General features: G+C 38.4%; 1 protein-coding gene across 1 annotated transcript; it reads left to right on the top strand.

Annotated features, from left to right (window-relative positions):
- Positions 1–31844: 31844 nt before the first annotated feature.
- ZNF280C (zinc finger protein 280C) lies at positions 31845–65986 on the top strand. The gene is made up of 15 exons (XM_065900615.1): positions 31845–31860; positions 36132–36278; positions 38910–38969; positions 39069–39205; positions 44931–45050; positions 45679–45703; positions 47973–48113; positions 48263–48372; positions 49979–50199; positions 53696–53853; positions 54537–54637; positions 55401–55547; positions 61214–61345; positions 65125–65314; positions 65940–65986. The coding sequence occupies exons 2-15, from the start codon at positions 36143–36145 to the stop codon at positions 65984–65986; spliced, it is 1725 nt and encodes a 574-aa protein (XP_065756687.1). The 5' UTR covers positions 31845–31860; positions 36132–36142.
- The last annotated feature ends 6103 nt before the right edge of the window (positions 65987–72089 follow it).

Genomic DNA, 72089 nt, shown 5'->3' with positions numbered 1-72089 from the left:
CCGAGGAGTGCCCGTGGCTCCTGCAAAAGGGGGCGGGGAGCTCGGCGAGCGGCCCGCGTCTGCGTCTTCCTCTCCACGCCAAGCCACCGCGCAGCGAGCACAGGAGGCCCGGACTCTTATCGCGCCTCTGCGCCAGGATAGAGAAGGTAGCCACAGCGCGTCGGTCCTGAATTCCCGCGGCGCTCCCTCCCTGGCGGCGAGTAACGGTCCTGAAGTCCCGAGTCGGCCGAGCCTGGCCGGTCACCATCTCTGGGCGTTTTTGCCCAGGAGTGCCCGAGGCTCCTGCAAAAGGGGGCGGGGAGCTCGGCGAGCGGCCCGCGTCTGCGGCTTCCACTCCACGCCCGAGCCTCCGCGCAGCGAGCAGAGGACGCGCCCCGGAGCCCGTTCCCCGCGCCGCGGCGCGCCTGGCCTCCCGGCCTAGCCCAGGTAACATTTCTGCTTCCTGAGTCCTTTTTAGCATGATCCAGTCATCTTTGATATTTAACTTCTGATATGACAGGATGTTCCAGAATCATATTGTAATTTCCTGCTCCAATCCTAGAGTCAGCTATATCTCCAAACAGAGCTGGGAAAGATTATTTTTAATGGCTGCATCTTCTGGATGTACCAGTTCTTATTTAGCCAGTCCACTATTTGGAGGGAAAGAGTTTAGACAGTTTCTGTAACTCTTCTGTAGTATAAATTAAATACTGAGATGTTTTATAGAACTAGTATATATAAGTGAGTGATGATGCCCTTATAATTGTTTTCTCTATTATTTAATATTTTTTAAAAGCCTAGTCAGTTGACCCAGCTAGGGCGTGACGCATAAACTGGTGTGCGTCATTCACCTGTTAGAGATGTCTGCTTCTAGAGAGGGGCTTGCAAACAGTGAATTAAAAGGTGGTAGCTTGCTGGGTAGAGTAATCTTGGTTGTAGGTTTTTCTCCTGAATCACTTTGAATATGTCCTGCCACTCCCTTCTGGCTTGCAGAATTTCTGCTGAAAGATGAGCTGTTAAGCTTATGGGGATTCCCTTATGTGTTATTTATAGTTTTTCCCTTGCTGCTTTTAACATATTTTCTGTGTATTTAATTTTTGATAGTTTGATTAATATGTGTCTTGGCGTGTTTCTCCTTGGATTAATCCTGTATGGGACTGTCTGCGCTTCCTGGCCTTGATTAACTATTTCCTTTCCCATATTAGGGAAGTTCTCAGCCATAATCTCTTTGGATATTTTCTCCGTCCCTTTCTTTTACTCTTCCTCTTCTGGGACCCCTATAATTCGAATGTTGGGGCGTTTCATGTCGTCCCAGAGGTCTCTGAGACTGTCCTCGATTCTTTTCATTCTTTTTTCTTTATTCTGCTCTGCAGTCGTTATTTCCACTATTTCATCTTCCAGGTCACTTATCCGTTCTTCTGCCTCAGTTATTCTGCTGTTGATTCCTTCTAGAGAATTTTGAATTTCATCTATAGTGTTGCTCCTCAGTGTTTGTTTGCCCTTTAGTTCTTCTAGGTCCCTGTTAAACGTTTCTTGTATTTTCTCCATCCTATTTCCAAGATTTTGGATCATCTTTACTCTCATGACTGTGAATTCTTTTTCAGGGAGACTGCCTATTTCCTCTTCCTTTGTTTGGTCTGGTGGGTTTTGACCTTGCTCCTTCATCCGCTGTGTGTTTCTCTGTCTTTTCATTTTGCTAAACTTACTGTGTTTGGGGGTCTGCTTTTCACAGACTGCAGGTTCGTAGCTCCCTTTGTTTATGGTGTCTGCCGCCAGTGGCTAAGGTTGGTTCAGTGGATCGTGTAGGCTTCCTGGTGGAGGGGACTAGTAGTGCCTGTGTTCTGCTGGATGAGGCTTGAATCTTGTCTTTCTGGTGGGCAGGACCGCATCTGCTGGTGTGTTTTGCGGGTGTCTGTGACCTTATTATGATTTTAGGCAGCCTCTCTGCTAATGGGTGGGGTTGTGTTCCTGTCTTGCTAGTTGTTTGGCCTAGGGTGTCCAGCACCGTAGCTTGCTGGTCGGTGAGTGGAGCTGTGTCTTAGCGTGGAGATGGAGACCTCTGGGAGAGCTTTCGCCGTCTGATAGTACGTGGAGTGGAGCCGGGAGGTCTGTGGTGGACCAGTGTCCTGAACTCGGCTCTCCCACCTCAGAGGCACAGGCGTGACACCTGGCGGAAACCCCTAGACCCTGCCAGCCAGGCAGCTGAAGGTCAGGAACACCACGCCCCGACTGGGTCGCCAGGGAGCGGGGTCGGGGGTCGGTGCGTCTGGGAGGGGCGGGTGATAGACAGCCAGGCGGAAATCTCAGTGGAAATCTAAAGGCTCACGAGATTGGCAACGGTGTGGAGGCGTGCCCTGGGAGCGCGCCTCAGCGCCCGGTTAGAGGAGGCAGCCGCGGCGGGTCGGTCCTGAATTCCCGCGGCTCTCCCTCCCTGGCGGCGAGTAAGGGTCCTGAAGTCCCAAGGCGGCCGAGCCTGGCCTGGCGCCATCCCTGGGCGTGTTCGCCGAGGAGTGCCCGTGGCTCCTGCAAAAGGGGGCGGGGAGCTCGGCGAGCGGCCCGCGTCTGCGTCTTCCTCTCCACGCCAAGCCACCGCGCAGCGAGCACAGGAGGCCCGGACTCTTATCGCGCCTCTGCGCCAGGATAGAGAAGGTAGCCACAGCGCGTCGGTCCTGAATTCCCGCGGCGCTCCCTCCCTGGCGGCGAGTAACGGTCCTGAAGTCCCGAGTCGGCCGAGCCTGGCCGGTCACCATCTCTGGGCATTTTTGCCCAGGAGTGCCCGAGGCTCCTGCAAAAGGGGGCGGGGAGCTCGGCGAGCGGCCCGCGTCTGCGGCTTCCACTCCACGCCCGAGCCTCCGCGCAGCGAGCAGAGGACGCGCCCCGGAGCCCGTTCCCCGCGCCGCGGCGCGCCTGGCCTCCCGGCCTAGCCCAGGTAACATTTCTGCTTCCTGAGTCCTTTTTAGCATGATCCAGTCATCTTTGATATTTAACTTCTGATATGACAGGATGTTCCAGAATCATATTGTAATTTCCTGCTCCAATCCTAGAGTCAGCTATATCTCCAAACAGAGCTGGGAAAGATTATTTTTAATGGCTGCATCTTCTGGATGTACCAGTTCTTATTTAGCCAGTCCACTATTTGGAGGGAAAGAGTTTAGACAGTTTCTGTAACTCTTCTGTAGTATAAATTAAATACTGAGATGTTTTATAGAAATAGTATATATAAGTGAGTGATGATGCCCTTATAATTGTTTTCTCTATTATTTAATATTTTTTAAAAGCCTAGTCAGTTGACCCAGCTAGGGCGTGACGCATAAACTGGTGTGCGTCATTCACCTGTTAGAGATGTCTGCTTCTAGAGAGGGGCTTGCAAACAGTGAATTAAAAGGTGGTAGCTTGCTGGGTAGAGTAATCTTGGTTGTAGGTTTTTCTCCTGAATCACTTTGAATATGTCCTGCCACTCCCTTCTGGCTTGCAGAATTTCTGCTGAAAGATGAGCTGTTAAGCTTATGGGGATTCCCTTATGTGTTATTTATAGTTTTTCCCTTGCTGCTTTTAACATATTTTCTGTGTATTTAATTTTTGATAGTTTGATTAATATGTGTCTTGGCGTGTTTCTCCTTGGATTAATCCTGTATGGGACTGTCTGCGCTTCCTGGCCTTGATTAACTATTTCCTTTCCCATATTAGGGAAGTTCTCAGCCATAATCTCTTTGGATATTTTCTCCGTCCCTTTCTTTTACTCTTCCTCTTCTGGGACCCCTATAATTCGAATGTTGGGGCGTTTCATGTCGTCCCAGAGGTCTCTGAGACTGTCCTCGATTCTTTTCATTCTTTTTTCTTTATTCTGCCCTGCAGTCGTTATTTCCACTATTTCATCTTCCAGGTCACTTATCCGTTCTTCTGCCTCAGTTATTCTGCTGTTGATTCCTTCTAGAGAATTTTGAATTTCATCTATAGTGTTGCTCCTCAGTGTTTGTTTGCCCTTTAGTTCTTCTAGGTCCCTGTTAAACGTTTCTTGTATTTTCTCCATCCTATTTCCAAGATTTTGGATCATCTTTACTCTCATGACTGTGAATTCTTTTTCAGGGAGACTGCCTATTTCCTCTTCCTTTGTTTGGTCTGGTGGGTTTTGACCTTGCTCCTTCATCCGCTGTGTGTTTCTCTGTCTTTTCATTTTGCTAAACTTACTGTGTTTGGGGGTCTGCTTTTCACAGACTGCAGGTTCGTAGCTCCCTTTGTTTATGGTGTCTGCCGCCAGTGGCTAAGGTTGGTTCAGTGGATCGTGTAGGCTTCCTGGTGGAGGGGACTAGTAGTGCCTGTGTTCTGCTGGATGAGGCTTGAATCTTGTCTTTCTGGTGGGCAGGACCGCATCTGCTGGTGTGTTTTGCGGGTGTCTGTGACCTTATTATGATTTTAGGCAGCCTCTCTGCTAATGGGTGGGGTTGTGTTCCTGTCTTGCTAGTTGTTTGGCCTAGGGTGTCCAGCACCGTAGCTTGCTGGTCGGTGAGTGGAGCTGTGTCTTAGCGTGGAGATGGAGACCTCTGGGAGAGCTTTCGCCGTCTGATAGTACGTGGAGTGGAGCCGGGAGGTCTGTGGTGGACCAGTGTCCTGAACTCGGCTCTCCCACCTCAGAGGCACAGGCGTGACACCTGGCGGAAACCCCTAGACCCTGCCAGCCAGGCAGCTGAAGGTCAGGAACACCACGCCCCGACTGGGTCGCCAGGGGGCGGGGTCGGGGGTCGGTGCGTCTGGGAGGGGCGGGTGATAGACAGCCAGGCGGAAATCTCAGTGGAAATCTAAAGGCTCACGAGATTGGCAACGGTGTGGAGGCGTGCCCTGGGAGCGCGCCTCAGCGCCCGGTTAGAGGAGGCAGCCGCGGCGGGTCGGTCCTGAATTCCCGCGGCTCTCCCTCCCTGGCGGCGAGTAAGGGTCCTGAAGTCCCAAGGCGGCCGAGCCTGGCCTGGCGCCATCCCTGGGCGTGTTCGCCGAGGAGTGCCCGTGGCTCCTGCAAAAGGGGGCGGGGAGCTCGGCGAGCGGCCCGCGTCTGCGTCTTCCTCTCCACGCCAAGCCACCGCGCAGCGAGCACAGGAGGCCCGGACTCTTATCGCGCCTCTGCGCCAGGATAGAGAAGGTAGCCACAGCGCGTCGGTCCTGAATTCCCGCGGCGCTCCCTCCCTGGCGGCGAGTAACGGTCCTGAAGTCCCGAGTCGGCCGAGCCTGGCCGGTCACCATCTCTGGGCATTTTTGCCCAGGAGTGCCCGAGGCTCCTGCAAAAGGGGGCGGGGAGCTCGGCGAGCGGCCCGCGTCTGCGGCTTCCACTCCACGCCCGAGCCTCCGCGCAGCGAGCAGAGGACGCGCCCCGGAGCCCGTTCCCCGCGCCGCGGCGCGCCTGGCCTCCCGGCCTAGCCCAGGTAACATTTCTGCTTCCTGAGTCCTTTTTAGCATGATCCAGTCATCTTTGATATTTAACTTCTGATATGACAGGATGTTCCAGAATCATATTGTAATTTCCTGCTCCAATCCTAGAGTCAGCTATATCTCCAAACAGAGCTGGGAAAGATTATTTTTAATGGCTGCATCTTCTGGATGTACCAGTTCTTATTTAGCCAGTCCACTATTTGGAGGGAAAGAGTTTAGACAGTTTCTGTAACTCTTCTGTAGTATAAATTAAATACTGAGATGTTTTATAGAAATAGTATATATAAGTGAGTGATGATGCCCTTATAATTGTTTTCTCTATTATTTAATATTTTTTAAAAGCCTAGTCAGTTGACCCAGCTAGGGCGTGACGCATAAACTGGTGTGCGTCATTCACCTGTTAGAGATGTCTGCTTCTAGAGAGGGGCTTGCAAACAGTGAATTAAAAGGTGGTAGCTTGCTGGGTAGAGTAATCTTGGTTGTAGGTTTTTCTCCTGAATCACTTTGAATATGTCCTGCCACTCCCTTCTGGCTTGCAGAATTTCTGCTGAAAGATGAGCTGTTAAGCTTATGGGGATTCCCTTATGTGTTATTTATAGTTTTTCCCTTGCTGCTTTTAACATATTTTCTGTGTATTTAATTTTTGATAGTTTGATTAATATGTGTCTTGGCGTGTTTCTCCTTGGATTAATCCTGTATGGGACTGTCTGCGCTTCCTGGCCTTGATTAACTATTTCCTTTCCCATATTAGGGAAGTTCTCAGCCATAATCTCTTTGGATATTTTCTCCGTCCCTTTCTTTTACTCTTCCTCTTCTGGGACCCCTATAATTCGAATGTTGGGGCGTTTCATGTCGTCCCAGAGGTCTCTGAGACTGTCCTCGATTCTTTTCATTCTTTTTTCTTTATTCTGCCCTGCAGTCGTTATTTCCACTATTTCATCTTCCAGGTCACTTATCCGTTCTTCTGCCTCAGTTATTCTGCTGTTGATTCCTTCTAGAGAATTTTGAATTTCATCTATAGTGTTGCTCCTCAGTGTTTGTTTGCCCTTTAGTTCTTCTAGGTCCCTGTTAAACGTTTCTTGTATTTTCTCCATCCTATTTCCAAGATTTTGGATCATCTTTGCTCTCATGACTGTGAATTCTTTTTCAGGGAGACTGCCTATTTCCTCTTCCTTTGTTTGGTCTGGTGGGTTTTGACCTTGCTCCGTCATCCGCTGTGTGTTTCTCTGTCTTTTCATTTTGCTAAACTTACTGTGTTTGGGGGTCTGCTTTTCACAGACTGCAGGTTCGTAGCTCCCTTTATTTATGGTGTCTGCCGCCAGTGGCTAAGGTTGGTTCAGTGGGTCGTGTAGGCTTCCTGGTGGAGGGGACTAGTAGTGCCTGTGTTCTGCTGGATGAGGCTTGAATCTTGTCTTTCTGGTGGGCAGGACCGCATCTGCTGGTGTGTTTTGCGGGTGTCTGTGACCTTATTATGATTTTAGGCAGCCTCTCTGCTAATGGGTGGGGTTGTGTTCCTATCTTGCTAGTTGTTTGGCCTAGGGTGTCCAGCACCGTAGCTTGCTGGTCGGTGAGTGGAGCTGTGTCTTAGCGTTGAGATGGAGATCTCTGGGAGAGCTTTCGCCATCTGACAGTACGTGGAGTGGAGCCGGGAGGTCTGTGGTGGACCAGTGTCCTGAACTCGGCTCTCCCACCTCAGAGGCACAGGCGTGACACCTGGCGGAAGCCCCTAGACCCTGCCGGCCACGCGGCTGAAGCTCAGGAACACCATTCACTGACTTGGCCGCCTTGGTCGGGGGCGTGGGGGGCGGTGCTTCTGGGAGGGGCGGGTGATAGACAGCCAGGCTGAAATCTCAGTGGAAATCTAAAGGCTCAACAGATTGGCAAGGGTCTGAAGGCGTGGACTCGGAGCGCGCCTCAGCGCCCGGATAGAGGAGGCAGCCGCGGCACGAGGGTCCTGAAGTCCTGCTGCGCCCCTCCCGCGCGGTGGAGCCGAGGCGGGCGCCATCCCTGGGCGTGTTCTCCCAGGAGCGCCCCTGGCTCCTTCAAAAGGGGGCGGGGAGCTCGGCGAGCGGCCCGCGTCTGCGGCTTCCCCTCCGTGCCCGAGCGTCAGCGCAGCGATCAGAGGACGCGCCTCGGAGCGCGCGCCTGGGTTCCTGGCTTAGCCCAGGTAACTTTTCTGCTTCCTGAGTCCATTTTAGCATGATACAGTCATCTTTGATATTTAACTTCTGATATGACAGGATGTTCCAGAATCATATTGTAATTTCCTGCTCCAATCGAGTCAGCTATATCTCCAAAAAGAGCTGGAAAAGATTATTTTTAATGGCCGCATCTTCTGGATGTACCAGTTCTTATTTATCCAGTCCACTATTTGGAGGCAAGGAGCTTTAGAAAGTTTCGGTAACTCTTTTGTAGTATAAAGTAAATACTGAAATGTTTTATAGAAATAGTATATATAAGTGAGTGATGATGCTCTTATAATTGTTTTCTCTATTGTTTAATATTTTAAAAAAGCTTAGTCAATTGACCCAGCTAGGGCGTGATGCATAAACTGGTGTGCATCATTCACCTGTTAGAGGTGTCTGCTTCTAGTGAGGGGCTTGCAAACAATGAATTAAAAGGTGGTAGCTTGCTTGGTAGAGTAATCTTGGTTGTAGGTTTTTCTCCTGAATCTCTTTAAATATGTCCTGCCACTCCCTTCTGGCTTGCAGAATTTCTGCTGAAAGATGAGCTGTTCAGCTTATGGGGATTCCCTTGTGTGTTTTTTGTTGATTTTCCCTTGCTGCTTTTAATGTATTTTCTGTGTGTTTAATTTTTGATAGTTCGTTTAATATGTGTCTTGGCCGGTTTCTCCTGTGTTTTATCCTGTATGGGACTGTCTGCGCTTCCTGGCCTTGATTAACTATTTCCTTTCCCATGTTAGGGAAGTTTTCAGCTATAATCTCTTCAGATATTTTCTCAGTCCGTTTCTTTTTCAGTTCCTCTTCCGAGACCCCTATAATTCGAATGTTGGGGCCTTTAATGTTGTCCCAGAGGTCTATGAGACTGTCCTCGATTCTTTTCATTTTTTTTTTCTTTATTCTGCTTTAGTCATTATTTCCACTATTTTATCTTCCAGGTTACTCATCCGTTCTTGTCTCAGTTATTCTGCTGTTGATTGCTTCTAGAGAATTTTTAATTTCACCTATTGTGTTGTTCCTCAGTGTTTGTTCGCTCTTTAGTTGTTCTAGGTCCTTTAATATGCCTTTTTTTCCAGAGGCTGCAGGATTGTAGTTCTTCTTGCTACTGGTGTCTACCCCGTCGTGTATGAGTCTATCTCAGAGGCTTGTGGAAGTTTTGTGATGGGAGGGAGTGGTGGTGGGTAGAGCTGGGTTTGGTCTGGTGGGCAGAGCTCAGTAAAACTTTAATCTGCTTGTCTGCAGAGAATTGAAAAACAGACTTATAGTTACCAAAGGGGAATTGTGGGTTGGAGGGATAAATTAGGAACTTGGGATTAACATACACACACTACTATATATATACTAGATAACCAGCATGGACCTATTATATAGCACAGGGAATTCTACTCCGTTTCCTATAATAAACCATATGGGAGAAGAATCTGAAAAAAAAGAAGGAAAATATATGTATATGTTTAATTGAATCACTTTGCTATACAACTGAGACTAACAAAACATTGTAAGTCAACTATACTCCAATAAAGTACAAAAAGAAAAAAAAGACGTACAGGGACATAAGTACAATGGCTTGAGAGCCTGAGGACTTAGTGGGCGATTCCAGCTTGGCCACAGACACCCTCTGGGACCTTGGCCATGTTAGATCAAGTCTTTGTGTCTTTGCTGCTTTCTCGTAAATTAAATTAGACTATTCTTATCCTTCCGTATCTCACAAATATGTCATAAAATAAACATCTGACGTGAAAATATTGAAGGTTTCTTTTTTAGAAGGGAAAAGAGTGGCAGGTAAAAGGCACTCTGAATGAAGATTCAGTAGAAAGAAGCCTTTTGACCTTCAGTTTAGAAACCAGTCAACTTCAAATAAATTCAGTCCACATCTGTTGAGCACTAACTCTGTATATGCAGCATTTTGGGCTGTGTGGTATGTGACCTTCATAGACGTTATAATCTAGTGGAGCCACGCTCATTCCTGCGTACTCTGACCTTCTCCCAAGCGTGTGCCAGTTCCCAACCCTGAGTCTGGGCTGTTTTCATTCATTCTCTTCATGCTCAGAGGCAGCAGAGCATTCTAGATAATGCACAAAATGGTGCTGAATTTGGGGTCCCCCACTTGAGCCTAAGCTGTGATTTGGGGTTCAGACATGTCCGATTACCTCAGTGACTGAGGAGCCTCCTGGGAGAGAACATGTCCTCAAGGAAGAAGGAGCCATACACAATAAGCTTGAGCCAAAAGCAGAGCCCAGGTCATCAGAAGAGAGAGATCCTCTGACTCCAGTCCTGTGTTTCCTGGCCCGTGTCTGAGTCCAGTGGGAGGTGGGGTAGCTATGGTGTGAGGGAAGGGGGGCCAAGGTGAAAGCTGAAATATCTGTTTCAAACTTTTCAAATCCCACACCTCATAGTTATCACACATGCTCTCACTTCTTTCTTTACTCCAAGGGATCAAGGAAGGCATCAGTACAAGTGCAGCAGAATACCTGAGTAGAAGTGACTTTTTTTAATGGCTGTGTTCTGATAAATCTTTTTTTTAATACTTATTTATTTATTTGGCCTTGTCAGGTCTTAGTTGCGGCACGTGGGATCTTTGTTGTGGCATGCGGAATCTTTTCCTTCTGGCACAGCGATCTTCTCTCTCGTTGTGACGCACAGGCTCCAGAGTGCACAGGCTTAGTTGCCCGGAGGCACGTGAGATCTTAGTTCCCCGACCAGGGATCCAACCCATGTCCCCTGCATTGGAAGGTGGATTCTTAACCACTGGACCACCAGAGAAGTCCCCAGAAGTGACTTTTTAAAAATAAAGAAATGTATTAGCTCATAAAATAAGTTTGGGGGAAGATGGTTCCAAGATTGGTTAATTGGGTAGCTCAAGTATGTCATCGAAGACGCAAGTGGATTTCTTCTTCCTGCTCTGCCATCCTCAGAATGATGGTATATTTCCTATCAGTTCCTGGCAAGGCTACACCATGGCTTCAGCATTCCTTGATGTCACATGCAAATGAAGGCATCCAGCAAAGACCGGGGATATTCTCCCTCTCCCTCTCCCTCTTCCCTCTTCCCTCTTCCCTCTTCCCTCTCCCCTCTCCCCTCTCCCCTCTCCCCTCTCCCCTCTGCCCTCTCCCCTTGCCACCTCGCCACCTCGCCACCTCGCCACCTCGCCACCTCGCCACCTCGCCACCTCGCCACCTCTCCCCTCGCCAGCTCTCTCACCGCCACCTCTCCCACCGCCACCTCTCCCACCTCCACCTCTCCCACCTCCACCTCTCCCACCTCCACCTCTTCCCCCTCCCCCCTCCCCCCTCCCCCTCCCCTCCCCCTCCCCTCCCCTCCCCCTCCCCTCCCCCCCTCCTCTCTCTCCTCTCTCTCCTCTCTCTCCTCTCTCTCCTCTCTCTCCTCTCTCTCCTCTCTCTCCTCTCTCTCTCTCCCCCCACCCCCAAAGGAAGAAAAACCCTTTCAGGACCCCTGTAGCAGAATTGCCCCTGGGTTCCACTGGACAAAATTGTGTCACACACCCACCCTAAACTCATTCCTTGTCAAGGTAATGACAATACTCATAATCCATCCCTCATGCTGAGGAGGAAAATCACCTTCCCAGAACATGTGGCACAGTAGGCTCAAACGTGAAATTTTACCAGAAAGAAATAAGGAAAGGTGTCTGTGGCTTAGGTCCCAACAAGTTCCTTCACCTTCCCTATCCTCTACTTCAAAATGTTTGTACATACTCCCATCTGCAAAATGTTTCTGTATCTGCTCCCTTTTAATCACCTCTGAATTGTTCTATCTTCACCCAGATTCTGAACTATCTCAGAGAGGTAATTTCCATCCATTTCAAAGCCTGACCCTCTATCAGTCTACCTGATTGATCCTTGACCTTGCTCTTGTTCTAGCCCCTTACAGTGATCCCTGAACCACACCTGCAGGCTTTCCCACCTGGCACTATATTAGTGAGAATCAGGCGAGATCTGAAGCCCTTTTCTTTGTCCCAGAGGAATCCGAATTTAAAGATGCAAGAACTCTTTCAAACTCTATGAGGTGGGGCAGGAGTGGGGGCAGGGAGGCAAGGGCCAAGAGCATGCTTTATTGTTTCCTACCAAGATTCTATACGCAAGGATTCTCTGTCCCACTCTGGGATGTAGGAGTGCCACGTGGTATCCTCAGCTCCCTTGCACCCCCACCAGCCACAGTCCCCTGGAAATTGGGTTCACTCTAATTTTCTGTGTCTCATCCTGGAGGAAATCAGAGAATGACTTAGCTTGAAACTGAAAGTTGTTTTTCGTTTTACACTCCCATTTATGCATTTATTCATTCAACAAATAGTAAACTCTGTTCTAAGAACAATGTGCTAGGAAGATATTGCTAAATAAATCAGGTTCCCCACCTTCATGGAGCTCACATTCTGGTCGGGGAACTTTGTTTCTCCCACAAGGCTTGGCTTGAAATTCATGGCTCTCTCGAGGGACTAGAATGGAAACAAAACCTAAGAGCAATGCTGAGTTATAAACTCTACACAGTATATAACCCATGTTTTTTTTTTTTTTTGCGGTACGCAGGCCTCTCACTGTTGTGGCCTCTCCCGCTGCGGAGCACAGGCTCCGGACGCGCAGGCTCAGCAGCCATGGCTCACGGGCCCAGCCGCTCCGCGGCATGTGGGATCTTCCCGGACCGGGGCACGAACCCGTATCCCCTACATCGGCAGGCGGACTCTCAACTACTGCGCCACCAGGGAAGCCCATAACCCATGTTTTTATCCTTCACGAACGACTACTATTATTAGTCTAAATTATTTTGATCTTTATATAATTCATAACATATTACATTTTTCACTGAGGCCAGTGTTTCACACAATTACAGCTTCCAACAAGATAAACACAGTGTAGGGCAATGTACTTGTGGTACTAATGCTTTATTAACAATATGCCATGTCAACTGAGTGGGCTAGGCCATGAATGGATGATAACAGCAAAAACGGAGCCTATATCTGATCCAAGTTTATGTATCATCAGAGTCATTCTCCTTTCTCTGCTCATCGTCAGAAATCTATCAGATTATTCAGCAGAACGATTCGTAGATGCACTGTCAGGCGATAAAATATTTACTATTACTTACACTCCTTTGGCTACACTTGCTGGAGGATATGTAGTAAAGTAAAATTTTATTTTCTTTTTTTATGCTTCAAAATTCACCCAAGTTGTCTTTTCCATTTTTGCTCTTAGGAAAAAAAATCTCCAAAAAAGTGCTACACTATATAGAAATATAAAACTCCCTTGTTTTATAGCAGTTCTGCTTCCGAGAATATCATGGACCCTTGGTGTCTAATTTATCCTGACAGTGTCTAAAGTGGAAGTAAAGCAATTCAGAAATATGAGTCTGAGAAGGTGGATGTAGCAGAAGTGAAATGAGAGCGTTTTAATGAAATGTGAGCCCCAGTCAATCTGAATGAATCTAGCACCTTGCTTCAGGAAAGAATCTGTAAGGGTTTTAATCTTTGCTTCACTCACAACGAAGCACATGACCCTAAGTGAGTCACTTAATCTCTGTGTCTTAGAGTCCTTGATTTTACAACAGGGTTAATAGGACCTGTGATGCACCTGTACTTACAGGAGAAAAGAGAACACCCTTTCTGAGATGCACCTAATAATTATCAATCAATTATCAAGAGGAATTTACTGAGCCCTGCATGTACCCTTCATTATATGCCCAAGGCCTGGTAAGCACCTTATATACAAATGCTCAAGAAATCTTTGTTGCATGGATGAATAAGAAAATAAATCAATGAGTCATCTACTGTATGCTATACAGGTCTTGTGCTATAGAAGATCTGAGATGCATCCCTGCCTTCAACGAACTAATTAGTCAAATAAGGCATATAGATAATAAGTTATGTAGTAAGTTAATGTAGTAAATGCCAAGTGAATGTTATAGTCCATCATCTTCAAACTAGAATTTCCAGATTCTCTGCTTCATTTTGAATTCTTTCCTCAAATTTATCAGATTAAGAATATGCCCCTGATTTTATTGCATAGAAGTATTCGCGGATGTTTAATTAAACACTTTCAAAAATAGAAATATATTTTATTAGGATAAAATTCTGTAGAGAAGTACAATGGAAATATAAGTTCAAGGGGGAAAAAGAAAAATATAAAACATTTCCATCATTCCCAAAAGTTTTCTCGTGCCTCAACCTTGTGAATCTCTCCTTCCGTCCCCAACTCAAGTACTCACCGATTCTGTGCATTCTGTCATTATAGATTACTTTGCATTTCTAGGATTTTAAACAAATGGAATCACACACTATGCACTTTTTTAATGGCTTCTTTCATAAAGCTTGATGATTTTAAGATGCATCTATATTGTTCCTTGTGTTAATAATTGTTCCTTTTTATTGCTATATTCCATTTTATGGGTATACCCCAATTTCCATTGTATACCACAATTTGTTTATCCATTCATCTGTTGATAGACATTTGGGTTGTTCCCAGTTTTAGCTATTACAAATAGAACTACTATGAACATTTGTGTACAAGTCTTAATATGAACATGTTTTCACCTCTCATAGGTGAATACCTAGAAGTGGAATTGCTAGGTCATATGGTAGGTTTATGTTTAAAATTTTCAGAAACTGTCAAACTGTTTTCCAAAGTGTTTGTACCATATTATATTCCCACCAGCAGAGTATAAGATTTCCAGTTGTTCCACATCCTTGCTAACACTGGATATGGTCAGTTTTGTTATTGTTGTTGTTTTAATTTATTTGGTTGTGCCGGGTCTTAGTTGTCACAGGCAGGCTCCTTAGTTGCAGCTCCAGGGCTCCTTAGTTGTAGCACATGGGCTCCATAATTGCGGCAGGCGGGCTCCTTAGTTGTGGCATGCATATGGGATCTAGTTCCCTGACCAAGGATCGAACCCATGCCCCCTGCATTGGGAGCACAGAGTCTTATCCACTGCACCACCAGGGAGGTCCCGATATGGTCAGTTTTAAACTTTTTATCTATTCTAATGGGTTTGTGGTGGTATCTCTGTGGCTTTTGATTTCCTTTCGCTGATGACTAGTGACATCAAGTATTTTTTCATGACCTTATTGACCATTTATACGTGTATATATATATATATATATATGTCTTCTTTTTGTCAAGTGTATGTTCAAATCTTTTTCCCATTACTGTTTTTTTTCTTATTATTGAGTGTGTGTATGTCTGTTTGTATATTCTGGATATAAGTCCTTGTTTGATGTATATATTGTGAATATTTTTTCCCAGTATCTGGCTTGCCTTTTCTTTTTCTCAATGGTGTATTTTAAGCATTAAAAAAAAAGCTTGCTGGAGTTGTTTGTGTTTGTGTTATACCTATAGATTTGGGGAGAATTATCACATTAACAATATTGAATCATGCTATATTTCTGTATTAGGTATTCTTTAATTTCTCTCAACTCTTTTATAATTTCCACGTAGAGGAATTTAATTAGATTTATTTATAAATATTTATAAATATTTTAGTGCTGTTGTTTGCAGCTCTAAAGAAACTATACAGTGTGTAAACCAGTTTTTTTTTACATCTTTATTGGAGTATAATTGCTTTATAATGGTGTGTTAGTTTCTGCTTTATAACAAAGTGAATCAGTTGAAAGACAAATACCGTATGCTAACACATATATATGGAATTTAAGAAAAAAAAATGTCATGAAGAACCTAGGGGTAAGATAGGAATAAAGACACAGACCTAGTAGAGAATGGACTTGAGGATATGGGAAGCGGGAAGGGTAAGCTGTGACAAAGCGAGAGAGAGGCATGGACTTATATAAACCAGTTTTTAAGTTGTAAACTCTGTGCCAATTAGAGTGCTAGCAGACCCCGCCTCCTGCCGCAGCGACCACCCTGCAGTTTTCCTTTGGAAAAGTTTTTTTAACAAAAAAACTATTCCATTTGTTTAATAGATAAAGGGATATTCAGACTTTCTGCTTCTTGTGTCTGTTTTGGTAAGTTGTATTTTTCAATAAATTTGTCCTTTTCATCCATGTTGTTGAATATGTTGACATGATGTCATTCACAGTGCTTTCCTATTAACCTTTAACGTCTGTAGAATCTGTGGTGACAACCTTGAGCCATAATTATCATTGCTGTGTTGCATTGTGTAATGTATGTTAACGTAATAGATTTATTGTTAAAATTAATTAATATATAAATATTTTGAAATTTTTCAGCATTAATTTTTAATACGAAAAAATTATTATAAGTAACTTGCAGAAATAAACACTCCTTGGTGTCTTCAGTAAGTTTTAAGAGTGTAAAGGGTTTGTGAGAACCACTGCTGTATAATATTCCAGTGTATGTATGTGCCATTATTTATTTATTTACTGCTGATGGACGATTGGTTTTTCTCTAGGTTTTGGTTATTATGAGTAAAATACTATGGATATTCTTGTTCATATCTCATGGTGGATGTATATACTCATTGCTCTTAGATATCTAGAAATGGAATGGCTGGGTCTCCTGGTATTTTTTAAATGGATGGTGGTGAATATAAAACCCTGTTGGAAAAAAAAAAAAAAAAAAAAAAAAAACCCTGTTGAATTCAGATTCCATTGAGTATATTTCAAAGAGTATTCTGTAACATTTTTATACAAAGGGTGCCACTTTTAAATTCATCTTCAGCTCATTCCTCTTCTTACTTGACACATTCCACTAGGTGAGTTCACATACCCACTAACCTATCCCAAATCTTTATCTCCAACTCAGAATTACCTCTTGAGTTTTAGACTGCCATATATGACAAATTGCTGGACATCTTAATGTCCCATACATGACCCATAGAGCAACAACCCAAACATATCCTAAATGGAACTTGAAGCTGACGATTCCTCTCATATTCTCTACACAGAAGCCCACACTACAGAACTGGGCCTCATCCTAGGTTCCACCTTCACACTTAATCCCCACAACCAGACATTCACCAAGTCCCCCCAGTTTTTCTGCCTAAATATTAATTAAATTCTTCTCCTCTTCCTTCCTATTGTCACTGTCGTTTTTATTTCTTTCTAAACCACCACAAAGGCATCTTAATTAGTCTCCGTGCATCTAGCCTTTTTCTCTGTTATCCTTAGCCAATACTTTAATTTTTTAAGTTACAAGTGTAAAATAATAATAAAAGAGAAAAAAGATACCAGTTATTGAGCTTCTACTCTGTATCAGGTACTATGCTAGGCATGTATTAACTATATTGTCATATTTTATTTTAAAATGATTCTGTAGAGTAGATCTTCCCCCCATTTTAAAGATGAGGAAACAAAGGGTCAGAGTAAATTACTTAGAAATACTACAGATGCTACCGTATTACAAATATGCATAATAAGTAGGAGAGGCCGGATTTAAAATCAGGTCTCTTGTTCATGCATCTAGCCTTAACTCCTTCAAGTCTCTCTTCCACTTTGAGTCCAGAGAGATCAAAGCCAAATCACAAATCTGCACTTCATTCTTCCATAAAAATTTTCAGTGGCTCCCTATGTCCACAGGCTTAAAGTCCAAGTTCCTGTGCAAGGTATTCAGTGCCCTCAGTCATCTGCCCCACCCCCACCTGCATCTACCTCTCCATCTGATTTCCCTCCACTGGCCCTTACCCACAAGTAATACTGCATGATTTTTTGTTCTCCTGCATATATTTTGATGCTTTGTGCCAGTTTAATTCCTCAGAAAAGAAGAGGTCAAGACAGGATTGGACATGCAAAATATTTATTGGAAGAACCATTCGTAAAGGATAAAAAGGGAGGGAGCAGCAGTAGTTGGGAAGAGCTTAGAAACCATGATGCAGGTCTGACGCTTGTGAAAGAGAGGAAAGAAGGATTGAGTAGGAAGAGCCTCATACTGCAGTGAAGTTCTAAAGTCTTGGACAAGGTTGACGGGGAGTACCCAAGCAAAAGTTGTCCATTAAAAGAATCCCACAATGGGCAAAAAATGGACTGATACTAGTAACCCTGCTATGCCCAGTCTTTGTCTGAGAATTCCCTGGGGGGAAGCATGGCCTGATGGGAACACTGCAATGGATTCAAGGCTGTTGTAGCTAGAGTCTGTCATCAGTGATCTCCACAGCAGGTACTCTCATAGGAAGATCTGATTAGACTATTGCCATGGCTGCTACATGATCCTACTCATGTAGGATTTACCCATGCTTCTCTCTGCCACTCTTAACTGTCCTCCCCACTTTTGATTGGTTGAATCCTATCAATAATTTAAGCTCAGCCATCACTTCCTCCATGAAGCCTTCCCTGACACAGCCAAGCTGAGTCAGGAGCCCACTTGGAGCATACTTCTATCATAGCACTATTATGCTTATGAATCTGTTTCTACTACTTGAATATAAGCAACTTGAAGGCCAGGATTGGGTCCCATTTATCACAATATTCCCAACACATGACATTGTGCTCACTTAGCATTTGCTCCATGAATGAATGAGTAGATGAATAAATACCCAACCTTAGTTCCCTTATCCCTGATGCACAATATCTGCTTTAATCAAAGTGGTCCATTTATTGAGTCATAGAAGCATTATCTATGGTTGGTTTCCTTCATGTCTCTCCTCTTACCTAAAATGCTCTTCTTTGCTTTATCAAGTTGTGTTCATCCTGCAAGACCCTGCTTAGTTTAAATTCAGTTTCAGGCCAGGCCTTCTACATCTATTTCCATCTGCTCTAATATCCCATTTCTCTGAATTCTCACTCTGCTTGACAGTCTGAATCACACACTTGATTATAAGTGTTCTTGCATTGCTCACTAATCATTTGTGGGGTGTTGAGCCTAGCTTGCCAATTAGATTGTAATGCCATAAGAGAAGGGTCTATGTTGTATACTTCCTTATCCCCCCCACCCTTTAACATATGGCATAATGAAAAGTGCTGATTACAAAATTTTAAACCTTTCAACTTTGAAGGGCTAAGTCAATCTCTGCATACAGTTACCAGAGGAGTGGGAAGACTCTTTTCCTAGAAATTATATAAGTGGACTGATTATCCTTGAGACTTGTTCAAGAGCCCTCTACTGCTAAGTGGTTCAATCAGAAATGTGAGGGACATAGAAAGGCTTAACTAGAATCCTAGAGGCCTAGTTGATTAAACCTGTTTTTCCCCACCAAAATTTATGACAAGAGTGACTTTTTCTTCATAAAAGATTCATTCGACTTACTCTGTTGCACTTATTCTACGTGAAGGCAGCATTGTTTGATGTTCCCGTTATTTGATATGTCCCCAAGAATCTCTGATCCCAGTATCTACTATCTATTCAGTCATTTATTCATTCAACATATATTTATTGAACATCTGAAGAGATAAGTCAGTCTAATGGCTTAGATTCTAGATGCTAGAGCAGGAATGCCTGCGTTCAAATCCTGGCTTTATCACTTTCTAGTTGTACGACTGAAAACAAAGTACTTACCATCTTTGTGCCATCTGTAAATGGGGATGATAAAAAGAGTACTTTCCTGATAGAATTGTTGTATTGAATAATTAATATTATAAAGTACTGAGAACAGTGCTTGGCACACACTAAGTGCTATATAATTTTTAATAGTTTTTAAAATTACAATTGTAATCATTACTGTATACCCAGTGCCTCTACTGCTACTTCTCCTTTCTTCTTGCATTCAGTTTCTTCCATTCACTAAAATGTTCTGAGGGGGCATTTTCTCTAGAAGGCCCCACTCATAATCAGCATACATTACTGGGAACTTTGGTTATTCTATCAGATACACTACTTGACATCTTTGTTTTTTTCATTGAATGAGAAACAAAACAGGGAAATTTTAATGTGGGACCATTGAGTAAAAATAGGAAGAGCATTAGACTAGGAATAGGGAAACCTAGGTTATAGTACTTGCCCTGCCATTTTTCTCTTGTCCTTTGTGTGATATTGGACAACTCTTTTTAACCGTTCTAATTTTCCATTGACTCATCTTCAAAATTAGTTGGTTGGCCTAAAACAGTAGTTTTCAAATGTTTATTATTTATTTTATATCAGTGGAAACTGTTCTTCACGTAAGTATTAGGTAGGAGTTCAAAATATAAACATGTAGTTGCTCCTTTGGTTAAAAAGAAGATGAGGCGCTTCCTGAGGCACCTCTTAGTTAAGCACTGGGCCACAGGCATTGAGACCACAGAATTTAATCAGTGTTGTGTTGGTAAATTAGTTCTCCTAGAACCAGTGAGCCCTGATTAGTAATTTTCCTACCATGGCCAACTCTCAAGGGTTAAAATTTGCCATACTTTTCTGTGTGCAACCACTCTTTAGGAGCAAAACCAGTCCATTAGCCCAGGTCAGTCAGTTACAATAGCTACCTAGCAAAGAGCAAGTCTCTGAGGGTTATGCTAGAGATAAGTAAGGTTTCAGAGAAAAATAAGGGCAACAGATAAGAATAAAAAGAAATAGAATGAGACACTTTCTGGAGAAGACAAGCTCAGGTAGGTATCATAAACACACCAAGGCATCATGAATTTCCAGGGTACTGGAGTGTGTTGGCAGTAGGGGAAGAAACATGGAAAGGGAAGAAGGAAAAGGAGTAGCAGACAAACTTGTTTCACAGTATCACCATTTTGCTTAGAAATGGCCTTTTTTAACCAGTGGAGGGAAATGGAATCAAGGGTATCCCACAAAAGATGCAACACTCACATGTTTTTCTACTTGAGTTTGGAATAATTTTTTATTTTCATTTGAATATGTCTATATCTCAATAGAGAACTATATCTCAATAAAGCTGTTTTTTTAAGTCTTGTACACCAATGTTCACAGCTGTATTATTTATAGTAGCCAAAAAGTGGAAATAACCCAAATATCCATCAGCTGAAGAATGGATAAACAAAAATTGGTATATCTATACAATAAAATATTATGCAGCCATAAATATGGAATGAACTACTGATACATGCTACTACATAGATGAACCTACCTCAGAAACATTACGGTAAGTGAAAGAAGCTAGACACAAAAAGCTGCATACTGTGATCCTATTTATGTGCAATGTCCAGAACAGGCAGATCTGTAGAGACACAAAATTGGTTGATAAAAAGTTGATAAAAAATTATTCCAAACTCAAGTAGAAAAACATGTGAGTGTTGCATCTTTTGTGGGATACCCTTGATTCTGTTTCCCTCCACTGGTTAAAAAAGGCCACGGGGTGTGGGTAGGAGGGAATTGGGAGTGGCTATTAATAAGTATGGGGTTTCTTTTGGGGGATGATGGAAATGTTCTGATTAAACAGTGGAGATAGTTACACAATATTGTGAGTATATTAGAAATCACTGTATTTACACTTTAAAATGGTGTATTTTTATGTTAACTTATCTCAATTAAAAATTGTCCACAAAAGGCTATACAGGAGTAAATCCTGATGAATGGTGGTCCTGGAAAAAAAAAAGACCACGTGGACAGTTAGTCAAGAGAACCAAAAGAGTGGTTTCCTAGAAGCTTGGGGAGGAGTTTTAAGGATAGAGTAGTCAAAATCATCCAAACAATTTCCCTTGTGCTGATTCCATTCTCACCAGGAGTCCTTTTTATTATAATTTGGCTTCTCATGTACATTTCCTTTTGAAAGAAAATTTGCTGACCAGAGTTTTCCAGTCTTCTTGGCTGCTATATTTTTCCTGAAGAAAGAATAAATTGGATTGGGATTTTTGTTTGTTTTATAAACAATTTCTGGTCCTCCCTCTGAGGCAGATTGACTCTCCCTCCTCCTAATTTTAGTTCAGATGTGCAGGCTCATGACACTATACACAGAATTTGAGAGAAATTTTATTACTCAAGGGACACCCCCACGGAAAGCAGGGGGGCCAAAATGGTCAGGACTGTCTTGAGACAGAAGCAGAGGGAGTGCTTTGGGCCTTTATAGTCTTTAGGCAGGGAACTGGGGAAAAGCACTCCCTCATTAGCTGTAGGTTTGCAAGTTTTAAATTTCCCACCTGCACCAAAGGAGGAGTCAGGCTGGAGAGTTGCGAGTTAGAAATTTCCCACGAGGGTGAAGGCGCCAGGACTGTAAATTTGCTAGTTTTAAGTTTGCTACTGACAACATGGAAGAGGGAGCTTGGCTTTCTTATCAGCCTGTCCAGAAGTGGGGAGCAATCTATGAATACTTTAAGATTTTGGAACTTTAAACTTTCCAAGTTTGTTATTTTGATTATTCTCTGTCTATCAGGGCAAGTAGCAAAGAAGTGTAGTTGAGAAAGAAGAAACTAGCTCAAATAGAAGAATTGGTAGAGTTCAGTGGCTGATTGAACTTACATGTGTGTTAAGGAACTACTGAGGCAAGATTTTAAGTCTTGAGAGGAGGAACACTAGTGCCATAGACCTTGTGAGGAAAATTGGGAGAGAACATTTTCTATACTGTTTAGTACACATTGTTTAGAATATGTTTGTGCAAGCAGTATCTTGCAAGTGTTTTTCTTGTAAATGTATTTTTTTCTTAACATTTTAATAACTATTATAGACGACTATATGACCGAGTTAGGAATAACAGAGATGCAACCAAAATCATATTTTTTAAAACAAATTTAGTAAAATTAACCAATTATTTAAAATAACCTGATTTTTATTCCTTTTACTCATCTGATTTATGTCTTCACCTGTTGGGTACAGTATATATATATTTTTAATTGGTGCTTCTAGCCCTTAAACACTGGGAGGACCCAGAATTCACGTTTCCATGTGCTCACATTTCATGTGTAGCCCTGATTTCGGGATTGCAACACGGGCTAGACAGTGGTCTGGCCAGGGAGATAGGCGTCAGCCCAGACCCTCGCCCTGACCCGCGGAATGTGGCCCACAGCCCACCATTCGCAGGCAGAGCACCGCTGCCTTCGAGAATGTGTAAGGCCACGCACATGTCTGCGCCCGCCCTCCCTGGTCAGTTAGAAAAGAAACCCGGATGTTTGGGGGGCGGGGGAGAAGCTGGCGTCTACCCATGAGTCAGCGCGCGTAGTTATATACTTCTACCCTCTTCTGAGGTGCTTATTCCGCGCTGAGAGTCGCCCCAGGCTGTGGCTGTGGACGCCGCCTAATGTTTTCACGCTCCTCCCTTTCCTCCTCCTCTTTCTCCTCCTCCGAGTCCCAGTCAGGCCGACCTGCTCCGCTCGCGGTAAGTGTCCCCCGCCCCCGCCTGCGCCGCGCGGAAGCAGGCAGGGGCTCTCCCGCGAGGCTATGGCCACCGTACTCTGAGGGCAGCTGAGGTGGCCCGGCCGTGAGGACTGCAGGTCGAGGGTCTGGATGCTGGCGTGCGTTGCCAGGATGGCCCAGGGCGCGGGGGAGGGGACGGACTTGGCGGCGCGGTGGCGGGTGGGCCACCATCTTGCACCAGTCCGGCGGGGGGAGGCATCTCGGAAAGGTAGCTGCTTGGAGGCAGCGTTTGGCGGCCTGAGGGCCGGGGTCACTCGGTTGCCACTACTGCCTCCTCACCTTCCGGGGCCTATGTGTCGGTCGGTCCCAGCTTGGTTTTGGCTTTTCTTTCTGGAGGCAACTCCCTTTGGTCTTTTGTATATATGATGCCGATGTTTGGCGAGACCCGCCCATCCCCACGGCTCTTCAGTCATGGGAATAGAGACCAGAGAGGGTTCCGAACTTTCTGGTCTCTTGGGCCCCTCCTTTCTGTCCTGGTCCCCCCCACCCAGGTTACTGGTCATTCAGTGCTCACACCCTTGTTCTTGCCAAAGGGACTTCGCTCCTCCGTCATAGAAATCGTGCTCCATTCCGTTATTGTCTAGAGAAGAGCCCTGAGGAGAAACGTGGAGTTAGAGACACAGTTTTTTAACAGTGATCTTTGCAGGTTTTACTTAATGAGATGGAAAAAATTATCTCATTCTGAGGTTTTATCCTTCTCTAGACACGGAGGGAGTTCCTCTTAACTCATCCCAAGTTTTAATGCTTTTTTTTAAAAAGGAGAAATCAGAGCAGAAAATGTCAAGTGAACCAGCTTCTACAAGCACAGGAGGTCTACATCCAAGGAGTTCTCTTTGTTTGCAAAGATTTTTTAATCTGTGAACTTAAATTTTGCTTTTATTATTTTCAGGTTTGAACTGTGATTTTTAATGCCTTTTAGTGCCATTAAACATAAAATTAAAACCAAGAAGTAGAGTTTTAACTACAGAGGTCTGGTCTTAGCATTTGTGATGTGTCTTGCTTTGGGGGGTTACAGTGAAAACTCAAACTGTCTCCTTAAGCAGAAGCTTTACTAAGCCTATGAAGACACTGGGTTGCTTATAAAATTAAGGCTGTGTGCCCTTGATGTTTTAACATTTGTACAAGTCCCACTGCAGTTGTATCTTGCATTTGTATATTTCATGGCTATCACCTCTTTTGAGGTGGGCTGAGGGGTGTTGATAGAACTGTTTAGAAGGTGAGGAAACAGCCTCAAGGAGGAGACTTTACTGAGGTCATGTGGCTAGGAGTGATAGAACCAATTCTCGAACCTAGGTCTTCTGACTCCTCACCCAGTGCTTAATTCACTATATTGTGATCCATTTTTTATGAGAGTGAGATGGTCAAGGAGAATAAGCATGGAGACTCACCTAAAATATATAAGTAACACTTTTCAATTCTCTTTTCCTTTATATTTAAAATATTTAAGACTTCATATCAACACAACATTGTAAATCAACCCTACTTCAGTAAAATATTTTTTAAAGACTTCATATCTTTTTTAGTATTTAAATAATATTGTTTTATTTCCAAGCATGTTGAAAAGTTGAAAAAAGTTCTACGTTGAAGAGATCCAAATTTCAGCTTCTTCTCTTCAACCCCTTTTCCCCAGTTAAGTTTTCTAGTCCAATCTGATTATTTCAGCCCAGGGTTTTACTTCTCAGCATCAGCTTTCTTAGTGGAAGAGGAGAGTGAGGGGAAAGGATATATAATTCTGTACCTCCTCTTCTATCCAATTTGTTTTCTTTATTGAAGAGGACATTTAAATCCATACCCAAATTTTTCTGTCGTTCTTGTTATACCAGTTGGACAGGGACAATACCTAAACGAATAGCAATTTTTGTGAATAGAAAGTAACCCATAGTTTTAGTGACAGATAGGATATTGGAAATTTATATTGAAAATGTATTTTATTTCAAAAGTGACTTTTCAAAGATCAGAAATATTTGACATATTCACTAATTAAATACGTAGCCCTGAATATTTTTTCTTCTTGCTTCAGAGAAGGACTTAAAATATATATGATTTTCAGTCAGGTTGTTTTAAATAATGACCCCAGAAGACTTGTTTTACTCAGTAATTTGTATCAAACATGTGTCTAGACTTTTTAAATTCATTCATTGCAAAGCAGTTTTCTTTTAAGGAGTGTTTTAAATAATAGTATATCAGGAAAAGTAGTCATACCTATGTACCATCTGGGTCCAATGGACAATTTTTATTTCATCTTTTATAAGTCATTTTAGAAATAATTTACATAAGAATAAAGAAATAGTGAAACAAGTTTTATTAGGTATTTAATAAGTGTTTAGACATGGTGTACTTCTTTGTATATACTTAGAAGAACAAAAAATACATTCCAGAAGCTGATAAAAGAATCCACTTGCGCGGGCCTCTCACTGTTTTTTTTGGTTTTTTTTTGCGCGCGGGCCTCTCACTGTTGTGGCCTCTCCCGTTGCGGAGCACAGGCTCTGGACGCGCAGGCCCAGCGGCCATGGCTCACGGGCCCAGCCGCTCCGTGGCATGTGGGATCTTCCCGGACCGGGCACGAACCTGTGTCCCCTGCATCAGCAGGCGGACTCTCAACCACTGCGCCACCAGGGAAGCCCTCCACTTGTCTTTTGTTAAGACAGATATTAAAGACATTTGCAAAAATGTAAATCATTGTCATTCTTCTCCTTAAATTTTTTGTTTTTGAAATTGGTTATTTTAATTAAAAATATTTATATGGACATGTAATGGGATTATTATTACTTTAAATAATATATATTAAATTTTTTTCTCAGTTTCAATTTCTAATATTGTAAGTATCAATAGATATAATCCACATAAACAGAAGGCTCATTGGGGTCCTCAATAAGTTTTAAGAATGAAGAGTGGACCTGAGCCCAAAAAAGTTTGAGAACTGCTGATCTGGTGTTCTTTATTTGTGACAGTATTTAACAGTTCTATAGATGAACTAGAATTTTGTTTCTTTTTAGTGCTTATATTCATCAACTTGTATGATTTTCAGTAAAGAAGGAAAAGTTGAGCAAAATAATGCAAAGTATTGTACAGTAATTTTTCATGTGCTTCATTTAACCTTCCAGTAGTGCTGCAAAGAAGGTATTACTGTTTTCATTTTACAGATGGAAAAACTAAGTTCAAAGAGGCCAGTTAAATATCCTATAGGTTTGGCAACCAGAAAGTGGTAGACTTCAAATTCCCACTCAGTCATTCAGCCCCTATGTCCAGTATTCCCATAATTGTGCTCCATAGTTTTACTTGATATTTTCCCAGTGGATCAGTTTTACTTCTCTAAAATGTGAATTAATTAAGAATATATACTCCCTGAAGTTACTTTAGGAATTAATGATTATAGAATATCTTATGAAAGGGACTTCCCTGGTGGCACAGTGGATAAGACTCTGTGCTCCCAATGCAGGGGGTCTGGTTCGACCCCTGGTCAGGGAACTAGATCCCACATGCATGCTGCAACTAAGAGTTCACGTGCTGCAACTAAAGAGCCCATCTGCCGCAACTAAGAGATGGTGCAACCAAATAAATAAATAATTTTTTAAAAGAATATCTTATGAAACTTACTAAAACATTTATTATATAGTTCGTCTTTGAAAGGCCAATTATGCATTTGTCTTTTCTCCAGGTTATATCTTTTACATATCAATTACAATAAAAACATCTTATAGATAAAATCTTTACCCTGAATATGATCTAAAAATTACTTTGCAGAAAGTAAATTTTATTAGAGGGGTGGTCCATCCCAAGAGCTAATTTTAAAATGTTTTAAAATATAGACAATCTTTGCAAAGTATTATGCTAATGAATTTTAAACCTTAGCATCAACTAGCTATTTTCTACATATAGATGAAGTATGAAAGTCAACAGACAAAAGTTGAGAACTTAAATTAGGGGGGAAATAGTAGAGTTATTAAAAATCTGCCCAAAATGTACCTGGACTTCATGTGTTCAGGCTTTCAAAAAAATAAATCATTTCCACAATATAAAAGCTTCTTGGACAAAGAAAAGATGATTCTATATTTTCCTTCTAAATTATATGTGATTTATTCCCAAAACCTGGTTTGAGAGTTTGAATTGTTTAGGTGCCAGTGAAATTGTCTAAGAAACCAAGGTATAATCCAGTGTTTCTTGGATTTGAGTACGGTACCAATTAATTCCTATTATAAGGAAAACATTTTCACAGACACCCTCTTACTTAAAATGTTTAAATATTCTTCGAGTTCTTGTACAATCATAAAACAAAATAATCAAAACTGCAAAATCAATGCCATTCGAATCAACTTTAATACATTGAATAATGTATTTTGGTGAAACAAAGTCACTGACTACTTTTTTGAGTTTTTCATATCCATGATTCATATCTGTCTAAACAGTAGCAAGATTTTTCTGTTTAAACGTTTTCAATACCTTCATTTCTCTAGCTAACCATAAATACTGTCATTTTCCTTGCATTTAGTATAAATGCATCATTTAGATATTCCCTCCCTCTGTTCTTTTATTATTAGCCAGCAGCAGTAAAAGTGATAGTACTTGATGACAATGCAGTAGTAAATACAGACAAAAACATGAGTACTGGTATAATCCAACAGTTCCTCTTCTGAGTATTTATCCAGAGGAAACAAAAACACTAACTCAAAAAGATATCTGCACCCCCATGTTCATTGCAGCATTATTGTAATATAATGTTATAATATTATTGTAATAGCCAAGACATGGGAAAACCTAAGTGTCCATCTTTGGATGAACAAATAAAGAAAATGTGGAATACTATCCAGCCATAAAAAAAGAAGGAAATCCTGCCATTTGCGACAACATGGATGGACCTTTAGGGCATTATGTTAAGTCAGACGAAGAAAGACAAATAACATATAATCTCACTGGTATGTGGAATCTTTAAAAACACACACACACACACACCTCATAGATACAGAGAACAGATTGGTGGTTGGGGGAGGGGGGGGACAAAATTGGGTGAATGTGGTCAAAAGGTACAAACTTCCAGTTGTAAGTCCTGGGGATGTAATATAGTGTGGTGACTACAGTTATTAAGACTATTGTATAGTTGAAGGTTGCTAAGAGAGTAGATCTTAAAAGTTCTCATCACAAGAAAAAAAATTGTAACTATATGTGGTGATGGATGTTAACTAGACTTACTGTGGTGATCATTTTGCATATGCACATATATCAAATCATTGTGTTGTACACCTGAAACTAATATAATGTATGTCAGTTATATCTCAGTTTTTTAAAATGTGAGTACTGAAATTATGTGACTGAGCTTCGTTATAAGGTAGTCATTCAGATGATCCTTGGAGTATGCTTATGTTAATATTTTAGATAGCAAAACAATGTATTGTTTTAGAGCTTTCTTGTACCATCTGGAATATAAGTATTTTCCCAGAGGTCTGTTAGTTTCAAAAATGTTGGGGTAATTTGTTGGAAAGTGTATTATTAATCTTGAATTGAATGTAAGTACCAGAAACTTAACTCAAAGTAGTTTGACCAGAAATGAACAATTATTCCCTCTCTTAACTGAAAAGTTCTAGTAGGAACTTTGCCTCCAAGCATGGCTTAGGTGTTTAAATGGTAGCAAAAGAACTTGAATGTCTCCCTGTCCTACCCTCTTTTTCTCTACTCCATAATCTTATGGTTTTGCTATTCTCTTTGTTGGCGTCTTTCTTAGGTAGTCTTTCTCCACATAGGGACTTCCATCACCACCAGGCTTATATCCTACCAGCTTATTATATGCTTAACAGCTTTATTGAGCTATAATTCACATAACATACAATTCACCCATTCAATGTACAATTCAGTGATTTTAGTACATTCACAGTGTTGTGCACCCATCACCACAATCAATTTTAAAACATTTTCGGACTTCCCTGGTGGTGCAGTGGCTAAGAATCTGCCTGCCAATGCAGGGGACACAGGTTCGAGCCCTGGTCCGGGAAGATGCCACGTGCCACGTGGCAGCTAAGCCCGTGCACCACAGCTACTGAGCCTGTGCTCTAGAGCCCGTGAGCCACAACTACTGAAAGCCCAAGCGCCTAGAGCCCGAGCTCTGCAGCAAGAGAAGCCACCGCAGTGAGAAGCCTGCACACCACAACAAAGAGTAGCCCCCACTCACCGCAACTAGAGAAAGCCCATGTGCAGCCATAAATAAATAAATAAATTTATTTTTAAAAAAAAGAAAAAAACATTTTTTTTAATCACCCCATAAAGAAACCCCATACCCATTAGAAGTCACTCCTTATTTTCCCCCCAACCCTCCCAGCCCTAAGCAGCTACTACTCTACTTTCTGCCTTTATGGATTTGCCATTTCTGGACATTTCATATAAATGAAATCATACAATATGTGGTCTTTTTGACTGGTTTCTTTCATTTAGTATAATGTTCTCAAGGTCGGTCCATCCATCCATTTGGTAGTATATATCAGTACTTCATTCCTTTCTATGACAATTATTCCATTGTATAGATATATCACATTTTGTTTCTCCATTAATCAGGCATTTGGGTCGTTTACTTTTTTTTTTTTTTTTTTTTTTGCGGTACGCGGGCCTCTCACTGCTGTAGCCTCTCCCGTTGCAGAGCACAGGCTCCGGACACACAGACTCAGCAGCCATGGCTCACGGGCCTAGCTGCTCTGCGGCATCTTCCCGGACCTGGGCACGAACCTGTGTCCCCTGCATCGGCAGGCGGACTCTCAACCACTGCGCCACCAGGGAAGCCCTGGGTTGTTTACTTTTTGCTATTATCAATAATACTTCTATGAACTTTCATCTACAAGTTTTTGTGTAGACATACGTGTTCAATTCTCTCTTGCTAGGAGTGGAATTGCTGGGTCATATGGTAACTTTAAGTTTGTGAGGAATTGCCAAAGTGTTTTCCACAGTGTCTGCACCATTTTATACTCCTACCAGCAGTGTATGTGGGTTCCAATTTCTCCGTATCCTTGCGAGCACTTGTTATTGTTTGTCTTTTTGGTTATAACCATCCTAGTGGGTGTGAAATTGTATCTATTACTTTTTAAAATATTTTATTTTGTGGTAAAATACACATAACATACAATTTACTATTGTAACTATTTTAATCCACTAATGTTTTTTTTTAATTTTTGTAGAATTAACTCTTAAAAGATAGTTGAATTTTAGATGTATAAAAGCTGAAACAAAATATATGTATGTAAATTATAATTATTTATACATGCAGTCTCCAAAAACTGAATGGGTTGTGCTGGAGGAGGTCTTTCATTAGTCAGTTACTTGGAATTAGTCAGTTACTTGTCAGCAGCTGAGGTGGAGAGTTCTTTTCCGCTTATTTTGGTGCCAACTCTGAGTTGCAGAACCTAGAGACCCTTTGGAGTTGCCCTTACAGGTATTCTAAGCTGCTACTTGCATATTTTGCTAGATATTCTGTTTCTCTAACAGATGATTTAATGTCCCATGGAATTCCTTGCCTTGCCACCAAAACTGTTAGTTTTGGGGGGGCTCAACTACCTTATTGGATAGCACAGCTTTAGACTGAAGTTATGGATCTAATGGCATCTGAGAGTGTTTATGAATGTACCAACTGAGGCTCCTTGGTGGCTGCTATCAGCCTCAAAAGATACCACTGTAGTCATGGGCAGTGGATATGACTTGTTTATATATACTACTCGTACATTTAGTACCAATTTAGGGTATTTGTACCAATAGATATTGTATATGATCATTTAATAGAAGGATTCTATATGAGTCTCAAATGCTGTACAGTTGTGACTTAAAAAATGTTCTGTATTCTTCGTAGCAGTAGGTCCTTAATGCTAAGCAAGAATTGTCGTGTATTTATCTACTTGACATATGCATTACCTTAATTCTCGTTTAGGGACAAGCAATAACTATTCAGATAATTAAGTTCAGAGGTTTTAATTAGCCAAACCTCAGAAATAGGGGAATTTACTTAAGTACAGAATTCACTAGAGATTCTTGTAATAGTAATTCAAACATTTATACCAGTAAGTTCTTCTGGAGTTAAAGTCGTTTTTTTCCTTTGACCTAATTCAGTCTAAATGATTTGGAATTGGAAAAAGCAAGAAAGCTTGCTTTTGCTACTCTGAGGATTCTGACAAATGTGGAAACTCAGTTAACTCTATTTATCTTAATACTTTAGAGTATTGATGTTTAAGTTTTAACTTTTTAAAATAGCTGAAATAGTTTTTTAAGCATGTTTATCTTGTATGTAAAAAAATGTGTATATGCATGAGAATTCAGAACAGAAATTCCTGTTTTAAAGAAAGCAATTTAAATGTTTTTTTGAAAATGTTTAATGTAACAGCTTTTTAAAAAGCCCAAAGAAACGTAGACATTAGATTGTAAACTTCTGAAGGCAAGGACTATGATTTATTCATCTTAATTTTTTCCCTAGAACTGAGCACATTATATTGAGTACAGAGGCAATGAGTAATTATTTTTAATGAGTTAATCTATGATAAAGTGTATCCAACTAATTTTCTGTTCCTTTCAGTTAGCGTTGATAAGAAACAAAACCTAAAAATTTCTTTGAATGTGTTTTTTAATAATATTAATTTATTTCTGAAATGTAAAGAGCAACAGTTAAAGGTCAATATTACTTAGCATTTCAAAATTCAGATTTACTAAAGCATGTATTACAGGGTGATTGCTCATTTACAGAAGGGTGTCTTTCAAAAATTATTTGTAATTTAATAGTTTCAGATTTCTTCAAATAATAAATGCTTATTACATGCAGCATTTAATTTACAAAATTTGCATTCATTCAGGAATGAACCAATTATGGAAAGTGAGTAGCATGTGTATATCAAACTTTTTGTAGAGAAAAATATTTAATGTGTGTACATTTAATTTAATAAATCCACCCTAATAGTCAGTATCTTTATTTTATAGGGCAGAAAACTAAGAGCTACCTTGCTACCTTGTCTGGAGTCACATGGTGAGTTTCTGGAGATTGAAATTAGACCCAAGATTTCTGAATCCCAAGTATCATGTTTCAGTATATTTGGTGCTACTTAAAGTGACTCATAAAATTGATTGATGTCATGTGTTAATGCTTAGGTGACTCTGCAACTTGATGGACAACGACAACCCTTTTCAACCAAAAAGTAAGTATTGCTGCTGCAAGTGATACTAGTGTACTTGGATTTTGTACTGATAACCTTACTTCATGAGAAAAGGTGAGAGAGACAGAGGTGGGCACGTTAAAAAACCACACAAAAACACTTAAATTTATTAAAGTAATACCATAGTATAAAAGAAATACATACAATAAAAATGTCAGTAAAGTAGAAATGAAGTGTTTCTTCCTCATTTCCAGAGATAACTACTATTATCGGTTTGGTATACATAATCACAGACATTTTTCTATGCATAGACAAAAAATAAATTATTTCTAAATAAGATCATACTATATATGCTATTATGTGCCCTTACAATTTTTTACTCAACCATCTGTCTTGAATATATTGACAGTGACGGTACCCAGTTAAAAAGAATGAGGAAGACCTATGTATCAACATGGCATTAAGACCATGGTATTAACATAGATATAAATTTCTTTATTATCAATATACATGGGTCTCTCATTTTTTTTAATTTGGCATTGCCTGACTTTGCCTAGTTCCTTAGCCCTTAGATTACCATACGTTAAGTGCATACTGCATATCCAGTAGACTACTGTGTGTAAAAGGAAATGTAAAGGAAGAAGAAAATATGTTCTTTACTCTCAAGGAGCTTACTTTGGAGTTAGACATGTACAGTTAAGACACATTAAGAAATAGCAGTTTGAGATTGTATATAGTATATTCTGAGTTGCCTGGCATAGGCTGTCAGCGTAGTAAAAGGTGGAAGAAAAACAGGGTCTAATAGTTTATCGAGGAATTACAATTGAACCAAGAGTTGGGAACGAGTAGGGAATTAATATTTTGTTGAGTATTGCTTGAAGTTAGATACTTATATAGCTTTTCCCTAAATCTACATTACCACTTCTATTAGGTAGATATTACACCCATATTTTAGGTGAGGAAACAGATTCAAGTAATTTCTCCAGAGTTACATTAGAAATGGTGCAGTGAAGATTTGAGCTATTAAATTTGATGTCAAGTCCATGCTCTTTCTACTATACTTGAATAATATGGACAGTATAAGGTAAGGAGGAAGGGTATTTTAGATGGAAAAAACAGTACAAATGAGGGCTCTGAGGGACACAATATGCAAATGGTAAACTATGAATTACACTCAATTATTTCATTTAGAGCATTCTGTATATATTTTTTTAAGTAAGGTTTAGAAAAGAGATAGGTTCTTAAAATTGGTTACATTTGGGAGGGTGGAAGATTTTTTTATTTTCTTTTATGGTAGGTGAGCTACTAAGCATTAAACAACACTATGCTAAGAAATTATTTGTATAGAAGGGGAAACTACATTTTAAAAATTTGTTAGAAAATAGCACCAATTTATTAACGTGTTTCTTTTGTATGCCATCCCCAAATCATTATATTCACATAGTACCTTTTAATTTTGAGTCAAAAGTAGAAATGACATTGTTTTAATCTAGTAAAATTACCTTTAGAAATTATTTAATTTAAAAGATAAATTTTAGATATCATTGTCTAATAAAAAAAGGATATCATTGTCTAAGCCAGAACTCTAGAGCTATTGTTTTGTTTTGTTTTTATTTTTTCAAAGTTGTTGCCCCATCCACATCTTACTCCATATATCTAGTGCCACTTATATCCATCTTCATTGCTATTATTTTAATTTGGGTGCATTTTTAAAAATAATACATAGTTTAAAAAAGACAATCAGAAATTTATAGGTTGTATACCCACAGATTCTTGAAAAGTGAGAGAGCAAGCAAGAGAGAGGTGTGCATGTGTTTTGGGCCTGCGTACTCCCTGTTTTTTCAAGGCATCCACTTTGAATAGTTTAGCTGTTTTTCTAATAATTAGTTTCATATTTCTAAATTTTTGAAATATGTACTGCTGTCTCTTGAATCATCAGTTTTTGCCATTATCTAATGATTTTTCCATTAAGAAATAGGAGGGTTTTAGTTTTCGTACACTTAACCACCACCCCCAAGCACCTCCCAATGTAGTTATATCTCAATTTTTGGTTAAATCATATTTGATGTTTTTATTGTGATGACTATAACAAATATTGTTTGCTGATGAGCATAGTATTGATACGATGGTAATAATATATTATGGATACATTTCCTTTTTCTTTTATATCCAGCAATTTAAATTTTTTGGTTTTTAAAATTTGCTAAATTTTATTAAAATTTATAGCCAAGTCTTCTCACATCCTTCTGTAGCCTCTTAAGTTGATTTTCTATATGGTAAAACTTGTCAGGTAATCTAACAATTTGATTGTTAATCTGTGTGTGTGTGTGTGTGTGTGTGTGTGTGTATGTGTGTGTTTGGTCTCCTAGAGACATTCCTCCTGGGAGTAATGGTCGTCTCTACTCTGGCTGGTTGCTCTCTAGACCTGTTGAACAGCTATTGTCCTGGGACTTCCCTTTGTCTTTGTATTGTGTTGAATGTCATGTTTTCTGCATTCTGTGTCTTCCTCCTTAAGTCTCATATTTTGATGGGGGTCTTCCTAAGATAGAAAGGGTGAATGGGAGGTAAATTTTGTGTGATGTTGCTGGTCTTTATTCTTTTTTCTTTTTAAAGGTTGCATTTTTATTTATTTTATTCATTATTTATTTTTGGCTGTGTTGGGTCTTTGTTGCTGCGCATGGGCTTTCTCTAGTTACGGCGAGCGGGGGCTACGCTTCGTTGCAGTGTGCTGGCTTCTCACTGTGGTGGCTTCTCTTATTGCGGAGCACAGGCTCTAGGCACACTGGCTTCAGTAGTTGTGGCACGCAGTCTCAGTAGTTGTGGTGCACGGGCTTATTTGCTCTGTGGCATGTGGGATCTTCCCAGACCAGGGCTCAAGCCTGTGTCCCCTGCATTGGCAGGCGGATTCTTAACCACTGCACCGCCAGGGAAGTCCCATGGATCTTTATTCTAGATGAAAGAATGTGTAACTTCATGCTTGACGAAAATCTTGGCTGGGTATAGAATTCTAAATTGAAAATTATTTTTACTAAGACTTTTGAAATCATTATTCCAACTTTCTTCTCTCTCTCTCTCTCTCTCTCTCTCTCTCTCTCAGATTTTAGGATATTCTCTTTATTTCCAGCATTCTGAAATTTCATGATTTGTCCATCTACTGTAGGTTTTTTTCTTGATCATTGTGCTAGGTGCTGGTGGATCCTTTCCATCTAGAGATTTATGTCCTTTAGAACTGGGAATTTTTCTTGTATTTTTCCTTTGATTATACCCCCTTTTTTCTCTGTTCTTTTCTGGGCCTTTATTACGTGAGTTGTACCTTTGAAATTGATTTTATAACAAACTTGTCTTCTCTATTTAGTATATGTATACTTTTTGACTTTTAGTTCCACTTACGGGCTGTTTACTCAATTTTGGCATTTTATTTTTCTTTACTGAATTTTGGCTATTTTATTTTTCTTTACTGAATTTTGGCTATTTTATTTTTAATCTTTTTGCTTTGAGGATATTACTTTTTATAACATTCCTATCTTATCTCTTTAAAAATGCTAATTACAGCCTCTAATGTTTTCTCTTGTTCTCTGTATTATCTGTGTTTTCTTTAGTATCTTTTGGTCCATTTTATTACTTTGGTCTTTCACATTGGAGATTTTAGTCATATTTCTGGGGCTTATTGGGTGTCTATCCATACTTAAGAATGAGGCACTAAAATGCTTTCTGGTAGCTCTGTGTGATTGGTCAGCACTTGTAGGCTGGTGGTATCCACAGTATGTTCTTTACTTAGTTTCTTCAGGTGAGAAATACGTAATCTGCTCTGGGATGGAATAAGCCTCACTTAATTATCCTATTTTCATTCCAGCATCTCATCCCTGCCTTATCCTGTGCCTGGTATCCCTGAATCTGGTTCAGTTTTTCTAGCATATCTCCCACCTGTTGCTTCTTAGTCTCAGTTTATCTCCCTTTTGTTAATACAGAAGTTTGTGGGGGGTTTTCAGATAATAAGTACAATCCTTTCATGGATGTAATCATATTCTAGTCATAAAACTGAAACTCACTTTGATTGGATTTGATTGTTCCTAACATTTATTAGCCACTGTAAATAACTACTGTCATCCATTATCTATCTAGCTAGATTAATTTTACTAGTTTAGATATTAGAGGTTGAGTTCCAAGTTTCATACTTCTGTTACCATTTACTGACAAATATCAGTTCAGTAATTGCTATCAGAATATTAAAGTAGATCTTAAATATCATACTATGTATTGCAAAAAAACATATTTAAAAAATAAAATTTGATTCTCTCTTCTTGAAAAATTAGATAATTCCAAAATGGCAGAACTGTTCATGGAATGTGAAGAAGAAGAGCTGGAACCATGGCAGAAGAAAGTAGAAGGAATTCAGGATGAAGATGATGATGAGCTGATCTTTGTTGGAGAGATACAAAGTTCAAAACCAGCCATTTCAAGTAAGCATTCACTTTCAGTGAAGCAAAGTTTTATAAGATGTTGCTTCTAATGGAAAACCTGGGGCTGTCTTATATGTCCTTGTTACTCTATAAGGAGCTGGAGGTGAGAGAGAGAGCATAGAGGTCAATAAGAATTTGTGAGAATCAGAGAGAGAATGTGGTTGGGGAGTTGAATAAGGAGATGTGAGAGGTAAAAATATCATATGAGAGAAAAGGAAAATGTTAACTAAATTACCTAAAGGTTAAGATTACCTAACAACATTGTAGGCCTTTTGAGATTAGAAATCATAATTTTATTGGAGCCAAGTAGCCTATTTACTTGTTTATTTGTTAATTTTTCTTTTTTTCCCTTAAGCCCAAATGTACCCGGAAAAGGAAGTATTGGAATGCTTTGCTTAAAATATCAGACTACTAAATAAGTTTGTGTTAGTCTCTGATGGAGTTTCTTATACCCAGGCAAGTGCCTCATCAGAGTCATCTTGATTCATGGCTACAAAAATTAAAAGGTGCTGGTCTGTGTACCAACATGGCCGTTAGCTTCTGGCCACACCCATCTTTCAGCAACTCCTGATTACTGTATATTCATGAAGAATATACAGTGGCCTGATCTTCAGCTGCTATATTGGGATGATGCAAGCAGTCAGCACACTTAATCCTTAATCCACACTTTCTAGGAGAATATGTCCGGTACCTTTGTGGATTTCTGGTAGAGTAATTAGACTTGACATTGTTATAATGTTAAAGTGAAGATATTAACGATACTTGTTAAGATGTCCAATCAGAAATGTGTAAAATGCAGAGGAACAACATACTGAGTTTCAGCGGAGAATGAGGAAACAGATTCTTTCTCATTATACTTACTTTTGTTAAGCCAGGAGAATTTACCAAAGAATGTAGCCAGCATACCAGTGTTTTCTTGCTTACTATAGCAGTGCATAATAGTGTAGTTTAGAGAAAAGTTTGTAACTTTCTGAAAGCCTAGTTCTTACTTCTCTTGACTCTGAACTTAGAATAGCACTTCTATTCAGTTTTATAAAAGGTAGAATAATTTAATTTAGTTTAATTTTCGGTATCAATTCCTGTGGCAAATTGAGAGATGCTAAGTGGAGTGCGACTTCAAAGAAGTAGGCATGTTGGCATATTTGCGGCTGATAGAGGAACAGAATATTCTCTTAATGTTTCCTAGTCACTGTGATTATTTTTATACTGAAATATTGCCATATTTCAATATTATTCAAATCATCTTACTGAAAGCATGACAGTTCACATTGGATTTATATCAGTTATAGATGACTAGTACTCAACTAGAATAATGTGTATTAGTATTTTTTTAATATCCATTTTTTAAAATTTATTTATTTATTTATTTTTGGCTGCATTGGGTCTTCATTGCTGCGTGCGGGCTTTCTCTAGTTGCAGCAAGCGGGGGCTACTCTTCATTGCGGTGTACAGGCTTCTCATTGCAGTGGCTTCTCTTGTGCAGCACGGGCTCTAGGCGTGCGGGCTTCAGTAGTTGTGGCACACGGACTCAGTAGTTGTGGCTCGTGGGCTCTAGAGTGCAGGTTCCATAGTTGTGGTGCACGGGCTTAGTTGCTCCGCGGCATGTGGGATCTTCCAGGACCAGGGCTCGAACCCTTATCCCCTGCATTGGCAGGCGGATTCTTAACCACTGCACCACCAAGAAAGTCCTGTATTAGTTTTAAGTGATTCTGTCAGAAAGAAAATTGACCCCAGTGAAATTTCTTTTCTAAATAACTCAGAATTTAAATGATTTTATTGATGTTTTATGTGTGAGCCATAAAATATTTTAGCATATGGAACATGAGCTAAATATTTAAAAAGAACCACTGTAAGAGGGGGGATAAAAACTTGTGTTTGATACACTGCAGTCACCAAAAAGTACTATAGGAATAGCTCTTTACTGGTTTGGATAAATACTTACCTTGAATTTCTGAACGAAAACAATACCAGGTTGTTTGAATGAGCAGATTTTTCTCCGAGAAGACTTCTGTAGTGCTTAGTCAGAAACCCTACTTTTGTGTGACCCTTTAATTTATAGAATTATTTTATGAGATCTGGTTCTTTTCTACTAGGAGGGGAAAAAGGAAATTTTTTGATGTCTTATGGGATTGTTTTGTCTGCTTTGTATCTTCTCCTGATTAGCAATTTTCTAAATTTTCATTTGATTTCTCAATAACCTAGAAGTTATGGGTTCACATGGGTATAAGAGTGAGCAATATTAAACTGATACAAGGTCATGTCAGGCTCAAATTGACTTTTGGTGTAGTAGGTAGATATGAGATACTTTTGTAAACTCTAGATTCAATTTAGTCTGCAGTCTCTGATGGTATCCCTTTCAGAAGTCAAGAATAATGGTACAGATAATCCATCAGCTTGCCCATAATGAAGCTTCCAGGCTTTTAGGGGTGTGAATGTGGCATGGAGATTGGGGAAGGGCTTGATTTCCAGTCACAATAACCCAGATCTATATACAACCCTGTCACCATTAAGAGAAAAAAATATACTTCAACTATTGGTTATATATGGATATATTTTTGGAAAGTTTTTTCTATTATCTTAATATATATTTCATTCAAATAAAAATTTTTTAAATAAATATAATTTTTACAGATATTTTGAACAGAGGTACTGCCAGCTCATCTTCAAAGGAATTAAAGACAGTCAGTCAAGGTATAGTATTATTGTATTATTTTAATTTTAAAGTGAAATATTTTGACAAAATTGGTTGTGTAGAGAAATATTCAATATTTTTGTAATTTTAAAATACAGGTGTTACTGATGTTTTCAAGCCTACAAGTGAACACTACAAACACCCGACATCAGATCCAGTGGCTGCCTTGCCTAGATTTCATCCTGAATCTAAATCTTCACATAGCTCTGATACTGTTCAGAGCATGTCTAAACCTGTAAGTGTTTCTAAAACTACAGAATTAGATCAGGGACACAGTGGATATTATGATACCCAGTCAGAATTGTGGACTGTCATAGTTAGTCACCATCCCAGTAGAAACATAATCACTATCAGAAAATGTCACCATCTTTAAAGTGAGAGAGTGACATGGACATATATACACTACCAAACGTAAAATAGATAGCTAGTGGGAAGCAGCCGCATAGCACAGGGAGATCAGCTCGGTACTTTGTGACCACCTAGAGGGGTGGGATAGGGAGGGTGGGAGGGAGGGAGATGCAAGAGGGAAGAGATATGGGGACATATGTATATGTATAACTGATTCACTTTGTTATAAAGCAGAAACTGGCACACCATTGTAAAGCAATTATACTCTAATAAAGATGTTAAAAAAAAAGGAGCAAGGGAAAGTGGAAGGGCTGTTATAAACAAGGAGTCTGTGATTGGGAGATTGGGATTAACACATATATACCATTTTTTTTAACATCTTTATTAGAGTATAAAAAAAGAAAATGTCACCATCTTTATGATGGCTCAGCCAATACCCAAAATAATAGCTGCAGGAACTAACTATCCAACCTGTCAATAAATCAGGTAATATGCTTAAATTAAATAGGTGTAATATTGAAAACTATGCTATCTAAAGGTGAGTAAAAAAGTATAATCAGTAATGAAAATTGCATAATGGCAAAATTCTTAAGACAGTAAACTGAACCAGGCATTGTTTTTTGTTTTTTGTTTTTTTTTGTGGTACATGGGCCTCTCACTGTTGTGGCCTTTCCCGTTGTGGGGTACAGGCTCTGGATGCGCAGACTCAGCAGCCATGGCTCACGGGCCCAGCCGCTCCTCGGCACGTGGGATCTTCCCGGACCGGGGCACAAACCCGTGTCCCCTGCATTGGCAAGCGGATTCTCAACCACTGCGCCACCAGGGAAGCCCTTAAACCAGGCATTCTTAATTGGGAAGATTTTTCCAAGGTCATTATTGCTGTTTATTTTGAAAACATACTTTCATAGTTTAGTTTTTAAAACTTTTAACAGAAATAATATATAAGGTAATATTTAACATTTGTTAGTCCGTCAACATGGGTAAGTCTTAGTTCTAGATGCTATATATAAATTAATCTCTTTTAATTCTTATGACTTTTCTTATGAGGTAAGCGCAGTTATTTCCCCCATTTTATAGTTGAGGAAACTGAGGCTCGGAGAGTCTAAATGATTCACTCAAGGCCACACAGCTGGTAATGATGGATCTGGGATTTCAATCCAGGTTAGCCCAGAGTTTTTAAAATATGCACATACACACATCCATACATACATTTAAGTATGTGCTTTTAAAAATAGAAGCGTTGCCTTGGAGCAGTGGTGTATTTCACAGACCATTGGGGTTCCCTGAGACTCTCAGTAGTCTGTGAGGTCAAAACCATTGTCATACTAACACTAAGACATTTGCCCTTTTCACTCTGTTAACATTTGCACTAGTGGTACAAAGGCAATGGAGGGTGAAACTGCTGGTGCCTTAATATGAGTCAAGGCAGTGCCACCCAACCCTACTAGTAGTTTTTGTATCGGTGGCCACCAAGCACTCACAGTAGAAAAATTTCACTTTCACTTAAGAATATTCTTGAGGAAATAATAAATTGTTTCTAATTTTATTAACTTTCAACCCTTGAATACACTTCTTTTTAAATATTCTGTGTGACGAAATGGGTAGTATGCATCATAAAGCATTTCTGTATCTGCAGTGTAGAGTTTTTCTTGAGGAAAAGCACTTGTGAGATTGAATTGCAAGCTGAACTAGCTGTTTTTTTTAAATAGAATGCCATTTTTACTTGAAAGGATGACTGATAAAGTACCATGGAGTAATTATTTATTGCTGCTTAACAATAGTACCACAAACTTAGAAGCTTAAAGCAATATATGCTTATTATTTCATGGTTTCTATGAGTCTGGAGTCAGGGTATGGCTTAACTGGGTCCTCTGCTGGGCCAGGCTGCAATCAAGGTGTCAGGCAGAGCTGCAGTATCAGTTAATACTGCTCACAAGCTCACGTTGTTGGCAGTATCCAGTTCTTTGTGGGTTGTCAGACTGAAGGTGTCAGTTCTTGCTGCTGTCAGCTGGAGACCGTCCTCAGTTCCTTGCCGTGTAGGCCTTCCTAACATGACTTGCTTGCTTCCTCAAAGCCAGCAAGGGAAAAATGGCCTATGTAACATAATCATGTACATCCCGTCACTTTTGCCATATTCTCTTGGTTAGAAGCAATCACAGGTCCCGCCCACACTCAAGGGGAGATTATACAAGTGTTAATATCAGGAAGAAGTTATGGGGGCCACCTTTAGAGTCTATCTGCCACACAGTTTTTCAGTACTCAGAAATATACAAAGCATGCCTATCATGGAAGAAAACTGATACTATTCTTGCCAATGATAAAATTTGAGCTTTCAAGCAAAAAATTCAATATTGGAAAACCTATATCTGTATTCCGAGATTATTATCAATTATAATATGAGCCCTGGACTAATGGTCCAAGAAACCTGGATTGAAAATGAGACTTGAATGCTGATTCTGTCTTTGTTCCTAAGTAGAGCATTTTCACAACCTCTGTGGGCCTCACTTTCTTCATTTCTAAAATGACAACCTTTACCCAGGCCGCTGGCTCTCAAACTTGGATTCTCTAAGTATCCACAGGCTGTTCTTAATGTTTTTATAAACTTAATAGGTGCACCTGATAATTGCAGGCTACAAAAAATGCAAAAATTATTTGATTTTAGCTGGAATCAGATTAACTCAGTGGTTTCCTCATACTGTAATAAGCTGTCTGGCATTTAGGAAAAACAAACCAGGGAATTCCCTGGCAGTCTAGTGGTTAGGACTCGGCGCTTTCACTGCAGTGGGCCTGGGTTCAATCCCTGGTCGGGGAACTAAGATCCCACAAGCCATGCGGTGAGGCCAAAAAAAAGGGGGAAAAAAAGGAAAAACAATAAAGGAAACATCATTATTTAAATACAGATAGATGAAAATCATTCCTATGTTGGACCCAGGGAAGAAGAATAATAAGGAGGAGGGATGTCTTTCGTGTTAGAAAAGTTAGAAACTAGAGCTCATCCAAACTCAGAATTTTTTGTTTCTGTGGGCATGGTTGTTTAATCAAAGTTACTCAATCAGGTTCCCAATCCTAGAGAGTTTTTTAAAAATAGAGATTTTTGTCAGTTGGTCTTGGGTGAGACCTGGGTATAATAGATTAAAACAGAAAAATCTCCAGGTGATTCTGTTATGCAGCCGCAGTTGAGGATGACATATATTCTCAAATGAATTGAGAATCCTATGTTAGGGAATTTTCTCTGAAATTCTTAAACTTTTTCATTCTCTTTAACCTCAATAACTCTTTTCGGCAGGCAGGGACATAATTATTATTATCCATTTTAAAGTAAGTGTGATATAGCTTAAGGCACAGGCTTTGTAATAAGGCCGACCTTTGTTCTAATTCCAGCTTCATCATCAGTAACAAGCGGGGTTGTACTGGGAACCTTACTTAACCATACTTAACTTTAGCTTACCTGTTTATAAAATAGGAGATCATATTAGGTCTTCATTAGTAACTGCTGTGACAACTTCGTAACAGAATACATGTAGTACAGATCTTCTTTGACTTCTTTGATGGGGTTACATCCTGATAAACACATCGTAAGTTGAAAATATCCTAAGTTAAAAATGCATTTTTGGGCTTCCCTGGTGGCGCAGTGGTTGAGAGTCCGCCTGCCGATGCAGGGGACGCGGGTTCGTGCCCTGGTCTGGGAAGATCCCACATGCCGCAGAGCGGCTGGGCCGGTGAGCCATGGCCGTTGAGCCTGCGCACCTGGAGCCTGTGCTCCGCAACTGGAGAGGCCACAACGGTGAGAGGCCCACATACCGCCAAAAAAAAAAAAAAATGCATTTAATACACTTAACCTACCAAACATCATAACTTAGCCTAGCCTATGTTAAACGTGCTCAGAACACTTACATTAGCCTGTAGTTGGGCAAAATCATCTAATACAAAGCCTATGTTATAATAACATGTTGAATATCTCATGTAATTTATTGAATACTGTACTGAAAGTGAAAAACAGAATGGTTGTAAGTATATTGATTGCTTACCCTCGTGATCACGTGGCTGACTGGGAGCTGTGGCTTGCTGCCACTGCCCAGTATCAAACCACATATCACTAGCCTGAGAAAAGATCAAAATTCGAAGTATGGTTTCTGCCGAATGCGTATCGCTTTCACAACATCGTAATATGGAAAATCGTAAGTTGAGCCATCGAAAGTCTGGGACCATGTGTACTGTGAAAAAGGCAAGTACATTTTAAACAGACAATAATTGGTGGCTACTATTTCAGTTGCAAAGGAATAACTTGAATCTCATAAGTGACTTACCCAAGGTTCCATAGTTAAATAAATGGACAAGTCTTCCGAATCCTAGTCTATCACCTTTTGTACCTTACCATTGTATTTGGTATCTTTCTGAACTACTTTATGAGGTATTAAAAAATCCCAATTGGAGAATTATTTTAACAAGTTATTTGTTTAATAATATATCTGCTCTCTGAAATGGTGGTACTTAATTGACCAGAGTTATCACCTAGGAAAGGATTTAAGTAAAGTGTTAAGTTTGTTTGGAGGAACTTCTGTTAAAGAACTATTTTGGGAATTGCTAGTAAATATTTTCCATTTTTAAGTGCAAATATTTGGAGAAAATATTTACCTTATAGTTAGATTGTGCTTGGTTACAATTAAGTCATATAGCTATTATTGATTTTATATAATACATGGTAAAGCTCAAATGCAGAAATCTGCCTGTTATGCCTCAAATTCTAGGAATAGAATGGTTTGTGTCACTTCAACATCTGTCTCCATAACAAGTCTCTGTCAACAGAAAACTTAGTAGCAAAGTAAAATTCTTAATACATGATTGTCTCTCTCAACTTGTAAGCACAAAACACGCAAGCAGGATCCTTATATTCCCATGATAAAGGTAGTATGTATGGGGTTTGGTGCAGAGCGGGACAGGGGTTGAGAAGAAATGGAAGAGAATTTTGTTTTCTGCAGATGGTTAGTGTGGTATATAGAGTACATCAATCAGGACTATATTTTATACACAGGTGTCTGGTCCTCTTTTTTCCACTGAACTTTATATTAGAAACATTTCTTTGTCATTGGCTGTTTCTGAAAAACTTAATGTTGCATGATAGTCTATTATTTAGTTTATTTAACCGTTCCACCATTGTTGGACATACAGATTTTTAATTTTTGCTCTTATAAATAATTCTCCATTAAATATTTTCATTTCCTTAGCATAAAGTCTTGGAAATGGACTATTTAGAATAATTGGATCAAAGGATATGAACTTTTTAAAACCCTTGATAGATACTCTCAAAATTTTCTGCAGAGAAGTTGTACCAAAATATAACCTCTACTTTGCTAGTAATATCATTATTTTTAAATGTTAACTGTTTATTTAAAACTAACTTTAGATTTTCAGAAAAATTACAAAAATAATCCAGGGAGTTCTCATGTACCCTTTACCTAGTAGATGCTGATTTTGACAGCAAATAATAAATATCTTTGTGTTTTATAACTTATTAGTAATTGAATCATTAAGGTTATCTTTATAGCATTGACATACAGTTAAATTTACCTTTATAAAACTTTGTAAAATGAAATAATTATAACTTATTACAGGATTTTATAAAGACTTCATCACAAGATGAATCGGATGATTCTTCAGATCTGGTGTTAGACTTGACCCAGGATTCAATACCACTATGCCAAGATGGAACAGCAATTTATATAGGAGGTTTGGTTTGGCAGTTTTTATAAATATAATAAAAAGAGACTTGATGAATATATATATATACGATGGATTTCTATTTTGAAGCCTGTATCTTCATGCTATGTTTTTCATATATTGTAAAATGGAAGCTAATCATTCCTGAATGTCTTTCTTGGGTGATTTTATATAAAATCGTATTTAATGATAGAATATTTTATTTCTTTTTATTAAGTTGGCTAACATATTCTTTGAGCTCATTCTCACTTGGAGCCAGCCATGCACTGAAAAATCTTAATATAATTTCTGTGAGTCAGGGAAGTCCCCTGATACCCTAGTACTATGGTTTAAAAAAAAAGTATTAATTACTTGGTAATTAGTATGAGAAAAAATGCATGGTTATAGTTGATTTCTTAATAGGCTAGAGTCTTTCTATCAAAATTAATGTTGTAGATGTGATAGTTAAATATGGTTATAGGGTAGTAGTATAAAATGGCAATACTAAAGAAATAAGTGATTTGCACATAGTAACTACTCAGTAAATATCCATTGAAGGAATAATGAAAATTTCCAATTAAAGAAGAATTACAGTTCTTTGATTGTATACCATAACAAAGTTCTTCATTAACCTGAAATAGTATGCCATGAAGTTTTATCTAGTTGCAAAATTCCCTGTTATCAAAGCAATTATTGTTTCTATGTTAGCAAATTTGATGTATTTCACTAACTGGAGAAAGGTACACAAAAATTTTTGTGAATATTTAAATTGTTTACTCACAAATTAGTATATATTTACAAAACCAAAATAGAAAGAAATTTATAGTAATATGTGTGCCAAAAACATTTTCCCTTGATAATATTTGGTTTGATAATCACTTATCTAGGCGCCACTTATCTAGTGAGTAAAATAACCAAGAACCAAAATAAATAAGATGAAATAGATGTCTGAAGTCTGATTTTATAATGCACACAGTCTTTATTCATAGAAAAAATCTGAATTCTTGAAGCTTCCACTCTCTCTCTCTCTCTCTTAAGTTGTTATACTGCAAAGAGTGGAACTTTGCCCTAATGGTAAATAGGGTTATAGTTGATTAGGAAGATATAGGCTTGAGCCTCTATTCTAAATATTTTTGTAGCCTTTATTAAATCACCTAACCTCTTTACACCTCAATTTTCTCATATTATTAAAATAGATATTTTTATTTTTCTCACATAATGCATTCATTTTCTAGACCTGAAATCAGCCATTTAGCTATATAATTTTGATTCTTGCTCTGTTTATCTCAGGGCTTTTTTGAGGCTCAAATGAGATAAGTGAGAAGTGAAAAATTCATTAAAGCATTGAAAGACTTGACAATAAACATTGTTAGCATGATAATTATGAATAGTAATATGCACTATATGTTCAGAAGCATGATTAATGGACTCCTGTCTAGGATGATCATAGGATATTGGAGATGGCTGGATTTGAACTTGATTTTAAAGAAGGAGAATGGGATTTTTTTTGGCACTGTTGAGGATAGCGAACAGCACAAGCCAAGGCAACACAGATAAATAAGTTGAAGAATCAGAATTTAAAACTATTGAGCTCAGAGTGGTTTTATTTAACTTGGAGATTTATGCATGCTTTAAAAATTATATATAAAACAGCCTATTAGATAACTAGTTGCCTAGTCCAAAATACCAGCACTCATTGGTTGTTCAGTGAACCTAAGCAACTGAGAAAGTGTGATTACACAGAAATCAGTCCTAAGTGTCTGCAATATAGCTGTCAGTAATCATGTGCTTGAAGATGGAAAAAAATCATTTCTGTGTTATCTCAAAGAATGAAATGCAGATTTGACAGAGGAGCCCACTGGTGTAATACTCTTATTTTCCTGGCATATATCTATTCCACTTCTCCTATTAGTATACAGTTGGGAGCATTAAAACGTGCAGTTTTAGAATCTTTTATCACAAAGTACAATTGTGTGTTATTTTCAAAAGGGACTTTTTCTGGGTCTGGTTATAGCCTAAATAGCCCCACTTCCCTTGCAAATACCCTGAATTGCATAATTCTTTAGCCTTTAAGTGATGGTTTTCAAACTCAAAACTATTTTCAGCACTGAAATCTCTATTCAAACAGAATTTTATGTAAAAGTCTCATTTTTTTTTAAAGTAAAATGAGAATTTCTCTGTCTGACATGCCCACTGAATTCCCTAAAACAGACCCATTAGGTTCAGGGGAACATAGTTTGAAAGCCATCATACTAACTCCAAACCTTTTCATATGAATAAGTGAGGTATTGTCATTCAAGATATTTAAGATTAGTTGTTTCTACTTTGCATGTAGGAGTTAAATAGATAATTTAAACTACCCATCAGGTTGTTAAGTGGGAAAAGAACCAACTTGGTTTTCCATTAGATATCTTAGGACTTTTCTTAAAGTATCTTAAGGAGTTTCTCTTTAAGTTTTTATATTAGAATATAAATTGTTTTTGTTTACAAGCTCAAATGCATTTAAGCATCTGAAGAGAAATTCATTTTTTGGAACTGAGCTTTTAGAGTATTCTCTATTCTGCCTTTTTTTTGGTGGGGGGGTGGCTTGGGTTTTTTTGGTCCGACTTCTTTCATGATACCTATTTATATATTAATTTGAAAGCATCTTTAGAATTTTCTTGCATAAAAAGTTTATTTCATGAATTGTTCAAACTGTGTAGTCCATAATGGTTATTTGTGCAGTTTCTTTCTACCTATTGATCATATAAATTTTGGTCATTCTTTATTGTCAGTTGTATGATATGGTAATTCAATTATATTACCTTTATCTCCAAAGTATTCTTACTTAATTTTAAATGTAAGGCCATTTTAGTAGCATTTGTAAGCAATATTCTATACTAAAGCAATTTCAAATATCTTTCCCACTATTTTAATCATTGTAGATCTAGAAGACTCTCCGCCTATAATAATGGCATGTTCTTCTCTTTCTCAAGAAAACGTTGTTAGTCCAAAAAAGCCAAAGATCACTGAAGGAGTTTCTGACATAAATCCTTGTGCTTCATTGTCTTTAACGAGCACTCCTTCAGTGACATCCTCCCCTGTCTTGCTATCAAAAGGTAAATATGAATCTGGTGTATAAAAAAGAAATTGTATTATTTATACATAAATTTCAGAAATTGTGATGAAGTTTAAAACTGTTATTACTGGTTGGGTTTAAGGTTAAAAAAGGAGAATTTGACTCATAAAACTCCTTAATTTATTTTAGGTACAAATACCTCACCAACTCTCCATAAAACTGCAACACCTCTTGTAAGATCTTGTCCAAAGTGCAATGTTCAGTTCAATCTTTTGGATCCTTTGAAATTTCACATGAAGGTAAAACTTTTTCAAAATTTGATTTTTAAAAATATTCACAAATCTCTGAAAATATTAATATTAAGGATTGATATATAGTAAATGCTAGTTTATCCAGATATTTAGATAAGAAATCTTCTCGTTGGTATTTTCATATAACTTAAGTAAAAATTGATACTCATAATGATTAATTTTATAAGAGATTTTAAAATCCTTCCCAATCATTAAATTATTAAAATTTAGTTTACAAACACTACATATTATATTTTAATTTTTAATGAAATAATATATTAATCAGGATATTTTATTGACTAGGTCATGCCATTCTTCAAACTTTTTGTAAAGCAGGCATTTTATTAGGTGCTTAATCTTTCATGTAACTTAATTCCTTTTTTTATGTTATTTTTTGTCCATGGTGATATATGCATGTCACATTACTCAATGAAAATCTTAGCCTTGGGGCTTCCCTGGTGGCGCAGTGGTCAAGAAAATCTTAGCCTTGCATTTTAATTTTTAGCACTTAGACATAAATTCCTAATGGTGGAGCATTTAATATGAAATGATAGTTTTAACTCAATCCAGAATATAGTATGTGTAGTTGTTATAAATTAATTCTAGATTTATATTGGTGTAAGAAGCTCTTGTAATTAGGTTTTAGGTAATTTTCAAAGTACTAATGAAAATACTTTAAAATATTTTAGTAGATACTACAGTGTCCTTTGTGTCTGTGGAAAGATAGTCTGTATTCTTTTTGTATGCCCAGTATAAATGGCAGGAAAGGGGGAAGGAGGCAAGAAAAAAGGTAGTGTAGGATATATGCAGAAAAGAAGGGATGAGAAGAATACAAGGTAAAGAAAACTATTTAGTAAAAGTTATTGCTCACTATTTCAAAGATTGGCAATTTTTTCATTGAAATTCAGCATTTTACAAAAAAATGTAGAAAGAAAAGGAGCATCCTGGAATTCCAATTACAGTCTCTTTATTCTTGGGCAAAACTGTATTTGATCTATCACTATTTCCATCTCCCTGAGTGTGACTTCTGTTAACTGGATTTTGGGCTTTGGTTTTAAAAGTAAGAAGTAACTTCTACAGTGCTTTCAGATTTCCTATTTATGTAATATTGTGTAGAGATACACAATCAAGTGATGTTTTTATGTTTTGCATCATAGAGAGAAGAAAGGAATGAGTTTGTTAGTTATCTTTAGTTTATTTAATTTGGGGGTAATTATAGTCACATGATTCAAAAAGTATAAGAAGGAATATAGTGAAAAAATATCACCCCGACTCCTGTTTGCCTAGTTTTCAATGCAACTCACAAAGGAATCATTTTTTATTAACTTGTTTTGTATCCTCTTTGATTTTCTTCCTGCGTATACCGGCACACGTGAATGTTCTTATTTTCCATCTATTAATATACACAAATCATAGCATGTTATATATACTTCTGCACCTGGAGAAAGTGACAGACCTTTTCTAAAATGTAGCTTTTATTTATTGTTTGTGATTAAAACTATGTGAGACTGTCTTTCCACATGAGCTGGCCCTAGTTATAAACACAGAATCATTTTTTGGTGTCTAATTTTTAAAAGAAATATAAATAAGGCTTATATATTTTTTTCTCTTTCAGCGTTGTTGTCCAGACATGGTAAATGCATTTTTGGGAATGATTAAAGTGGAACTTTCCAGTACTGAAGATAAAAATGAGACTGGTGCAGAGAAAGGAAAATTGATTATGTTAGTTAGTGACTTTTACTATGGAAGACATGAAGGAGCTGTTGATGAGGAAGAGAAGACTTATACAACATTTAAATGCTTCAGTTGCTTGAAAGTTCTTAAAAATAATCTTAGGTATGTAAATACTTATTTCTATTTGAAAATTGGGATGCTACAGATGTAAATATTGTATTTCTTTTTCTGTGCCATCCTAGATAAGCAATTTTAACTTTCTACTAAGAATAAAGGCAGATTTTCATGTGTTGAAAAGCTTTTATCTTTTCTTGTATTTTTAGGAGTTTGACACTTGGATCCACTTTAGTTGTATTTCTTTCAGATAGCTTAAGAAAGGACAAAATTTATTTTAAGCTAGGAGAAAATCATTCTTTTCTCTGTATTTATCATTGAACTAGGAATTTCTGTGAGATATTTTTATTAAAATTTTAACTGCTTCTGAATCTTATTTTTCCTATCACAAGAAGAACCACTTTATCCAATTTTACCTCCTCCATGTTTGTCTTATTTAATGTTCTCTTTTACAGTTCATATTTATAATTTTAGTACATTTTCCTTACAGAAGAAGTGGTTTTTTTTGATCATCTAGAGAAGTACCAGTTCTTTTTTTTTTTTAATTTATTATTTATTTTTGGCTGTGTTGGGTTTTTGTTGCTGCACGCGGGCTTTCTCTAGTTGCAGCGAGCGGGGTCTACTCTTCGTTGCAGTGCACGGGCTTCTCATTGCGGTCGCTTCTCTTGTTGCAGAGCACCGGCTCTAGGCACGCGGGCTTCAGTGGTTGTGGCTCGCGGGCTCTAGAGCGCAGGCTCAGTAGTTGGGGCGCACGGGCTTAGTTGCTCTGTGGCATATGGGATCTTACTGGACCAGGGCTCGAACCTGTGTCCCCTGCATTGTCAGGCAGATTCTTAACCACTGCGCCACCAGGGAAGCCCAGAAGTACCAGTTCTGTGCAACATGTCTGCTTTGATTTTATAATTTAACACATTTTCAAAGTAGAGATTTAATTCTCAATGGAATTCTGAGGAGTTATACATGTATGCTTCAAATTTTAGGAGCTTATACTTTGCAGTCTTTGAGTTATATGGCATATTACATATCTATCATCCTAAGTGAAATGTAACAAGAACAAAGTAACAAGATATATTGATTGGTATTTTTTAATTGGCTATATAGCCTGACATTGTTTTTCCAATATTTTATTATAAAAAATTTCAAATAGTCAGCAAAGTTGAGAAAATTTTACAGTGAACATCTCTCTACATTTACCACCTCAATTCCAGCATTAATATTTTACTCTACATGCATTACTACATATCTATTTATCCATAGATCCATCTGAGTTTTTTATACTTCCCAGAGTAAATTGCAGACATCAATGCACTTCCCTTAGGTCAGATACATATATGCATATGTATGTCTGTACCTATATTGTGACACATACACGCTTATAAACTTTTAAAAAGATTTACCCTTGAAAACCATCATTTATAACTAACATTCTTAAACATTCTATAGGTAGGTCATTTCTAAGCTCAGCATTTATTTTTCCTGGTGAATTCTTGGGTCCAAAATGAAGTACATGGAAAAACACTGAAATACCCTGTAATATAAGCCTAAAACACTTGTGAATGCTACATTTATGGTAGCGTTTTATAGTTTTCAAAGACCTTTCACTTATATTATTCATATGAGTTTTCACACTTCATTACCTCCTTTTATCAAGCCCTACCAGCCATCAATTGCTAATGGTCCCAGTAGCTTAACAGAAGAGAAATTGTTATTTGCTATGTAACACTGAAACAATGTTACGATAAAACTCTGTGACTCAGGACTTCCCTGGTGGCGCAGTGGTTGAGAGTCCGCCTGCCGATGCAGGGGACACAGGTTCGTGCCCCGGTCTGGGAGGATCCCACATGCCACGGAGCGGCTGGGCCCGTGAGCCACGGCCGTTGAGCCTGTGCATCCGGAGCCTGTGCTCCACAACGGGAGAGGCCACAACAGTGAGAGGCCCACGTACCGCAAAAAAAAAAAACAAAAAGCTCTGTGACTCATAAAAACAGAGTAGAACAGTGGTTACCAGGGATGGGGGAATTGGGGATATGTTATTTAGGGGCACAAACTTGGAACTTTTTATAGATAAATAAGTCCTGGAGATCTAATGCACAGCATAATGGTTATAGACAACAATACTGTGTTATAAACTTCAAAGTTGCTAAGAGACTAGATCTTAATTATTCCTACCATAAAAAAAGAAATTATAATTATCTGATGTGATAAAGGTGGTGGTTTTAAGGGATGGTAGACCCTAATAGCTCAAGATTTCTCCTCTCAGCCCTGTCAACATATTGTAGTATATTTTTCCCTACATCGAGTGTCACCAAAACCAGTTAGGGTTATTTTATTCTGAGAATAGCCTTGTGAGGGGTTTCCTTTTTTCCACATCTCCATCTGCTGGTTTAAGAAGTGTGAGCTGCTGATGGGGGCAGGGTAATAACTGAGAGATAGCTAGTTAACAGATTATTTTATACAAATAAATTTTACTAAAGTTGTGAGCTGAAAGGTTAATGGCTCATGACCTTTATATGTAAATATTTAGGCAAGACTAGGATTTTAAAATAGATTTTAATAGAGATGATATTAAAATGAAAGGGGGAAAAAAGATATTTCAAAGTGTACCATAAGCAGCTCTAAAGATAAGTGGTGTTTTGGAGGTGTGAAGAGATAAATGTTAAAACCTCTGTAATTGCTGCCTAGGTTGCTGACATTATTACTTCATTTCAAGATTATTTCCTTTAGGGACTCATAGTGACTAGCTATTAATATTTGACCCAGACTTGAGATTGTAATTTTGATTAAATAACTTTACTTTGAAATTCAGTAAAACATTTCAGTAAGCCGTTTGAAATAGATATGCCTGTTTATATTGTACTCTCTGCCATTAAAGGTCATAGTTCCTTCTCATAAGAAGCCTTTTAGGGAATCTGACATAGCAGAATGTAGAACTGAAAAATGGACTGTGCTACAAAGGGCACAGTCTGTGAGTTAAAATGAACTGTTTGTGCTAACAGTAAACCTGTATCATTAAATAAAAGATTCTTGTAATTATAGGTATTAAAATTGCTATTACATGCATGTAGAAACCAAGACAAATAAAAATACTAACAATTTTTCTTTTAAGCAGCTGAAAGCTATTGTATATCGCAAGGCTGTCAAGATTTCTCTCATGATTCTGTAGCTGCTCTTGGTGGTAGAGTTTCCTTTAAGTATTTTATTTTAAAATGTAAATAGTATTTCATGTATGGAAAAGAAGCCTGCTGTTTTTCTTTACAAAAAAATTTTAATCTGAAATAATGGTGAGGAAGCGAATTAGCAGTATTTCGTATTAACTATATTAATGGATTATTTTAAAACAAAGATGCAAAGAAGAATGTTCACTGATGCACTTAATGAAAGTGATCATTTGAATTGCACACTTTTCCAGAGGACTATATGGCTTTAGAGGTGTTATTTTGAGTAATACAACTGCATTTTTAACATTTAGGTTCAGATACTTATTTGTGAGATTTGTCTTTGGTTATAAATTTGAATATTTGAACCTGTTCACAATCATTTATAGGTTTATGAACCACATGAAACATCATTTGGAACTTGAGAAGCAGAACACTGAGAGCTGGGAAAACCACACCACCTGCCAGCACTGCTACCGTCAGTATCCCACACCATTCCAGCTTCAGTGTCACATTGAGAGCACACACACTCCCCATGAGTTTTCTAGTAAGTCACAATTTTATTAAAATCCTGAACATTAATGATTTTGATTATCTAACCTATGAGGAATCCTTAAGAATTCTGATGGAAAAATAAGAATAAGAAATAGATTTTGTAATTCGGGGGCAAAGTTGAAAGCATATTTTAACTTGTATAAACTTTTCAATAAAATTACTTACTAAAATTGAAGTCCCTCTTGTAAATTGAAACTTTCTTGGCATAACTTACGCATTGTATATAGGAAGTAAATTACAAAACTCAGATTCCCTGGTTTGCAAATATAAAATTAATGGTCTTCATTTACAGTCTAATAAGAAAAGTAACTGCAGTGATAGTTAAAATCACAGAGTCTGGAGTTAGCTTGGATTCAAATCCCAGCTCTGCCTCTTAATACAGCTGTGAGATGTCAGTCAAGTTAATTAATCTTTCTGTGCCTCAGGTTCCTCATCTGAAAAAATGGGGATAAAAATTAACAGTACAGCTCTCAGTGATGGTATGAGAATGAAACAAGCTAATACTAAGTAAAGTCCTTAGAACAGCGTTACAAAGTTAACCACAGTAGAATTGTTGGAACCACCATCACCACTATTATTATTATTACTCGTTGTTGCTGTTGTTATGAATGTGCAAACTGAATCTTTGATTTATACATCCTTAAAATGACGTAATGTGTTTTTTTCCACTTTCAGCTATTTGTAAAATCTGTGAATTATCATTTGAAACAGAACATACTCTTTTACAACATATGAAGGACACTCATAAACCCGGTGAAATGCCATATGTTTGCCAGGTACACACACATTTTATTGTGTATTTAGGTGTTTAATTTTCACATGCCATGAAACAGTATTGTTCTTTTTTTTTAAATAAAAATGAATTACTAAAATGAAGACCCTTTTCAATAGTTGAAACTCTTGGTTTAACTCATGTATGTGTGGGTAGTGGGTTGGATTTGACCTGTGGGCCATAGTTTGCTGACCCCTCTGCTAGACAAACAAAAAGCCCTGCTGGAGAAAGACAAACATACTGACTTTCTTACCCTGTAGGGAAGAATATAGACGTGTTAGAGAAATCGGAAATACTGTTAGTTACGGGGAACTCAACTAAAGGCTTTGGGGCCAGTATTTTTCCAGAATTTCAAGTGGTCCCCAGTAAGATAGCAAGATAAAGATAAATTGCCTCTGTTACAGCCTGGATGCTATTTAAAATCCAAAGAAGAGGATCCTCATTTGATGTAACAGGAAAAACTTTATAGGTCAAGAGGTGTCAGACTTTGAAAATTCAAGTCAGGATGGGGATGGGGGGTAGTAGATCTGAAAAGAAGGGAATCTACTGATGTTTAGGAATATCCCTAAACTTTGAAAGACAACTTTTCTGCTTCAGAGATTATCTGTATTACTTGCAGTATCAGGATCCTTGGTTGTATAGGCAGCAGAGCTGAATTAGTAGTACATCATGTTACTCTAAACAAATGACTTATTGTGGCTACTTTGATATAATTGCATATCGGTTACAAATTTTCAAGTTAAATTAAATCTTCTTTATATTTCTAGGTTTGCCAGTTTAGATCATCAACATTTTCTGATGTAGAAACTCATTTTAGAGCATCCCATGAAAATACTAAGAACTTGCTATGTCCATTTTGCCTCAAAGTTAGTAGAATGGCAACCCCCTACATGAATCATTACATGAAGCATCAGGTGAGATTTAGCAGTTCTTATTTGTTCATTTTGTCTTAGTGAAAAGGTTATATATATAAACTTAGAACATCGGTTAGATTTGTTCTAGAAGGAAAGCAAAGTTGTTCCAAATGACACCATTAATTCATAATTTATGCTGAAATACTTGTGAAACTTCCACTTCTTCTCCTTGTCTGCTTCCTGGTGATGATGAGGCTCATGGATAGTGAAAATTCTGAAAGGTAGGTACAAATAGGAGCCTAGTGTGGAGGGGAAGAGGAAAGATGAGTGGAATATTTATATTGGACATTTCAAGGGTTTAAGAGTGGTGAGAATGGGAATGATTTTAAAGAGCAGGGAAAAGGATAAGTTTGAACTAAGGAAGATAAGATTGAGGATTCACAATCTTCTGTTTTCCTCTTTCTCTTCAAACTTTATCTCCACTTTCTAGTCCACCTTCCCCCACCCCTGCTCCACGGCTTGTGGATCCCAGTTCCCTGACCAGGGATCAAACCAGAGGCCCCTGTAGTGGAAGTGCAGAGTCCTAACCACTGGCCCTCCAGGGAATTCCCTAGCCCACTTTTTATTATGAGAAGACATGTGGTTGTCATCAGTGATCCAGGATGGTCTCTTGTAGCAGCCAGTGACAAAAGAAACAGCAATGACACATTTCTAGATATGTGAACTATGCCAAAGAACAGTGTTTAGGTTATAACTTGTTTCTTAGATGACTTTTACCAGTTCTGCTTTTGTAATTTCTGGAATATCAGTACTAGTGCTTGCACCTTTCCCTTGAATTTTCATTTTATGCTTGCTGGTTCTTTTCCTGACACAATTAGACCATCCTTTATTTGGGCTGAAAACTTGATAACAATGAGCCTATTCTTGAGTGCTTGAAAGAGCAGTCATACATTTGCCAAAATCAGAAGTCAATGAATTTACTGAATCTGATTATGTAATGAGGTTTTGCCTCCTCACTGATCAGCTCATTATATTTCCTTATTATTGAATGCGTTATCATGGCCATTTTATTCAGCACTTGTGCTAACATTGCTTTCAGTTCCAGTCATTAGATAATCATGAAATCAACTTATAGTTGTTAATTGGAAAAAATCATAAATATAGAATATCCAGATGCATTCAAGATCACCTGTGTTATGGCAACATGCTTATTTTTTTATCCTGGTATGTCACCTCACTGTTAAACTCTGGCAAAATCTTTCTATTCTAGAGTTTCCCTCATGTTCCATCAGATGTCAAATAGATGTTCTACTCTAAAATTGTTCCTGGAAAAAGAAATTCAGTAAATGGCTGTACTTACAAAATGAATAGTTTTTTATTTATTTTTTAATAGGATTTTTCAGAGCTTTTAACATGCTAAAAAATGCTTTAAAGATCATAAATCTCCAAGCAAGTGATATTGTATATGTTGTTCCCAAAACTTATTTGACCATTGAATCCTTTATTTGCACAACACATATTAACATTTCTTTAGGAATAGAGTTTTTGAAACACTGATCTTGGTACTCTATATTTCATCCTTTGACCTTTGATTTTGAAAGAAAGAACGAGATATAAAGCAGCAGCTCTATTTTATTATGAAGCTTTTAACGTAATTCTTTCTCTTGTGCTTTACTAAGCTCCAGAGTGAGGTGTAGATGTGGAGGGAGTAATAGATGCTTAGAAAGGTAAGAAAGAGATGGATGGGCTTGCTATGTGGACTGTCTCCTAAATGGTTTAACCTGACCTGTAGTCACTCTTCATACTGTGAGTTGTATGTCTTAACTTGCCACATATATAGGAAAGTGTTAACCAGCAGGTCTGAGCTGCTCAAATATGCACGTTTTCAGAAGAGTCTACTTGCATAACTAGCCCTTGGCTAACTCTGGAAACTGAGCCTTTGTTATTAATTGATGAGTGTTTTACACGCCTAGAACCTTGAGCCATGTGGTACCAGCTTTTCTAGGTCTTGTGCAAAAATATGTTTATGGTGAATGCCTGCTTTTCTTATGGAGTCTGAAGATTTGGTGACTGAACCTCATGAAAACCTGGGCTCTAAGACTCAAAGAGAGCTTCCCTGGAAAACCAAATAAAACAACACAAAACAAAACCAAAAATCTTCATACCTGTTGCTGCAGTTAGTTGCTGGGGGATTGATGAGCATGTCCTATGCAACTCCACTGGGAGAGGGCACTTGGAAACTGGTGCCAGTATCCTCCAGGCTTCACCCAATGCACTTTTTTCCTTTATTAATCCTGTTCTGTATCCTGTCACTGTAATAAATCATAGCTGTGAGTATAACAGCTTTTAAGCCCTATAAGTCCTTCTATTGAATCATCAAACCGGAGAGTAGTCTTGGGACTACTGACACACCATGGGTGCCCAATTTTTTTGTAAGTTTGGAGTACCTAAGAGGTAGGCAGTCAGCAATCAATAGAGGAAAGACTCTCAGTTTGAATATAATTGTTCACAAAAGACTCAAAAACCATAGCTGAGCAAGATTATAAGCTTGTAATTGAGATGATATTAGGGCAATTTTAGACCATAAGAATTGTTGAGTCTGTGGCTCATTTTATTCTTTTTAAAGACTTTGGTTGTAACCTTTTCCTTAAAAGAATAGATTATTATGTATTGAGTGATTTCAGAGCTAACAGGACAGTTTGTACAACTTTTAAGAAAGGATGAAGGATTTCAGATGTGTTAAATAGCCTCATTAGATCTTTATAGTAATAACAAGCAGTTAACATATACTAATCACTTGCTGTACGACAGCCACTAGTGCTTTTACTTGCATTATCTTGTCTGATCCTTACAACCACTCTACAAAGCAGGTATGCGATCATTTCCATTTCATAGATAAGGAAACAAAGCTTTATAGAAAGTAAGTTACCTTGCCCAGTGTCACATTCTCTAATAGTTGGCAGAGCCAAAAATTGACCTAGGGCCCAAGCTGTTACCACAGAGTCATTCTTCACTGACATTAGGTCTAAAGGCAGATATTACAGAGAGTCAGAATAGCCTTGAAAACCTTCAAATCGCCCAAAAGATATAGTATCCTTGTCAAAAAGTTCAACACAATTTTTTTCTCTATCCTTGTAATAGGTCACCATTTTTTTGGTTGAACATCATGTTATTTTAAAAACGTACTGTATTATTCTCAGCACATCACAGGTATACATGCATAAGAGATGAAAGACTTGAGTCCATCTAAGGGAATAGTAGGTTAATGTCCCCATCTCAGGGCTCTGGGCAAATGCTCATTGAATGGAATGGCAGACATTTTGAACTAGTTTAATTGTGCTTGCTTCTCATGTGCACTCTCTGTCAGTCTCTTGCTGCCTGCCTTACTGGTTATTAAACAGATATTTATTTACTGTTTAATATATGCCAGGGACTGTTTTACAGAAGTGAGCAAAACAAAGTTTGTGCTCTCTGGAATTTGCATTATAGTGGCAGGTGGGAGAGAGAATGAGAATATGTATTATTATGTCTGAATGTATCTGTATGCCAGCTGGTAATAAGTACCATAGGGAGGAAATACATGAGGATAGGGAATGCCAGGGCTTAGGAGGTAAAAGAGTAGCTTCTGTTTTTTTATGTGGGGTGGTCAAAGAAGTCTCTCCAGAGGAAATAAGGGATTAAGCCATGTGGCTATCTGGGAGTGAATGTTCCAGGCAGAGGGAACAGTAAGTAGGCAGTGAGGTGAGCATATATCTAGATGTTCAAGAAGCAACAAGGAGGCCAGTGTGGCTGGAGCATGGTAAACAAGTGGGAGAAAGAGTAGTAGGACATGAGGTTGTAGCAATAGAATGCGGGGAAGATAGTATATGGCCTTGTAAGCCAGAGTCAGGATTTTGGAGTGTTATGGGAAGCCATTGGAGTGTTTAGGCATGTGAGAGATTATTCTGGCTGCTATGGAGAGAATAGACTGTTGGGAGGAAAGAGTGGAAACAAGAAGGTAGGAGGCTATTGTGAGAGAGTGCGGGTGAGTGACTTGGACTCATCTGGTGGCAGTGGTCGGAGGTGATGACAAGTGGAAAGATTATGCTTTTGAAGGTAGAGCTGAAAGGTTTTATCAGTGGGGTGTGAGAGAAAGAGTTAAGAGTGACCAAATTCCTTCATCCTGAGCAGCTGCAAGAATGATGTTCCCATATATTGAGATATTGGGAAGACTAGGGAAGGAACAGATTTTTTTTAAGGGTGGATGGGGCAAAATCTAGAGTTTAATTTTGTCCATGTTGATTTGAAGTGCATGTTAGATATCAAGTAATGATGTTGAGTAGGCAGTTGGATGAATACTATTTAAAGTCATGAAACTGGATGAGATATAGGTACAGGTAGAGAAAAGATTTCTGGGACCTATATCTGGGGAACTTTCTGTCATGTTACCTTGCTATCAGCTTCTTGACTGAGTTTTTTTCCCCCCTCTTTCCCCTCTCTTGAGTACATATAGGTGAATCTGTTTATGTTGGCTGTACCTATGATATGATCCAATTAACCATACTTCTTAGGATGAAACTAAAATAGTAATACAAGTACATTATATTTACCTATTGCTTTGAACTTGGTAAGGAATTTTTATTTATCAAATGCCTACTGTGCACCAGTAATGGCTAGGTACTTTAATGTATGTTACCTCATTTGATTTTTCCTAAATGTTTATTTGTGTTTTAAATGCAAATAGTGATGAACCTGTGGAGATACAGCTTTAGAGAAAACATTTTTCTATTTGTACGTTGTTCCAAATTTACTGATGAATGTACAATACATATATTAATTGATGACAGCATATACAAAAAAACTGCAGTTGCTAGTATGTAGTAGAAAGAACACTAACTAGCTATGAGCCAAGTGCCTTACATCTCTCTTCGGTCCTGTTTCCTATTGGTAAAGTAATAATATGACCAGGTTTCAGAAGGAACATAGTCAAGGGGTTCTCAAATAGTAAATTCAGATCAGTTGTTCTGATTTATGCTTCTGTAACCATGCCGTCCAATATCAGTCACTAGCCACATGCGTCTATTTAAATTTAAATTAATTTAAAATTAAAATTAAATGAAATTTTAAAATCGATTTCTCTGTTGCACTTGCCACATTTCAAGCACTCAATAACCACATGTGGCAGTGGATACCATATCAGGCAGTGCAGTATAGCACATTATCATCACTGTTTAAAGTTCTATTGGACAAACACTGACATATACAACCATTTCTATAGCATAACTTTCTTGGGAGTGTCTGGTTAAATTTGTTTGGTTTTAGAAAGTTCAATTTATGTTACCAACTTGTGAAACAAATGGAAATAACAAAAATTATTTGATCTTTCCAAGAATGAAAGTATAATATAGCTCATTTTCATGATATCATATGTTCGAATAGTTTATACTTCAAATTAATAATTAAGTAAATTCACACTACAAATAGTATAGGACTTGTCCCATTGTAATCTAATTGATATAATTATCATATTGATTGCCTGTATGATAACAAATACTTTTGAAACTCAAATACTAATGCAAGAAGTACTTGTAAAAAGCGAAATATTTTGGAATTATTTATGATAGGATGTGGTAAAATTCTGGTTTTAAAATTCTTTAGCTATTAGAATTAAGAGCAATTTCAGGCCTCGGGATTTGTGGTGGCAGAAATTATTTTCTAATATTATTTCTAATATTTATTGTAAACAGAAGAAAGGAGTTCATCGTTGTACAAAATGCAGACTACAATTTTTGACCTACAAAGAGAAACTGGATCACAGGACCCAGCATCGGACATTTATAAAGCCTAAAGAGCTAGAAGGATTGCCTCCTGGTACAAAAGTGAGTTTTAAATATGTTGTATTTTAACGTTGTATGATAATAGAAATAAACCCCTGCCTGTTTTAATCTATTCAATATAATATTAAAAATTGACTTCTGGTTGTCATTAAAATTTTAATTTTAGGTTTTATCATTCCTATGCTTGGAAAGAAAATTTTTTATCCATTGTTTTTTTTAAATTAATTAATTTATTTGGCTGTGTTGGGTCTTCATTTCTGTGTGAGGGCTTTCTCTAGTTGCAGCGAGCAGGGGCCACTCTTCATCGCGGTGCGCGGGCCTCTCACTGTCGGAGCCTCTCCTGTTGCGGAGCACAGGCTCCAGACGCTCAGGCTCAGTAGCTGTGGCTCACGGGCCCAGTTGCTCCGCAGCATGTGGGATCTTCCCGGACCAGGGCTCGAACCCGTGTCCCCTGCATTGGCAGGCAGAAGCCCTATCCATTGTTTTTTGAGTTGATTGAAATGTGCTGTATTGGAGCATATTCCTTTGCAGTGAGTGCAACTATATTAACTGTAGACTGAGTCATTGTGTTGTTTCAATATTCTATAGTCTGGGGACTTCCCTGGTGACGCAGTGGTTAAGAATCCGCCTGCCAATGCAGGGGACACGGGTTCAAGCCCTGGTCCGGGAAGATCCCACATGCCGCGGAGCAGCTAAGCCTATGCGCCACAGCTACTGACCCCATGCTCTAGAGCCCGTGAGCCACAATTACTGAAGCCCACACACCTAAGAGCCCGTGCTCCACAACAAGAGAAGCCACTGCAATGAGAAGCCCACGCACCGCAACGAAGAGTAGCCCTCGCTCGCCGCAACTAGAGAAAGCCCGCACAGCAGCAAAGACTCAAACGCAGCAAAATAATTAATTAATTTTAAAAAATACTTAACTTAAAAAAAATATTCTATAGTCTGTTTTTGAGCTTTTCCAGTTGGCAGCGTACATGTCTGCTTGAGCTGGTGAGGAATCATGTTTATCTTTGTGTCTCCAACATCTGTCATAATGCCTTGAATGCTGTAGTTTGTTGAAGTTGGTATTACTGAGTCAACTCTTAGAGAAGCAAATTCTCTTAATTAGCATTGCACTGTTAAGTGAGCAAACACACATCTGACGACAAATTTCATTTTCCCTCTGCCTTATGTACATCTGTTTTCTTTGACTTCTTTTATGTAAAGTCAGCTTTTGACTATTTGCTCCAGTAGAGGGATGCACAGTCCAAAGTGAAATAATTCCGAAACATTTAGTACTTATATTTGAGTACTAAACTTTGATGTGAGCATGTCTGCTATTTGAGTTCATTAAAATAATGTAAAGCAATGCTCTGAAGCTCTAGAGGGAGAGAAGCTATCCAGTATCCTTCCCTGTAGTCCATTCATTCCATGCTGGAACAAGACACGCAGAATACTAACATAAGCAGTGCAATCCTCTCTCGTATCTTCCCTTATTAATAATAATAGTAATAATTATATACTATAATTATGATATTATTAATAAATGAGACTAAATGTCTTGTTAGCACTTCAGAATTAAGCTTTCCATGTGCTTTTTCATACATTCTGTTATTTAATCCCTGTAGCAAACCAGTGAGGTAGAGAAGGCATGTATTATTCCCATATTACAGATGAGGCTTAGAGAGGATAAGTTACTTACTCAAGGTCACATGGCTAGGAAGAGCTGGTACTGAAATTTAACCTCAGGTCTTTTGACTCCTAGTTCAGTGCTGTTTGTGTGATACCAAATATATAGGTGACTGTTTTTCATTATCAACCAATGGGTATAATCAAACATTTCTTTTTCTGAATATTAAATTAGAAATTTTATATTAGTTCCCTCTAAGAAAATTCTGAATATTATTAAATTCTCCATGCTGTATGATGAATTGATGTAACCTCCGCAGTAACCTTTGCCCAAAGAACCCCCAGAGAGAGAAGGTCACATTTACTGGAGATCTGGGTTTTTTTGGGGGGTGCATTATTGTTTTTAATTGAGGTATAGTTGATGTACAATATTATATAAGTTTCAGGTGTTAACAGTGATTCTGGAGATCTGTCTTATAGTTACCAAAGAGTTATTTCAGGATTTGAGATTTAAATTTTGACCTCTATATTTACCAAAGCTATTTAGTTATATCAGAGCATAAAATAGCCATGGAATGTGCTCTTCTGACCCATTACTATCTGTGTTAACATATAAATGCTATCAATACAAAACTAGTATTACAACAGTAAATAAATACTGAGGGTAAATTTCATTTAATTGGTATGACCATTTAGGATAAATGCGAGACTTACCTGATTATAGTTTATACTCTGATGTTTAACTTTTGTATTGCAGTGAATTTTTTTTTGGTAACAGCTTTATTGACATGTAATTCATATACTATACGATTCACTCATTTAAAGTATACAATTCAGGGGGTTTTAGCATTTTTAGCATATTCACAGAGTTGTGAAAACATCACTACAATCTATTTTAGAACATTTTATCACCCCCTAAAGAGACCCCATATCCATTAGTAGTCAATGCAATTTCCCCTTCACCAGCAACAGGCAAACTTTAATCTGTTTTCCATCCCTGTGGGTTTTCCTCTTCTGGACATTTCATAGAAATGGAATCATACAATATGTGGTCTTTTATGACTGGTTTCTTTCACTTAGCATAATGTTTCTGAGGTTCATCCATATTGTAGCTTGTATCAGTACTTTGTTCCTTTTTAAGGCTGTATTAGTACTTGTGTATCAGTACTTTATTCGTTTTTATGGCTGAATATTATTCCATTGTATGGATATACCATATTTTATTTATTCACTCATAAGTTGATGAGCATTTGGGTTGTTTCCACTTTTTGGCTGTAATGAATAATGCTCTCATGAAAATTCATGTACAAGTTTTTGTGTGTACATTTCTCTTGAGTGGAATTGCTAGGAGTGGAACACCTAGGATTATATAATAACTCTTATGTTTAACATTTTGAAGAACTGCCAAACTGTTTTCCAAAGCTACTGCACCACTGTACATTCCCACCAGCAATATATGAGGGCTGCAGTTTCTCCACATCCTGTCAACACGTGCTGCTACCTGTCTTTTTCATTATAGTCATTTAGTTGGTCTGAGGTGATACATTACTGGAGTTTTGATTTGCATTTCCTTAATGACTAATGATGTTGAGCATCTTTTCATGTGCTTATTTCATGTGTATATCTTCTTTGAAGAAATGTCTATTCAGATCATTTGCCCATTTGTTAATTGGGTTATTTGTCTTTTTATTGAGTTGTAAGAGTTCTTTATATATTCTGTATACAAGTCCCTTATTAGAGATATGATTTGCAAATATTTTCTCTCATTCTGTGGTTATCTTTTATCTTTCTTAATAGTGTCCTTCGAAGCACAAAAGTTTTAATTTTTACCAAGTCCATTTATCTATTCTTCTTTGGTTGCTTGTGCTTTCAGTATCATATTTAAGAAATCATTGCCTAACCCAAGGTCATGAAGATTTACTCCTGTGTTTTCTTCTAAGAGTTTTATAGTTTGAGCTCTTACAGTCTGGTCTTTGATACATTTTGAGTTAATTTTTGTATTTAGTATGAGGTAGGGGTCCAAATTCATTCTTTTGCATGTAGATATCCAGTTGTCCCAGCACCATTTGTTGATAATACTATTGTTTCCCTCACTGAATTGTTTTGACATCCTTGTCAAAAACCAATTATGGCCTGCATAATGTTTGATCTTTTTAATATTAATGTGATGCTTAATTTTCTAAAAATATATATTGCCTTCATTTTTATAGGTTACTATTCGAGCTTCAGTTGGACCTGTTCGTTCAAGTCTATCAACTACATCTTCCAAGAATACTCCAAGCACTTCTTCTCTTCAGGTCTCACCTTCAAAGTCTACAAGTAAAACTGCTGAAAATCCTACAAAACCTCATGAAAGTAAATATAAGACAAGAAAGTCTTGTGCAACTACGTCCACTGCAAGTAGTCAAGGTAGAGATGTATTTGAAAATAAAGCAAAAACCTATCACAAGCAAAAGAAAGAGTGCGGCAAGAAGAATAAAATCAACATAGTTTTGAAGAACTTAAGGTAATATCTTTTATTCCTGATATACAATCCTAATTTAATATTAAAGGTTATTTTAATATAGCTTAGCATATCACTAGATATGCACATTTACATGATAATCACTTATATGGCATGTAGGCCAAGAAGATAATAAAAAGGTACTTTCTACAACTGCTGAACAGAACTTGAATTACTGAGTTTATTGTAACTGTAAATTACTGTAAAATTACTGTAAAATTACTGTAACTGTAAAAAACTGTAAATAACTGAGTTAATTGTCATCTTTTACACTAATCTTATATTTTATGCTTATATCTTGTGATAGTTGAATTGTTAACGTGATCCTTTTTATTCCAAGGAAACATTAACTGGTATTAGACTTTTTAACTTATTCTAGCTTGTTGTTTCCAAGCAGATTTTCAAATTATAAGTCTCTATTTAAAGATTTAATTTAAACACCTTGGCTTCAATTAATAAAACATTAATAAGGCTTTACCATATTATTTTGTTTTACAATATATTTTTTCCTGTCTCCATAAGGTGTCTTCGGGGAGTTCACAAGTGCATTGAGTGTCGTTCCAAAATAAAAGATTTTGCAAGCCACTTTTCAGTATATATCCACTGTAATTTTTGCAGTTACAAAACAAACTGTAACAAAGCCTTTATAAATCATACGGTGAGGTGAGTTAAACATGTACACTGCCAGTCAAAACTGCCATTCAAGATATTTGGTTTTGGGGGGGGATTTTTATTTGTTTGTTTTATTTTTTAAAAATATTTCTCACGCGTTTTTAATATTTAGATATTTGGTTTTTGAAAACAAAGCCAGTTTGTCACATCAAGGATCTAAAAAGATCTAGCAACAGGGAACTTCTAGGATATTACCCAATACTGTTTTCCAGCATAATAACTCATGAAATTAGTGGAACAAAAATTTTAAGAACAGTTAGACTAATGAAATTAGAATAGGTTTGTTAGGGAAATTATTTTTCAAAGTCTTTCAAAAAGTGGTCCATAAAATTTAAAATTTTTCCAAAATATTTATCAATAAATACATGTAACCACGTGAGTGTTATCCACTTCAAAGCAGTCAACTTTTAGAGACTTCAGCTTTGTCAAAGACGCTAGGAACATCATCGGTGCTCACATGCTCACTCTCTCGCTCGCGCTCTCTCTCTCTCTCTCTCTCTCTCTCTCTCTCTCTCTCTCTCTCTCTCATCCATCTGTCTGTCCATTTGTCTTTCAAGCCATCTATCTTTGCATTCATTTGATGAATGTGAAATGAGAGAGTACAGGGATATTCCGGTCATGACGCTACTGTTGGAATTTCTTTTCATATATCAATTCTATTTACATTATTTGAGCACCTACCATGTACTCTATTGCTAGAGAAAGACTTCAGAGCCCACATTACTTTCATTTGAACCTCATTGGTACTTTATGCCTTCGGGATAGATTTTTTTTAATAGACAAAAATTATTCAGATATAAATATACTAAGTTGATTATTCAGATTGAGGTAGTTCCATTTATTTTCAGTCAGAAATAAGGTAAACCAATAAAAGTGGTTCTCTTGCAAATCATAACAAGACCTCTACATTACTTTATGGTCATAGTTAACTACCACTTTCAAGGATTTGCCCACATTTTTTAATGCCTTCAGAACTTAGCTCTCAGTTTTTTTGTTTCCCCTTGATGATCAGCCTGTCATCATGTTGCCTTGACTTCTTTAATGCCAGCACTTCACATCCACCTCTGAGGTGTTGTACCCCCTTCTTTACCACCATCCAATTTTACCTCATCATATACAATATTCATTCGTTTTGAAATCTCATCACCCCAGGACTTTCAGTCTTGACCCCGCTTTCCAGTCCAGCATCACCAATCCAATTGTATAGTCAACTTCACCCTCAAGTTCATCTGTTTTGAATGTTGCTTTGTTTTTTGTTCTAGAATCCTTTACATCTTCAATCACGCTTAACCTTGCTATCCTTGACTCTCTTATCCTTTTTGATCTTTCTCTATGCTCAATTCTAGACCACCAAACTGTGCCTGATTCAGTCAGCTCTGAATTCCTGATCTTTAACTTTAATGTGGTCCTGTCTTTTTAAAAATATCTCTTTGTTTTTGTCTACAACATGTTTAAATCCTTTTCAGTACCTTCAAGATTTTATTCTAGTCTCTCAGTTGTTAACCTTGCCTACTAATTACTCAGAGGTCATCCTTTTCATTTTTCCCAAGGTTAACCTCTTTCTACCTCGTTTTTGTTTTCCTTCATCCAAACATTAATCTCAGAAAAAGATATGTCCTCTTTTTCAAAGTTAATCCTGCCCCTCATCTCCTCCATTTCCTCCATAATCTTATGCACCTTCATTTCATTTTTCTCTCTACCACATTCCTTCTGCCTGCAAATATTTTCAGGTATTCTTTTTTTTTAGGATGAGGGAGATTTGCCTTTACTTTGCATATTTTCTTATCTTCCTTTTACTGTCAACATTTGTAAAGAGTATTCTTTACTATCTTGTTTGTCGTTTCTTTACCCTTTGTAATTTGAGTATCACCCCCATCTGTCAGTTCAAGCTGCCCCTTTGAAGGTTATCAGTCATGTCCTAATCGCTCAGTGTACTCACTGCTTTTCATTCTTACTCCTCCATGACTTCTTTAGAGTATTTGATACTTTTGATCACTCACTTTTGAAACTCTTCTCAACTTCTCTTAAACTATTACCACCATTTTTTTCTTGTTTGCTACTCCTCTATTTCATTACCTTTTCTTTCTTCAGCTCTTCTTGCCTCTTTACGTTTCTTTTCTTGGTACTTCAACCACTCTCAGAGTTTTATCTTTTACCTTTCAACTGTAAATCCTCCAATTTCAGTGCTGAGTTTTCCTGAGATCCAACTCTTCATCTCTAACTATTTGATAGATATTTTCATCTTTGACTCACTGGCATTTATACAGGACACAAATAAGTCAAACATTTTTGTCTAGGATCCAAACTCTTATCACCCCAATACCCTTTAAGCTCAGTCTGTCTCCACGCATTATTTCCATAAATGTGGAGCATCACCTGGAAATAATAGACTTTAAGTTTCTGAAGCCTATGGAGTTCTCTTGATCTGCCACCATTCATCATGGCTTCCTGAAAGTCCATCTTCTGTAATTTACCACTCTGCCTCACAACTACTGCAGTGGTTCTGCACCCATACCTCAGTTGTTCCAAACCAGACCACAGCCAACCTTTCTCTCAGTATACTGCTGGGGAGAATGCTGGTCTCTTATTCTGTGCCTAACACATGGCTGCCCCAGTGGGGCTTTAATTCTGCCCCTAATTTCCAAGAGATTAAATTGGAAGTTATCTTTGGTGTTTCTTAAACCCATGGACCATTCTGTCCTCTCCTTTCCCATTTTCCATAGGCTCCTCAACTGTCCTGTAGGACCTCTAACCCCATTCTATCCCAAAATATTCCCAATTGGCTCCAGACTTCCTTCATAGCCTTTTTCTAATTTCCAGTTAGCCCCAACCCTGCACTGCATTGTCATCACGCACACTGATTGCTTACTCATCGTTAGCCTCATACAGAACTGAAATCTTCCACTTTTACTCTTCTAAGGGCCTTGAAGCTCTCTCTTCTGTTTCCCCTACTTCATTGGTGCCTTGCTTCCCTGGTTGCCTCAAGTACCTCTCCGTTAATTGGATACCCTCACTCCGACCTGTGTGGATTTTTGTCATAGGATTAAGCTCTGTACATACAGAAGCTTCATTTTTCTCAGAGGTTGAGTATCTTTATTCTCGGCCCATACCAACTCTGTAATCATACAGAAGTCAAGCCTCCCAGACTAATTAATCTTCCCCAATGTATAGTTTGTCCCATATTCAATATCTAAAGTGACTTTTCCTTAATTCTTTGGAATGCCCTTCTCCTTCCCTTTCATTTTACCTTCTGTGAAGTATCTGATCACCACAGCCACTCGTAGGAATCAGTTGTTTCTTTGAGTTCTGTACTACTCAGCTATTCTGCCTCATATTAAATACATGTCTGTCTTACCTACTTGAGAGAGCAGTTCTTTGTATTCACCATAGCACCTATTCTGAGGATTTTTTCTTGGGATTATAGGTAGCCATTCTTTTCCCATGTATACATGGTATGCTGATGATAGTTACTGTGTGTCTAAGGGTAACCATTGACTTGATGTGTTGTCTGGTTTGGGTCTGTCAGTGCAAGCTAGGGCTAGTACTTTTCAAACTTTATCTTGCATAAGAATCATCTGAAAAACTTGTTGAAATTGATTTCTGGGCTCCACCACCAGAGATTAATTCAGTAAGTCTGGAGTGGGAGCTGACTTTGTATTCCTAATAAGCTCCCAGGTGATACAGATGCTGCTGGTCTATGGACCACAGTTTGAGTAATACTGTGCTACACTAATCCCAGCTAATTCTGCCTGACTTTCTAATACAGGAAAGCTTTTCTTATCAGTTTAAAAGGGGGTATAAAAGCTATTAGCATTGGCTGCAAAATTTGGTTAGTGGTTTTCTGTTCTGTGCGGAGAGAAAGTATTGTTTTAACTCATGAGCTCTGCTTTTAATTCGCGTTCTTTAAAGCTCTCCTAGTGATTGCAAAAGATTCTTTAAATGTTTCATTTTACTGATGGTAAGTAATGTCATTTAGCTCAAGAAACATTTACTTCCAGGATCATTCAGATTGGTCCCCTGGGCTAAGTATATCAAGATTAGAAAGTAATAATTATTATTCATAACAATTTATATTATAGCAAAATACATTATTAGCCAATACCTTTTAAGTTGTTCTCAACTCTTAACAGTTGAAAAACTTAACTTGATGCTCTTTGCATTTTTAACTCTAAAGGTTTTTTTTTTTTATAATGGTGAGGTATGATCATTTAAGATTATTCTCAGGGAAATATGTTGTTCGAAAACACACAGGGAAAATGAAACGTAAGATAAAAATCTTGAATTAAACAGAGATGCTAATAGAGTTTTATAACTTAAATCATAGTCTTTTATTCAAAACTAAGAAACTAAGCATAGGCTTGAAAACTGATCATAAAATTAATGACTTATTGTATAATAAAATCTCATTTGTCTTTTGTCTCTCCAGCTCTCATAGCAACCAGCCAACTAAACGGTTTTATCTTTTTAAGAAGCATTCTGGAACTCTCAGGTAACTACTCGATCTTTTTTTTTTTTTTTTTTTTTTTTTTTGCGGTACGCGGGCCTCTCACTGTTGTGGCCTCTCCCGTTGCGGAGCACAGGCTCTGGATGCGCAGGCTCAGCGGCCATGACTCATGGGCCCAGCCGCTCCGCAGCTTGTGGGATCTTCCCGGACCAGAGCACGAACCCGTGTCCCCTGCATTGGCAGGCAGACTCTCAACCACTGCGCCACCAGGGAAGCCCTACTCGATCTTTTTTCATTCTCTCTACTGAAAAATTATAGTAGCTTTTTAACCTGATGCTGGAGTGCCTAGTTTGGAAAATGAAGTGATTGCTACTAGACGTAATAGAGTTCTGTACTTTATATCCTTACCTCAAAGAGGGGATTGCCTATATTCTCTAGCTAAACTTGTTTCAGTGATGTCAGGCCTTAAGGTGAAACTTTCATGAATTTGCATTATAAAATTAAAAAAATAAGGCTCTCCAGCAATATTTGAAAATTTAAAAGACTTTTAAGATACCTAGTAAAGTGACTAACACTACTTTGGTTGTGATCAGTATATAGCCTTCATAATCCTTGGGGCTTTTTTATTTTTGAAATAAAAGTACACAACTTGTTTACTGTTCAGAGGAATTGTTGTGAACATTTCTAAAGGCATTGATAATTCATTTTGGTTATACCACACACACTTAGCTCAGAATCCACTAAGAACCATTTTTTCACATTCTTCTAATTCCTTTTCACTCTATATTCCTTTCTTTAATTATTTTGTTCATGTTCTCATTGCTATTTGAAATACCAGTGTCAAGATCTTTGTAGCAGGAGGCTAAGACATAGACTTAAGTTTAGCCAATAGTTGTTTTGATGCTTTAGGTTAGTGGAAAAGTAGAAGAGGGGATGCTGTGTCTCAGGACCTTTGTATTTTATTATTCCTTTTGCCTCATTTCCTCTTCCCCAGATATCTGTATGGGTAGCTAGCTCCCATGGTAGCTACCTTTAGGTAGCTCCTTTAGGTCTCTCCTCCAATGAGTGAGCCTTACATGGACCGCCCCATTTAAAGTAGCATCCGGCCTTCCCTGGTGGCGCAGTGGTTGAGAGTCCACCTGCCGATGCAGGGGACACGGGTTCGTGCCCCAGTCTGGGAGGATCCCACATGCCGCAGAGCGGCTAGGCCTGTGAGCCATGGCCACTGAGCCTGCGCGTCCGGAGCCTGTGCTCCGCAACGGGAGAGGCCACAACAGTGAGAGGCCCGTGTACTGCAAAAAATAAAATAAAAAAAAATAATAATAATAATAAAGTAGCATCCTTTCCCCAGGCCCCACCCCCAGCACTCCCTCTCTTCCCTTTCTTGCTTTGTTTTTACTTCATGGCAGCTTTTTACTGTTCAATGTATTGTATATTGTGTATTTCACCCTCTTGTTTATTGTCTATACCTTCTCACTAGAATGTGTGTAGTTCAGATACTGAGCTATGCCAGACATTTGCTGGGCATTGAATAGTGCCTGGCACATGATAGGCAT

This window comes from Phocoena phocoena, chromosome X (assembly GCF_963924675.1).
Source record: "Phocoena phocoena chromosome X, mPhoPho1.1, whole genome shotgun sequence".
Lineage (NCBI taxonomy): Eukaryota > Metazoa > Chordata > Mammalia > Artiodactyla > Phocoenidae > Phocoena > Phocoena phocoena.
The sequence above is the reverse complement of the archived record's forward strand: the minus strand, read 5'-3'. Positions and strand labels throughout refer to the sequence as shown.

Bases quoted from the DNA above. Each gene is read 5' to 3' on its own strand.
- ZNF280C (XM_065900615.1), top strand. From the start codon at position 36,143: ATGGCAGAACTGTTCATGGAATGTGAAGAAGAAGAGCTGGAACCATGG. The intron at 45,051-45,678 runs GTTTGGCAGTTT...AGTTTTATCTAG, and splicing joins CAATTTATATAGGAGGTTTG to TTGCAAAATTCCCTGTTATC. The intron at 54,638-55,400 runs GTACACACACAT...TTATATTTCTAG, and splicing joins AAATGCCATATGTTTGCCAG to GTTTGCCAGTTTAGATCATC.